Source organism: Oncorhynchus gorbuscha, linkage group LG11, assembly GCF_021184085.1.
Source record: "Oncorhynchus gorbuscha isolate QuinsamMale2020 ecotype Even-year linkage group LG11, OgorEven_v1.0, whole genome shotgun sequence".
Lineage (NCBI taxonomy): Eukaryota > Metazoa > Chordata > Actinopteri > Salmoniformes > Salmonidae > Oncorhynchus > Oncorhynchus gorbuscha.
Window position 1 is genome coordinate 19847955 of NC_060183.1, and position 54671 is coordinate 19902625.

At 43.2% G+C, this 54671-nt stretch overlaps 3 protein-coding genes across 5 annotated transcripts; 2 read left to right on the forward strand and 1 right to left on the reverse strand.

The window, feature by feature from the left end:
• The first annotated feature begins 13049 nt into the window (after nt 1-13049).
• crygmxl2 (crystallin, gamma MX, like 2) lies at nt 13050-15222 on the forward strand. The gene is made up of 3 exons (XM_046368814.1): nt 13050-13188; nt 14222-14464; nt 14896-15222. Exons 1-3 carry the CDS (start codon nt 13180-13182, stop codon nt 15169-15171), a joined length of 528 nt encoding a protein of 175 aa, XP_046224770.1. The 5' UTR covers nt 13050-13179; the 3' UTR covers nt 15172-15222.
• Nucleotides 15223-16250: 1028 nt separating this feature from the next.
• On the forward strand, nt 16251-20912 carry LOC124048228 (gamma-crystallin M2-like). Its single transcript, XM_046368813.1, has 3 exons — nt 16251-16382; nt 19713-19955; nt 20290-20912. Exons 1-3 carry the CDS (start codon nt 16374-16376, stop codon nt 20563-20565), a joined length of 528 nt encoding a protein of 175 aa, XP_046224769.1. The 5' UTR covers nt 16251-16373; the 3' UTR covers nt 20566-20912.
• A 1603-nt stretch (nt 20913-22515) lies between these two features.
• LOC124048230 (delta-1-pyrroline-5-carboxylate synthase-like) lies at nt 22516-36815 on the reverse strand. Of its 3 annotated transcripts, none has more exons than XM_046368817.1 (18): nt 36713-36815; nt 36380-36514; nt 34952-35103; nt 34630-34779; nt 34266-34370; nt 34002-34160; nt 33324-33414; nt 32645-32769; nt 30181-30325; nt 29302-29375; nt 28742-28841; nt 28277-28497; nt 27421-27558; nt 26937-27132; nt 25992-26113; nt 24613-24799; nt 23910-24005; nt 22516-23818 (listed from the first exon to the last, which is right to left on the reverse strand). In XM_046368817.1, exons 2-18 carry the CDS (start codon nt 36477-36479, stop codon nt 23613-23615), a joined length of 2367 nt encoding a protein of 788 aa, XP_046224773.1. In that variant the 5' UTR covers nt 36480-36514; nt 36713-36815; the 3' UTR covers nt 22516-23612. The 3 variants fall into 3 exon arrangements, with proteins under 3 accessions (XP_046224773.1, XP_046224772.1, XP_046224771.1); XM_046368816.1 differs by having other exon boundaries at nt 34008-34160; nt 36705-36813; XM_046368815.1 differs by having other exon boundaries at nt 36705-36813.
• Nucleotides 36816-54671: the final 17856 nt, after the last annotated feature.

A 54671-nucleotide genomic window follows, 5' to 3' on the forward strand; every position in this document is an offset into this window, starting at 1 on the left:
GTTAAATTTGGTTTGAATATGGCAGATATGAATAATGTAAGAGAGACTGGCGGCTTGGTCGCGTCCCCGTAGCCCTCGCTCTCCTCCAAGATAATATACCGTAAATAATGTCCAGTAGGTCTAATTGTACGACTATATAGAAAGGATCTGGGGGAAATGACCCTCTGAGAATAAAAGCATTACGCTCCAATACGGAATTAGTTGAATCGTCAGGCCTCTGGTGAGAACGACGTCACTGCAACGTTCTTGCTACACGGGGAGAAGGTTAGGACGGAGAGAGAGTCAACCTGCCACCCTTTGACACTGGAAAGTGGGTCACTTCATTCCGTCAGGATTCAGCTCTGATGTTAGCGATGAGGTCTCAGAAGACTGGTTTAAGAGAGAGAGAGAAAAAATGAAATAAATCAAAAATAAAAGAAGTAAATAAAACCGGGATGGCAGTGCCGTATCTGATGTTGATCGGTGTGGTGAAGAGCTGCCTTTGATAGGCTTGAGGAGAGTGACAGGATGTTTTTTCCCCAAGTGCTACTCCTCGAGACGGGTAGCATAAAAAAAAAACAGTCAGCACTGACTGATTGGTCTGAAAAGACTGTCAAATGTCAAGGAGTTATCAAACGGCAGACATGTTTTCTTTAGGAAAGATGCCGGGAGAAGGAAAAGCATTACCTTTCAGTGGGGGAGTGGAAGTCACTCTTCCTCCATCAAGTGCAGTCCTCTAGAATAGATTAGTAAAAACCTTCCTTTTTACCAGGCTCACACTTTCACCTCAAAAATTGAAATCTAAGGCTGTTGACGTAAGTTGCTGAGATGATTCAGTTGAGATGATTAAAGCCATGTGGACCAAAATTCCCCAAAAGGCATGCTTCTAAATTATAAAAGAAACTTGACTGGTTGGACTTGCTGCCTGGCAAAAACAATTATTTGTTTGGGGAGTAAATTATGAATTTCACCACAACAACAAAAAAGGAATGTTTTTTTTGCAAAGAAGGGATACCAAAAACAGACATTTTACTTAAATTGCCAAGTAAGAGTAAGTTCTCAGGAAGTTGTCAGACTATTCAACAACAGCCGTCTACATATTGTACGTTGTACCACTGGCAATGAGGGGTCTTACTGTAGTTATGCTGTCCCTGGATTGAGCCCAGACAGCCCCTCCTCTCCTCCTCAGCACTGATGGGGCTCAAGGCCCCCCCCTGTCATCTCTGACACTCCAAAGTAGCTCCCACATTATGTTTACATGTACATCCATCCCCCATGATGTCTGTAAAGAGGCTCTGTGTCTTCATCTGCCTGGACCGGCTGACAGGGACAACTTGTTCACCACTAAATCCCCAGCAAACGCCTGATTTAATTCTCAGGGCTGATGTTGGTTGGACTCCCCTCACAGTACAGAACACGTGTAAAGCGTGGGGAGATGGGATGATGTGGCTCAGCTTGACAAGATCAGCAGCACTGGCAAGACTTGATGCAGAAGCAATCATCCAGTCCTTAGCTAGCATTATTCATGCCATACAACCTACCCACTCCACTATTTAATTCAAACAACTCCCCAACCAATAAACATTTATGTGTCTATGCCCACTCGTCACAAACGCGTACACTATCTAATCTGCCACAATAGCGCGTTCTATTTATGTTTAATGTCCAATTCGCTATGAAATGTTCATTCGAAAAGGTATTTTAAAGTGTACATGGAAGTGATCACGTCTGGTTTGAATGGAATATTATGTGATGTTTTTATTATGAGAATGCCAGTTACATTTGTATAATTTGCCAGTTTTGGTTGCTACACGTGGCCATCCTTGTTGGTATGTTCCAGGGAGTGTCCTCTGGTATGAGCTTGATTTAGGTGAGCAATGTAAAGAGAGTCTCTGCCCTTACAAAATTACAATGCATGGCTGTCTTTGGGTGACTTTCTCGATCTTTTTGAAGAAAAGTATATATTGAGCAATCAAGTTATGATTGTTGTTGTGGCCCTCAATTCAATTGTCCAATAATACAAAAACAAAGACCATTGATTGATTATTTCTTAGCATGGGTAAAGTGTCCATCATCATGTTCCTTGAAACTAGCCTTATATTTCTGTTTCTTAGTAACAGCTTTACATCCACAGCCCTTACCAAACTATTCAGCAGTCTCTCATTCAGGCTTTAGCTCATATCTACAAAACCAGGTGACTCACTGGGCACGGATGTCATTTCAACGTCTAGTTTTGATTTACATTTTGTTGAGTTGTCAACTAACATGAAATGAGCTGAAATCAAAAAATAATTTCACCATGTCATTGGATTTAGGTAAACATTTGGGTGACAAAAATACAAAACTCCCTTAATTAACATTGAATATTTTTTTTGCAAATCCAAACCGTTTTCCACTTAAATATCTACCATTCCTATAAGCAACTCTTGCTGAGATCCACTTGTGTCCTGGTGAGAGAGCTTCCGAGCAATATACCATCAAACCAATACTAGATGAACAAAGGGGGAAAATAGCAAGTGTATTCCTTCGTCTGTCTGCCTGCCTGCCTTAAGTTTCATCTAATTTGGTCTTTATTGAGCAATGTGTAAGAGCTGTTTTGTTTTATTCAGGCCTATGTGTGTTTTTTCCACCTCTGCTTTTTCCTTTGTTGCTTTTCCCTCAGCTGCCTCTGACAAAGACAGCTAGCCTGCCAAGCCTGGTGCTGCTCTGGGACAAACCTGTCAATCACTCCTGACAACATGTATGTTAAAAATTCAAATGTGACTCAAAGCCGGTGCGTGACAGCCGAGCCTTTGAAAGTGGCTGCAGCGCTTGGCGACAGCCAGAGGAGTAGGAGTGGGAAACAAACTAAGAAAACAACACTGTGGTGAGTTAGAGAGAGAGAGAGAGAGAGAGAGAGAGAGAGAGAGAGAGAGAGAGAGAGAGAGAGAGAGAGAGAGAGAGAGAGAGAGAGAGAGAGAGAGAGAGAGAGAGAGAGAGAGAAGAGAGAGAGAGAGAGAGAGAGAGAGAGAGAGAGAGAGAGAGAAAGAGAGAGAGAGAGAGAGAGAGAGAGAGAGAGAGAGAGAGAGAGAGAGAGAGAGAGAGAGAGAGAGAGAGAGAGAGAGAGAGAGAGAGAGAAAGAGAAGAGAAGAGAGAGAGAGAGAGAGAGAGAGAGAGAGAGAGAGAGAGAGAGAGAGAGAGAGAGAGAGAGAGTTCTAAGCATAAGAGGAGGAATGTGGGTCTTGATGGGAATTGGCATTGGATTCTCTCTCGTTATTGAGTGGAGTGGTGGGTCTTCCAGGGATTGTGTTGAGGACCTCTATCCGCTGTAGGGATGGGAAGCGCTACTTTTAACTCCTCTGAGACCTCTCTCTCGCATGATATAATCAGGCTTCTCACGCATCTCACTACCATATCCACCGACACAAAACAACTGCACACACAAATGTTAATAGCAAACTGCTTGATTCCATCTAGCCGTCTTAAGGCACAACAATTGATTCCCACCTGAAAACACATGCAAATATCAATTTAATGTGCCTCTTTTTTAGGGGATGTACAGAAAACGCTATACAAGAGAACAGAGATGTGCATTTTCAATACATCATAAGGGAACATGGAAGACTTCATTCAGATTCATCATGCGGTCCTAAATTACTATCACCCCATAGCACTCACTTCTGTCATCATGAAGTGCTTTAGAGGCTAGTTAATGATCATATCACCTCCACCTTACTCAACACCCTAGACCCACTACAATTTGCATACCGCCCCAACAGATCCACGGATTACGCAATCGCCATATCCCATCTGGACAAGAGGAATAGCGTTAATCTGATCTTCATCTAAGTCACAACAATAGACAAACATAGTGTGCTTAAACTAATAGCACACGAATTATTGTATTTTTCTTGTCTATATTGAATACATCATTTAAACATCCACAGTGTAGGTTGGAAAAAGTATGTGAACCCCTAGGCGAATGACTTCTCCAAAAGCTTGTTGGAGTCAGGAGTCAGCTAACCTGGAGTCCAATCAATGAGACAAGGTTGGAGATGTTGGTTAGAGCATTCTTGCCCTTTAAAATACACTCATGAAATTTGAGTTTGCTATTCACAAGAAGCTTTGCCTGATGTGTCACGTTCTGACCTTAGTTCTGTTATTATATCTTTGTTTTAGTATGGTCAGGGCGTGAGTTGGGTGGGCAGTCTATGTTTGTTTTTCTATGTTGGTTGTTGAGTTCGGCCTAGTATGGTTCTCAATCAGAGGCAGCTGTCAATTGTTGTCCCTGATTGAGAATCATACTTAGGTAGCCTGGGTTTCAGTTTTGGGTTGTGGGTGTTTGTCTTCCGTGTCAGTGTTTGTCGCCACATGGGACTGTTTCGTTCATTTCACGTTTATTGTTTTGTATTTCGTAGTGTTCAGTTTATGTAGTAAAATAAACATTATGGACACTTACCACGCTGCGTTTTGGTCCTCAGATCCTTCTCGCTTCTCCTCCTCCGAAGAGGAGGACGAGGTTCGTTGCCCGATGTGAACCATGCCTCGAACAAAAGAGATCTCAAAAGACCTAAGATTAAGAATTGTTGACTAGCATAAAGCTGGAAAGGTTTACAAAATTATCTCTAAAAGCCTTGATGTTCATCAGTCAACAGTAAGACAAATTGTCTATAAATGGAGAAAGTTCAGCACTGTTGCTACTCTCCCTATGAGTGGCTGTCCTGCAAAGATGACTGCAAGAGCACAGCGCAGAATGCTCAATGAGGTTAAGAAGAATCCTAGAGTGTCAGCTAAAGACTTACAGAAATCTCTGGAACATGCTAACATCTCTGTTGACGAGTCTAGTATAAGTAAAACACTCAACAAGAATGGTGGTCATGGGAGGACACCACGGAAGAAGCCACTGCTGTCCATAAAAAACATTGCTGCACGTCTGAAGTTTGCAAAAGTGCACCTGGATGTTCCACAGTGCTACAGGCAAAGTATTCTGTGGACCGATGAAACTACAGTTGAGTTGTTTGGAAGGTACACACACAGCACACCAACATCAAAACCTCATCCCAACTGTAAAGTATGGTGGAGGGAGCCTCATGGTTTGGGACTGCTTTGCTGCCTCAGGGCCTGGACAGCTTGCTATCATCGACGGAAAAATGAATTTGCAATTTTATCAAGACATTTTTCAGGAGAGTGTTAGGCTATCTGTCCACCAATTGAAGCTCAACAGAAGTTGTGTGATGCAACAGGACAACATCCCAAAACACAGAAGTAAATCAACAACAGAATGGCTTCAACAGAATATAATACACCTTCTGGAGTGGCCCAGTCAGAGTCCTGACCTCAACCCAATTGAGATGCTGTGGTATGACCTCAAGAGACCAGTTCACACCAGACATCCCAAGAATATTGCTGAATATAAACAGTTTTGTGAAGAGGAATGGTCAAAAATTCCTCCTGACCGCTGTGCAGGTCTGATCCACAACTACAGAAAACGTTTGGTTGAGGTTATCACTGCCAAAGGAGGGTCAACCAGTTATTAAATCCAAGGGTTCACATACTTTTCCCACCCTGCACTGTGAATGTTTACACAGTGTGTTCAATAAAGACATGAACATGTATAATTGTTTGTGTGTTATTAGTTTAAGCAGACTGTTTTTGTCTACTGTTGTGACATAGATGAAGATCAAGTAAAATTTTATGAACAATTTATGCAGAAATCCAGGTATTTCCAAAGGGTTCACATACATTTTCTTGCCAATGTATGTGTACACAACCAATAACATTTTATTTCATTTGAATGAGGTAATAGAGTATACTAGCTACCCAGCTATTCCACATTTTTTTAAATGACTGAAAGCATATGGCACACAGTTTAAATAGCATGCTATGAGGACAGATAGACTGGTTTGAGGACACACTTTTGAATGATCAATTGGTCACACTGGTGCATTTGAGAGAGCAAAGCTAAATGAATAGAGTGAATGGTCAACAGAACAAAAGGCCTGGACAGAGCCCCTCCCAATGGGAGAACTGGCATCTCTGCAGTCCTGCAGGTATTCCACTCATCTCTCAGTCAGCATCCACATCCACCTAGCTACAAACTGGTACAAAGCCAACTGCCCCATTGTTGTGTGTGTGTGTGTGTGTGTGTGTGTGTGTGTGTGTGTGTGTGTGTGTGTGTGTGTGTGTGTGTGTGTGTGTGTGTGTGTGTGTGTGTGTGTGTGTGTGTGTGTGTGTGTGTGTGTGTGTGTGTGTGTGTGTGTGTGTGTGTGTGTGTGTGTGTGTGTGTGTGTGTGTGTGTGTGTGTGTGTGCGCGTGTGTCACAATGGTATGTCAATGTAGATATGTGAGCATGTACCATAGATAAACTCACTCTCGTGGCAGCCTGTTTGACATCAGCAGTACATGTATGTTTGTTATATTCTGTGTGACCGGTCACCTCTCTCTCAGTGGCTGCTTAAAACGACTTGGTGCCGCCTCCACTGGGCAAAACCCTGTGTCTGCACACACTGATAGGATTCAGTGCAGAGAGAGGGACAACAGATCCAGTAAACACAGATCTATGCTGTGTGCCCCTGCATCTTCCCCTCAGCAAATATACATCTGTGACTGTGTCCCAAAGTCTCACTCTCTCTCAATAAACCTCCTCAGAGATACAGCATAAAGGCAGGACACAGATTATCTGAGAAAGGCCTATGTTTTGGGTTCTAGCGCCCTCTGGTGGTAAAGAGTCGCCGTTCTAACATGTTGGAGCCACAGATATACAACAAAGCATTGGAGTCTTGATAACACATAGATCCCAAATAGATAATGTCATTGAATTCTATCTACAAGGAGCAATAAAACGTTGACCAAAGGACTTCATTATTTTCAACTCATAAAAGAGCAGGTTGCATACAGATGCAGTCGGTAGTGTTTTTACTTAGTGCTGAGTACTGATTGAAACACGTGGTCTGGCTCATCCTTCATGTTCACAAAAAATTAATTGGAGTCTATTCAAATTCAAGAGTTTGAATAAATCTCATTATTGGGAGGGCAATAGGGTCATGGCAAGAAGCGATCCAGCTTGTCAAATTAACGTCAAAAGTTTTTAAAATACATTTTAGGTAACCCTAACCTTTTTCCTAACCTTAATCTAATCATCCTAACCTGCTACGTTAATTATCCTAATCTGCTACGTTAATTATCCTAACCTGTTACGAAAAGTCCCATCTGACCAAAACTGTATCCTTCTAGTAAAAAAACGGTCATCAGCAAGGTAAGAGAATCATCATTATGAAATCCACCTCTATTAAAAGTGATTGTAGCCTATCCTACATATTCAATGTTCCTCTTAAAATGAGACAACAAAAGCATTCTAAATGTTTATGGTGCTTTAAGAGAAAAAGTTTTCATCTAAAGAGACCTTTCTAATATCCTGTGCAATCAGACAATATTAGGCTACATTATCGAAACATAAATATCATATTTTGACAGGGCCTATGAAACATATGACTAAATAAATTATAGTAAATTAGCCTATTTGTCTAAAATAATAGAGTGAATTAAAAAGAAACAGGTTTATAATAATAAAGCCACAAATTAAGTCTGTTTGCAACGTTTTCAAGTTTACCTCTTATCAAAGCATGACACCTATAGGCCTATACTTATGCTACTATTAGGCTATGTCTATAACGTAGCCTGACTACATTTACTATACTAATATTAGATATAATACAATACAACACAATTCAGTACAATAGCTTATCTGTTCAGATCACTATGCTACCTGAACTCAAACCTGTGTTAACAAAAGTCAAAAATAAAATAAAAAAAGATCTCTCTCTTGGGTTCTGACTATTAAAAACGTTTCTGAAATGATGGACTCGCTGTAATTAGAACATTTTGAGATAAAAGATTCGTCAGACGAGTAAATCTGGTGTAGTATTTCAGGCTTTTGTTTTTGACGGTTTCTATGAGGAAGAGATCTGAGACTGTTGTTTATAGCACATCCTCGTAAGCACCCGAGTGAGTCTGGACGCAGAATATGCGCACTGTTAATATGCTCTCTATCGTGTATTATTAATGCGGTACACGGGACGGGTTTTCAAACACACTTTCTAAAATAACGTATCAAGGTGGCATGCAGATGTTGCGTACTAAAAAGACAACCCGATGCTCCTGCGGAAATTTAACTTGTTTTCCACTCCCGGATGCACCAATATTATGTATTTCTCGCACATGTTCAAATGTGTTTACCCCCATTAAATTATAGCAACCTATTACTAGAATTCCGTTGTGAGTAACTTTTTTTTAATGGAAAGCATTTTCCTTTCATTTCTAATATCGTAGAATCGTTTTCTTGTGACACTGCACGTTATTTCCCTCCTCTCTTTGTCTAGCTGCTGGTTACGCTACTCAACTTCTTTGTAACGGATAGCCTAATTTATTAGGCCTGTGCTACTGTATTCAAAGTAAACGATTAATAATAATTCTAATTTAAACAAAATTGAAGGATAAATTGTCACGTGGTATTTTCCGCACATATGGGTCTGTTGGAAATCATGACATGAGTCCGAAATGAACTATAAATAAAGTCCAAGCTATAGGCCTAAATGACAAACACTAACGCTTGGTTGGCCTATGGATTTTTATCAAGGTAATGTGGATATTCCTTTGAGGCTTTTCAGAATTTGAGCCCAAAATACACCCTTGCATATTACCAATGTGATCTAAATCAGTCTAATATGGATGTTTCCTCTTAAACATGCTTGTGTGTGTGCATGTGTGGCCTATGGGGGAGGGGGAGACACGTCAAAGCTATGATTATCTTGAGTGGCTTGGCCCAGTATTGTTACCTGCTGGGACAGCGACACAGCCCCTCTAAATAAATTGCAAGTGGCCTTGGGCAATAAGGGCCCTCCTTTGATCAGCCACACTAGCAAACGAGAAAAATGTGCAGTCAGTCAATCAAACTCACAAGCCTTCACACAACAATGGGGCCGACCTTGGTTTCTTTTTTTGTTTTTAAATTCATGTATTTCATTAGCCTATAACAATACGTCTGCTGGTTGGTCGGGCGCGACGCGATCAATAATTGATAGCAAGCGCAACGGCTGATTTCCCGCCTCTCCTTTGGCGCGCTTGTCACTTACTGTTGTCAGAACACATTTGCTTTGATGACACATTTGAGGAAGTAAGAAATGGCATCACATGTGATTATAAATTTAAGGATTGGTGAAAGTTAGAGCTCCTTCAAACTGAATTTCCCGTTTGTTCAGGGGCCTCAATTGAAGTCATCTACCGGGCTCTAAATGCACAAGCACGGCTGAGGTGAGGTGTAGCCTATCCTTGTAAGAGGAGATATGAAGAGGATTTGAACTTTTTTTTGTCATGTGTCAGTAAACAGAATGAATTGTTTAAAAGGTGCGTGGATCACAGGGTGAAAAGTTGCTCTTTATACTGAAACCTTTGGGGCATGGGAGACATAGAGTTTAAAGATGGAGAAACACTTTGAGACCAAGATCCATTTCAGATCTAGGCTACTCCCACATGTGAAATTGATGTGAATGTTTGGATAAGAAGAAGTGGGTTTACTATTTAGTAAGTTTAGTTTATAGTTTATGGTGCAAGGTTCAGGCTATGTGTTTAGATTGTGGATTATGGTCTTTTCAAGTAGGCTAAATAGCAGGGTTATTTAATGAAAAATGCCTATAGGCAATGTAGGCATATAGGCTGAATAGGCCTAAACGTAACCCCTGAAAAAGCACATTGGCTAAAATGTCCACCTGTGTGTTTGTTGTCTGCTGCATTCCTTGTGGGAGGGTGAGGGATTTGTTCAAAATTCTAAGGTGAGAAAAGTTTTAAGCAAAGTCTCAAATGAGGGAAAAACAACATGTATGAACGGCTTAAAATAAATGACAGCTGCATCCATTTGCCCCCCCCCCCCTCCATCTCCTCCTCCGTTCTGTTCTTCCAGCACCATTTCCTCTTTTAATTATCCCCAAGCAAAAAGATGGAGCACATCAGACGCATCGCGGTAAATCCCAGCCCTGGCATGAGCTCATAGCAGTTCCCGCGTCTGCGTCTGGCAAACCCGATATAGAGCGCGCGCTGGCAGCGACAGTGAGAGAGGCCGCCTGGAGATTTTTAAAGGAAGAATGGGGAGGATGATCTCTGAGCAAAACAGGTATTCACTCTATTCACGTGAGAGGCTTTGGTGAGCACAGAGCGATCACGCCGCGTTTTCAACACCAGATTAGCCAATTCTGAAGAGAAGCCTCCATCGAATTAATATATATATATATATACAAACCCCTTGTTTACACCCCAGAAGAGTCAGCAAGATAGTGTTCTTTAAATGACTGCTTATAATGGGCGACATTGGAGGCCTACTTGGTCCTATCTCTGCCTGCAATATTTTGGGGATATATTGTGATGGTTTTTGACAGTGAGTTTAAAGACATGGTTTGGAATTTAAAGCCATTTTCAGTTTTAGTGCAATTCAATGTCTCTTTGTTTTGACTGAAATCTGTTTGCAGGATGTTATAGGCTCAGTTTAATTAGGTAGCCTATCAAATATGTGGTATGGCTCTTTCTTTCCCAAGTGTGTAAAATTAAAAAAAGGTTGAGCGTTTCATCATTTCCTATGTGATTAGCCTACACATATTGCAGGATTGGGTAGGTTACTTTGTAAATGTAGTTAGTTACCTATTCGAAATTGTAATCAGTACTGTAATTTTTGGATTACCTAAACTCAGAAACGTAATCTGATTACTCTCAGTTACTATGTCACAGAAAGGTGTCATAGTGTATTTTTTCCCCCGGCAAACATCCTTTCTGAATTTAGAAGAGATTCCAAGAAGTAATCATCTAGGTTTTCCAAAGTATATGTAATCTGATTACAATATTTTTTCTGGTAACATACTGTACGTAACTGATTATAGTTCATTTTTGTAAACAGATTACATGTAACTCCCCTGCACTACATGTAACTCCCCTGCACTCCCCTGCACTTTACATTCTCTCTCCCTCGCTCCATCTTCCTCGTTCTAAGATGAAGAGTGGAATGCTCCACAGTGGCTGCTTTATTTCTCCTCTGGGGGGACCAGAGATAACAGACAGGGGCGTCTGTGATGTTGCTTTCCCTACAGGATGGGAAGGAGATGTCTTGTAGCACTGCTAAAGATGATAATTTGAGAGTTCTGAAATAAGGTTCTCCTCTGCAAAACACAGGGGCACACAGATGCTGAGATCAGATTTAATGAGTGGAAAGGTTGGAAACCATCCCAGAGGGTTAAAATGATGACAACAAAGATGGAGGTTGACTATGCTGTTATTATGAGTATGATAATAAAGATTCAGAACTAGAGTTTCTGCAAAGAACCTGAGATAATGATGAGGAGGATGATGTTGATAATTATGATGATGAGGAGAGGGATGATGTTGATAATTATGATGATGAGGAGAGGGATGATGTTGATAATTATGATGATGAGGAGGATGATTATGGTGATGATGAGGATGATGTTGATAATTATGATGATGAGGAGAGGGATGATTATGGTGATGATGAGGAGGATGATGTTGATAATTATGATGATGAGGAGGATGATTATGGTGATGATGAGGATGATGATAGTGATGTTAATGACAACGATGAATATGCAGTCCAAAAGCTTTAGCAAAAAGAAATAAGATGAGTGCAACTAGAATGATGAAGAGTCTAACGAAGAGTCTGATGAAGCCTGAATCCTATTATACATCCAATACCTCAATTTGGTCACATTTTCCACCCCCCCCAAAATTTTCACAAGAACCTTTACAGAAGCAGACATCTGATAAGTCAGATACAATTATACACTGCACAATGTGATAAAAGGATATCAATTATCTACTTATGTCACAGAAAAAGAGAGCTGCTTAAAACATGAAACCTAAAGAAGCCTAGGGGAATTTCAAGGCAACCATTATCAAAAAATGAAAGCTTATCAACTTTTCTTTAACTCTGATAATGAGTCACATTTGGTTAGAAACGTTGCCAGAGTAGCAGGTTTTTGCCCAGGAACAGAATGGCTATTGTGTTTCAGAAAATATAGTCTTTTTACAGACTTGAAGCAGCAAAATGCAGAAGTAGAGAGAGTGAATGGGCTCTTATCCTCATGAAAGGCTAAAGGATGTGACTGAACTTTCTGGCATCAGCTGGGCTTTGGGAACAGAACACACAAGGGCAACTCTTTCTGGCCTTTTCCCTTCCGCTCTGGGGTATGTTTACAAGCCAAAGCACTATTACTTTTCACATAAACTCAGACACAACTATGCCCTCCCTTTGACACACACACACACACACGCACGCACGCACGCACGCACGCACGCACGCACGCACGCACACACACACACACACACACACACACACACACACACACACACACACACACACACACACACACACACACACACACACACACACACACACACACACACACACACACACACACACACACACACACACACACACACACACACACACACACACAGTTGTCTGTACATGACATCAGAGTAGGTCTGCAGGCTATGGAAGCAAAAAGAGACCAGATCACTCTAGATTACATCAACACAGGGGCTTGATTCAATCAATAACATCAGAATCACTTACACACACACACACAGGTCTACGAAGGGAACACAACCACGATTCTGTGACCTGAGATCAGAGAGAGGGAAAATATGAACCCACACTGAAATAAACTATGATAATCCGTTTAACATTTTCATAACTTTTTCATATCAACGTTCAATCATTTTTTTTCACATCAACCCCAAGTATTTGTAGAATATAGGGCTTTGTTTCGTTTACTAGAGAGTGCATGAACAGTCTGACCTCCTGCAAACGTTAAAAGCTCGGTTGTTCACACTACATACAGTACCCAAAGGCCTTTTGTGTGATGTTTCAATGGGCGCATCACCATGTCATGGCTGAACAAGGGTCGGTGTAAAGAACACAGAGTGAGGTAGGCATATGGGGTGGAGGGGGAGGTTTTGTATTTGTATAGGTAAACTCCAGCACTTGCGGGTAAAGAGTAGCCTATGGTTTAAGAGACAATTGGAATGGTCCCTGACGTCTAAAAAGGTCACTTCTAGTCACTACAATGTAGACACAGGTCTATTTTACTGTCAGCACAAGAGTATAAAAAAGGGCCTGAGAGTCTGCTGAGGGCTACGGTGCAGACATCAAGCCCTCCAACCATGGGAAAGGTATGAGCTAACAGGTTTAGCTTACTTGTTCGATGATTGCTGATGTAATTAGGGAGATCACCAAATGCTGTTAGGCTTAAGGTATTGGGAAGCTATTTGGCAAAGTAAGCGAGGCATACAATTTATGAAGCTATGTCAAAGATTTCAGTTGTGAAACTACACTGAGCAGGAATATGAGCGCAACATGCAACAATTTCTAGAATTGTACTGATTACAGCTCATATAAGGACAATCTGTCAATTGAAATAAATAAATTAGGCCCTAATCTATGGATTTCAAATGACTGGGAATACAGATATGCATCTGAGTTGGTCACAGATATCAACAAAAAAAAAATTGGGGCGTGGATCAGAAAATCAGTCAGTATCTGGGGTGACCACCATTTGTCTCATGCAGCGTTACACATCTCCTTAGAGTTGATCAGGCTGTTGATTGTGGGAGATATCTGGGGTGTGCAGCGACCTTTTACAGACCAAATCAAGCATACATAGGCTTAGGCACAATGCTTGTTAAGCTTACCATAGTTTCAAATCAAACAGCATTTCTCGAGGAGCTAGCTTGTCGAGGGACCTAGCTTGAGGGAGCTACCTTGTCGATGGAGCTAGCTTGAGGGAGCTAGCTTGCCGAGGGAGCTACCTTGTCGAGGGAGCTAGCTTGAGGGAGCTACCTTGTCGAGGGAGCTAGCTTGCCGAGGGAGCTAGCTTGTCGAGGGACCTAGTTTGTCGAGGGAGCTACCTTGTCGAGGGAGCTAGCTTGCCGAGGGAGCTAGCTTGCCGAGGGACCTAGTTTGTCGAGGGAGCTAGCTTGCCGAGGGAGATAGCTTGCCGAGGGACCTAGTTTGTCGAGGGAGCTAGCTTGTCGAAGGAGCTAGCTTGCCGAGGGAGCTAGCTTGCTGAGGGAGCTAGCTTGTTGAGGATCAACACTACGTCCATGAGTACGGCTTTCAGTCAAAAGTCATTTTACTATCATCATCGCCAACTCAGTATAAATTACTTTCCACATAAACTATTTTATAAATTTCTGTTTTTTGTAGATAATCTTTTACGAAGGCCACAACTTCCAGGGTCGACACTATGAGTGCAACAGTGACTGTGCTGACACGTTCAGACACTTCAACTGCTGTAACTCTATCAGGGTGACCGGCGGTCACTGGGTGGCCTACGAGAAGCCCAACTTCAACGGCTACCAGTACATCCTGAACCAGGGAGAGTACCCTGACCACCACCACTGGATGGGCTTCAACAACTGCATCCGTTCCTGCCAGATGTTCCCCCCCGTAAGTCAGTCAAACTGATGGATAGGGTTACTCCTGCCACACATCAAACGGCACATTAGAAATCAGCGTCAATCACCAGCCTTTTGATGTCATTTATAGATACAGAGAGGAGTCAAAACATCAAAGTCCACAAGGAGATCCAGTCATTTTTTAAAGGAATAGGAACGCACCCCAAAGACTTACCTTCTTCATTTTCATTCTATTCATCATCACTCAGTGTTTTTGACAGTATTATACTTCTGATTTGAGAGGTTTCTCCTCATTTGACTGAATATCTATTTCTAAAGGAAGCAAGTCTCTGGTATTAATCGACGTGTAGAAATTCTAAGATCGCCCAGTGTATAAAACTCTACTGTGACCTCTGTGATCATTTCGCCCCAAATCACTTCTTGTCCTCCCTATTCCCTCCTCTCTGTCTCTTCTACCAACAGTACAGAGGAGCCTACAGAATGAGAATCTACAACAGGCCTGAGATGTCTGGTCACATGATGGAGTTCATGGACGACTGCCCCAACGTGTATGAGCGTTTCCGCCACCGTGACATCTTCTCCTCCAATGTCATGGAAGGCTACTGGGTGTTCTACGAGCACCCCAACTACAGGGGTCGTCAGTACTTCCTCCGCCCCGGGGAGTACAGGGCCTGCAACGACTGGGCCTGCCACAACCCCATGGTGGGCTCCTTCAGGAGAATGAGGAGTGGCCTGTAAGCTTCTCACATCTGGACTGTAACAAAGTGATTAAACGTGCTGGTTTTCAAATGTGGCTTCTCTGTGTGATTTTTCCCCCCCCATCTCAAATAAATGGCAAAACAATAGCAAAGCTTTTGTGTAAATAATTAAGTTCCAGCAATTAAGGGAAAGAGAAAGGGGGATACCTAGTCAGTTGTACAACGGAATGCCTTCAACTGAAATGTGTCTTCCACATTTAACCCAACCCCTCTGAATTAGAGAGGTGCGGGGGGCTGCCTTAATCGACATCCACGTCTTCGGCGCCCGGGGGCATTAGTGTATGGTTATTAGACAGGAGAATTGCTGTGTACAGTATGTATACTATACCATAATCAACCCTAAAAGTTGTCTGCACCCTCATTAATGATTTATCCAGCTGTATTTCTGTATTTTGAAAGTTATATATCTTGAAAACTTAATAGCTGACATGCACATTTTTGGGGAGTATATCAACAATGGACTAATGAAAAAATGCAAAAAGATAGTTTTTGGGTGGAGTTTTCCTTTAAGTTGGGCAGGGATGATACCAGTATCGCCATACTTGTTAGTTTCGTGGCAAGGAAAACAGTAAAACAGCCCTAATGTTGGAAACAAACATCATTATGTTGTCATCTAGAGTCACATTTATCTATTTTCCAAGCTATAGCACACAATATTATACATACAGCAGGTTTTTAAAGGACCAAAGAGTTTGGTCTGCTTCCTGTTTTCATTTTTGCCAAGGACAAAATGTCGCTATACTGGTATGTCACAGCCTTAATATTAAGAATATTATTGATTAACTTACTGATTGAATGAATGCACTGCAAATCAGAAACTCATTGCAACAAGTTCAATTCATTATAAAGCTGTTAAGGATGGCTTAGTATTTTTCTCTCTCTCTGGTAGTCTGTCTATACATTGCTAGCCTCAATGCCAATAAAGGCAGAGGTTGCAACTCTTATTGTGTGACTTTGGAAAGTGCCTTTGTACAGTATTTCCCATAGAGATAGAGAGCTTTTGACCGAGACAAAGAGCTCCTGCTGTGGGCCAGCCCTATAGTTTTCTGTAGCCCGTAGAGCACATTGTGCTGACACGACAAAGCATTGTGTCACATTTACAAAGGCCTGATCCCTGCAGGGTCTATAAAGAGGTCCAGTACCACTCACTACCCGGTCCGGTCCGAACTAAACACAGTCACAATGAGCAAGGTAAGCATGAGAACACACCATGCGTTTCACGGGGAAATACAGGAATTGTCTGTGATAAACCGTGATACATCTTTCATATTTGGATTCACTTGATAGTATTATAAATAACGAAATAGCTTGCAATTTACCTATAAATGATTGGCCAGTAATGATATTGGAGGGGGATTTTAGGAGATGGTGAATAGAACGTGTTAAAGGCTCAAAGCCAATGTGCAAGTATGAATGGACTGGATGGAGAGGAGGGGAGCACAAATGCATAGTCTCAAAGGTAGGTTATTTTAGCAACACGGGTGTATTTGTTATCTAACGCAGGGGCATTGGAGCCTGCTGGTTTTCTATTCTACCTTATAATTAATTGGACACACCTGGTGTCCCAGGTCTAAATCAGTCCCTGATTAGAGGAGAAAACAATTAAAAAATGCAGTGGAACTCGCCTCGAGCTCGAGTTGAGTTTGAGGGATCTAAAGGATTGTATTATTAATAAACAGACTAAATAAAAGTCCCCCACAAGTTATTCCTTTTTTGCCCACATATGGCGCGCGTGCAGGACTTTTATTTTGACATGAGGTAAGCAGACAGGAAGTGGGTCTACAACAGACTCATTTTTGAAAAGTCTGTTTAATAATATGATCCTTTAGATATTTTTGTCTCAAATTCACTCTGTATTGGCCTAGGCCTACTACCCATCCATGACCAATCATCCTCTTCACTGCCTCAGCATACGACACCTTCTGTTCTACTCTCACCCTGGCAACCTCAACCTGTCTCTCTCGTATCGGGCACTTCTGATCCCCAGCAACATGGGCACACTCACAATTGACACAACACAGTTTTTTTCCAACGATACAACACATTCCTATGTCCCATGCCCTAAAGCAGGTATTCCCAAACTGTGGTATGCGCAATGCCGTCGGGGGTATGCCAAATATAAATGTGATTCACATTCTTCACATTTAAAAAAAAATCAGCCACGGGAGTTTTTTGAGCGAGAATTAAGACAACTTTCGAGTAGTAAGCAACAGATACCATTAATAAGAAGGGGCTAGATCGTCTTATATGGTGAGCTACCGGGTGGCTAAGACAGACAAGCCCCATACTATTGTGGAGGACTTAATTCTTCCTGTTGCCGCGGATATGGCTGGGACAATGCTGGGGGAAAAGGCCCAAAAACTATACAGACAATTCCTTCATCAAACAACATTTGACGCATCAATGACATGGCAGGAGATGTTTTGAAACAATTACTGCTTCGCATACAAGCCAGTGAATTATATGTGTTACAGCTGGATGAGTCAACAGACGTGGCGGGCCTGGCACAGCTACTGGTATATGTCCATTACGTTTATGGGGGGTCTGTTAAGGAAGACATCCTCTTCTGCAAACCACTGGAAACCAGGACAACAGGAGGATATTTTTAAAGTACTGGACAATTTTTGTGACATCAAATGGACTTTGATGGTCAAGATGTGTTGGTATCTATACTGATGGCGCAAAAGCCATGACAGGGAGACATAGTGGAGTGATAACACGCGTGCAAGCAGTTGCTCCAGATGCCACTTGGGTACACTGCAGCATCCAATGAGAGGCTCTTGCTGCCAAGGGAATGCCTGACAGCTAGAAAGACGTTTTGGACACTACAGTCAAAATGGTTAACTTTGTTAAAGCAAGGCCCCTGAACTCTGGTGTATTTTCTACAGTGTGCAATGATATGGGCAGCGACCATGTAACTCTTTTACAACGTACAGAAGTGCGCTGGTTATCATGGGGCAAAGTATTGACACTTTTTTTTAAATTGAGAGACAAGATTAAAGTTTTCTTTACTGACCATCATTTTCACTTGTCTGACCACTTGCATGATGACGAGCTTCTCACACGACTGGCCTATCTGGGTGATGTTTTTTTCTCGCCTGAGTGATCTGAATCTAGGATTACAGGGACTCTCTGCAACTATATTCAACGTGCGGGACACAATTGAGGCTATGATTAAGAAGTTGGAGCACTTCTCTGTATGCATCAACAAGGACAACACCCAGGTCTTTCCATTATTGTATGATTTCTTTGTGTGCAAATGAACTCAAGCTTACGGACTATGTCAAATGTGATATAGCGAAGCACTTGAGTGAGTTGGGTACGTGAGTTGGGTACTTTCCCGAAAAAGATGACACAAATAACTGGATTCTTTATTCCTTTCATGCCCTGCCTCCAGTCCAGTTACCGATATCTGAACAAGAGAGCCTCGTCGAAATTGCAACAAGCGGTTCTGTGAAAATGTAATTTAATCAGAAGCCACTGCCAGGTTTCTGGATTGGGCTGCGCTCTGAGTATCCTGCCTTGGCAAATCGCGCTGTTAAGACAATGATGCCCTTTGCAACCACATACCTATGTGAGAGTGGATTCTCGGCCCTCACTAGCATGAAAACTAAATACAGGCACAGACTGTGTGGAAAATGATTTACGACTGAGACTCTCTCCAATACAACCCAACATTGCAGAGTTATGTGCATCCTTTCAAGCACACCCTTCTCATTAACCTGTGGTGAGTTATTCACCATTTTTGATCAACAAATAAAGTTTTATATGTAAGATGGCTAAATAGAGGGCAAAATGATTGATTATTATTATAATTTGTGCCCTGGTCCTACAAGAGCACTTTGTCACTTCCTACGAGCAGGGTTGTGACAAAAACTCACACTCATTCTTATGTTTAATAAATGTATCTTATAGTGTGTGTGTGTGGCAGGCTTACAATGATCGCAAAAAAACACGTTTGAGAGTGCGCTGACTCTGGTGCTAGAGGGGATACGCAGCTGGAGGTTGAATGTTTGACGGGGTACTGGACTATAAAAGGTTTAGGAACCACTGCCCTAAAGGATGTGCATGTACCTCAGTGCGGTTTCTGGGATGTGAAAATGAGCCGTGGATAATTTCTTATTGGTCCAATAACACTCTCTTCTTCAACACATGTACTAAAATTATATATTATAGGTAGGCTTGGCCTATTTCAATTCCACATCATAAATGGTGTACGTTGGATTGCAGTTCCTGATAATGAAAATGTAATTGTGTTTTTCATTCTGTGCTAGGTTATTTACATTTTTCAGAAGACAGCCAAAACATTTCCCCAATATCTGTGTTATCATGTGTGCACCCACCCTTAGCGGTGTTGCCAACAACAGGATGCATCTGCCTTTCAGGGATACAGTTCATTCAACCTAGTTTCCGCTGGAAAGCGGATGTGGAAACTCTGCTCGGGTGTTTCTTTTACGTCTGCTGCGTTAGCTTATCGTGTGTGTATCATTTTGATTTGAACTTTCCATCTCTCTTCTCTAGATTATATTCTACGAGGACAAGAACTTCCAGGGCCGCCACTATGAGTGCAGCAACGACTGTGCTGAGATGCACAACCACTTCAGCCGCTGTAACTCCATAAAGGTGGACAGTGGCTGTTGGGTGGCCTACGAGAAGCCCAACTACACTGGCTACCAGTACATGCTGAACAAGGGCGAGTACCCCGACTACCAGCGCTGGGCTGGTTTCAACGACTGCATCCGCTCCTGCCGTATGGTGCCCCCTGTGAGTGTACCACATCGTGTGTCCTCAGTCCCACATTGTTTTCAGTCTCTTGAGCTGAGGGCTTCAGTGTCTACTCTTTTTTTTTCTTTCTTGGCATTTATTGTAATTACTTGGCTAGATTCTTACTGACATTTGGCTGAGGCCATGACAAATAGATTCACAAATGCCAACCAACACCGTTTTTTAACACGGTCAATCAATTTCTTCTTCACAAATGTCGTGGTTCAAGTTATATTTCATTCTCATTATAGTACACTTACATTAATGCCTATATACTGTCTGTGTATCATTTCATATATCCATTGTCCATTTTGCCTGTCTTCTTCTTTCCCAGTATCGAGGAAACTACAGGATGAAGATCTACGAGCGCTCTGAATTCAGGGGTCAGAACATGGAGATGATGGAGGACTGCCCCGACCTGCACGAGAGCTTCCACAGCCGCGACATCTCCTCCGCCAACGTCATGGAGGGTTACTGGATCCTCCACGAGCACCCCCACTACAGGGGTCGTCAGTACTTCCTTCGCCCTGGCGAGTACAGGAGGCACAGCGAGTGGGGAAGCTCCAGCCCCACCATCGGCTCCCTGAGACGTGTCACCGAGACCCCCTGAAGGTCAATCGAGACCCCCCTCTTCCTCCCCTAATGCAGCCCAATTCTAAATTCTGTATTGAAGCCCTAACCTCTATTGCTAGCACTGTTTGACTATTGTGTATCTACTGTGGTCATCTGACCCTGAAATCACATTCATGTGATTGGGGGTTTTGTTCCATTTGGTGTTGGGTCTTCGCTGCTTTGCTTAGAATGGGAAAGTAGACCTCGGTGCTCAGGCGATGCTCGTATGGTAACGGTGATGGTCTCTCTGGCTTTGGTTGCTGCAGAGCAAAATGATCTGCTTTGCCAGTCCCCAACCCCCTGTCCTATAAGAACCAAAATAAATGAAAAGTTGATAAAAGTCAACCAAGGAGCCTTTTGTTTTTATTAACTACTGTCATTATCAAAGTTGGTTACGGGAACAGTCTTGTTTTGCATACTTTTATTAAAGTTCATTATTTGTCATTTTAAACCTAAGCCATGGAGTTGGATAGCCATAGAGGCATACACATCAAGGTCCAACTCTGCAGACTGTGGTGACATCATCATCATCCCCCGATACACAAAGCAAAAATGAACACGGAAACATTATTATTTGAAGCCGGTAATTAAAGAACAAAAAAAGGGTATCTGAGGATGGGCATGTAGGAGACTTTATGAGATCACATGGTGCCGAGCAGGGGCTTTGGGTCCATGAAAGAAGCCCGTATTAGACCCACATCACAGGGCTAGCGCCAACTCAAAGGGGAAGAGCCAATGTGTCCTGGTACTAGCCCCAAGCATCAAGCTCTCTCAGAACAAAAAAACTAAACCAAGTCTGCTTCCCTGCTCATGCATTTTTCAGCAGCCAGTGTGATAAGGAACCCTTTCAGAAATAAACATCAATTATTGAAATTGTTAATTAGACGCCCATAATTGGTGAAGATACACATGAATAAATAACTTTGACAATGAATTATTGATTAAAAAAATTGAAGCCCAGCTGGGAACACTTTTGAGTCTCTTTAGATCAAACAAAACAAGAAATATAAGTTTTGGCCTTGAGTAATGTTCAATTAAAGAACGGTCGACTTTGCTGTAAAAGTCCAGTGACATGCCCTGCGTCCTCTGATATATGTGGACTCCAATCCCCACGGTCGTCAGTGCGTCAACAGGGTGAAACATGGGATCTGGCTCTGCCTAAACGGGGAAACATTCACAGGGTGCTTGGCGTCTGTCGTAAATGGAAGTTAATGCAGGGGGTCCTGACATGATTCAAATCTAGTGTCAACCATGTACGTTATGTTTGTGTGTCTCAGTATGTTTACCTCTGTACACGCTACATGCAAAGAACATGCATACTACAGGCCCTACTTGGCTGGCCAAAAGCTGCATGATCCATCATCAATAGACTATTCTAGAACAGCAAAATATCCATGTATCAGAGTCTCTACCTCTGCAAGTCATTAATACAATACTTTCCATTACAAATATTAAGCTTCTTCCATAGAAGTACCAAAACAGTGAGATCTGACAATATCCTGTCTTTTCTTCATTTATTCTTCATCAATGTACCCTTTGGACTTGTGGAGGACTGATTGAAGGGTAAGTAGTGCGTTTTGGAGGATGAATTCTTTAGCTGAGAGAAGAAGAACCACAGAAGAGCATACTCTGTGATTCCATTATTAGTCTCAGTTCTCTCCCTCTTTCTTTTCATTTCTGATAGCTGGATAATTAAACCTCTGTAGTATTGTCTTCCATCTTCCATGCCCCACTTACGGAAAAGCCTTATTCCCAGATGAGAACCATTAAAAAGTCCCTTTTCTGACGTCTGTTTTCAGATCAGTATTCCTTCTTTGGTGCTAATTTGTTATTTGTGTTAGTAGAAAAGAGTGGTGGAAGGACAGAGACGAACATACATGTAAAGTCATTGGCATTCTTGAGTTATTCATCTCCTAATCAAAGGACCAGAGAAAAAATGAAAATCCCATTGTTATTCACCAAAAACTTTTATTCTACAATATGGTCTACAAATTACAAAAAAACAAAACAGAACTGATCTGTGGTGTGCGTCGCTTGACATCAGATATAAAGCTCATAAGCTGGAATGTAACATCAGCGCTGTATCTTAAGGCAGTAGTCCCCTGAAGGAGACGGAAAGCAGCTCTTGTATCTGACAGAGGCTCTGGGCACTGTAAAGTCGACGTAAATTGACAGTGTGAAAAAAAAGCAAAAGCAGGAGAATAAAGAATTTGCATTCAAAAGGACATAAAAAGTTTTGAGGAAAATAAAAAAAAGGACGTGCTTTCTTGTAGAATTCAATCTAACTTGAATGCTTATGAATAAGATTGGGTCAATAAATGGTTTTATTCATCCATATCTATGACAAAACACATTTAAGGTTATTAAATATTGTTTATCCAATGGTTCATCACTGGTCATTTAACTGCATATAAATAAGGATTGTGTTGGTAGAACTGCAAAACGATGCAGTATTAATGTTAAAAGCAATTCATACAATTTGTGGCCTTGAGGACCTACAATTCAAGCCCAATTTAAATGACACATCAGTAATTTCCTAACTTAGGTTGAGCTTTAAACCTAGCATCAACACTGTTTGGTTGTGCATTCATATCACCGAACCAATACTTTGAGGGTAAGGGTCTCATCCGGTAGAGCACAGCACAACAGACCAATCAATAGGAACTAAAACCAAGAGGGGAGCCTCTTGATAGAGATAATAACAAAGATGTAAACTAGCTTAAGCAAAAATTCCCTTTAAGTGTGGGTCGTGGAGAACATATGTACCAAACTCACCACTACTGTGCATAATTAATGTCTAGACCAATGGTGTGAGACCTTCTACAGTCTAACAGGGTCAATGTAATCAATCATGAGTTGATTCACTGAATACTGAGTGAGGTAATCACTGCAATAAAACTTTTGAGAGCTGATGTAGAATGAATGTAAACTCTGATCCAGATCGAATGAATATGACAATGGGATTGTTTCTTTGGCACCAGGGGAAAGCTTTTCTCTCATGGTGGTTAAGTGTGTTTAGGCGTGTCTCTAGTTGGAGGTCCTCTGTCATTCCTCACTCTGGGCAGCTATCTGTCTGGGCTGTGGCTGTGTGACTGGCAAATTCTCGTGGAGGTACTCCATGGTGCCCTGTTCAGAGAAGTCTGCAGCAGTGTGGCCGTCTCCTCTCAGGACCCACTTAGTGGTGAGGAGACCCTCCAGGCCCACGGGGCCCCGGGCATGGATACGAGATGTGCTGATGCCCACCTCAGCACCTAGAGGAAGGAGGGAGACAGAGAATGAGTGAGTGAGTAGGGTAGTTGAACAGTAAGTGAGGTGATAAAAAAGTAAATAACGAATGCATACCCAGTCCGAAGCGGTATCCGTCTGCGAATCGCGAACTGACGTTCCAGAACACACAAGCACTGTCCAGCTGCTGCAGGAACCGCTCCGCTGTGTCCTCTGTAAGAATCATTATCGTCATCCTCATCATCACAACAACTACCATCATCTTCATAGTCAACTACCATCATTGTCACTGTCAGTATATTTCTTCTATTACACAAAATGGAGAATTCAATGTGGTTCCACGTGTTGTACAATCTGTGGCCACTAGATGGTAGAACTGAGGCAGAAATGCTCTGTCTGCAGGGAACTGACTAAAAAAACATCTATAACCCAACCTGTATTGGATAATGTCAGTAAAGTACTCAATCAAAATGAATTATCAAACTTGAGTGGACATTAACATTTAAGATGACAATAAATCATATAACTAAATATAAATGAATAACACTGTTCCCTTAGCAAAACCTGTTCTACATTCAAATCAGTTCTGTCCCCTTCAAAGTAGTCTCATAGGGAGGTTGTACACTGAGGCAAAAAGTGCTGTCATCACTTTGAGAAAGAAGTGGTAGGAAGATTGAAGGACAGGTCTCTCTTGAAAGAGAGATGTGGTCTCTCTCACCCAGACTAATCTGGGTGAATCAACAGGATAAAAAAAAACAAAGGATAAAGAAGAGGAAAAACAGAAACGCCTCACAACAATTACATAGACAGACAGCCTTACCGTTTTCAGTCACAATGACGTCGGTGTGGGAGCTGCCATATCTGTGGATATGGTCTATAGCTTCCTGCATACTGTCCACCACCTCCATGCAGCACTCCAGATCCCCGTACTCTGTCCTCAGAGACTTGACCTCTGACGGGCTGAAGGTCAGGTTGGAGGCAAACCTGGGGCCAGCGTGAATCTTCACCTAGAGGGGGTCACACATGGGAGGGGTCATCATTACATAAAACGAGCGGTCAATTAATCAATCAATCGGGGAGTTAAGATTGACTGATTGCTAAACTGGTTGAGTCAGACAACTTGCTTGGATCTAGGGTTACAAAGGGAGTGTCACGTTCTGACCTTTATTTCCTTCGTTTTGTCATTATTTAGTATGATCAGGGTGTGAGTTGGGGTGGGCAGTCTATGTTTGTTTTTCTATGATTTGGGTATTTCTATGTTTCGGCCTAGTATGGTTCTCAGAGGCAGGTGTCATTAGTGGTCTCTGATTGAGAATCATACTTAGGTAGCCTGGGTTTCACTGTGTGTTGGTGGGTGATTGTTCCTGTCTCTGTGTTTGCAACAGATAGGGCTGTTTAGGTTTTCACGTTTCTTGTTTTGTAGATTGTTCATGTGTAGTTGCTTTATTAAAGTACCATGAATAGAAACCACGCTGCGTTTTTGTCCGCCTCTCCTTCACCACAAGAAAACCGTTACAGGGAGGGTATTGCCAGTAACTTTCAAAGTTTACCAGTAAACTGCTGGAATTTTTTTTGAAACATTCAAGGATTTGATGGAATTTTCCTAACATGTAAAATATATAAAACAAAATAAGATTACTTTCTAAATAGAATAACATAGCTGTTAAACATTATCCTAAATATAGCCCATCAACTTAAATGAGTGTTTCAGCATGGAATGTTCTTTATATTTTTTTACACACATGCATTTATTTTACTATGTCAATGTCTTTGTTAATGTTTTTACGCCAAACTGGTGGCAGTTGTGAAAGAAAGACAGTAGGTTGAAGAGTTGCAGAAATAATTCCAAATTATGTCATTGCTGAGATATATATATTTTTTTACAGGAAATATTTTTTCTTTAAAGTTGAATGACCAAAATTTCCATAGAGTGCAATAGATTGATCTGATCCTGTGAAACACAACCTAACTTTTAGTGATACTTGGTAGTCTGTCTTCTTATTATGGTTATCATCAACTGCATAGTAAGCTGTTAGTGTTCATTTTTGTGAATTTGGTTTTAGGAGCATAAATCCATGAGACATGATTAATGTGGTTAATCAACACGTGTAAACCCATCCACCTCACCCCAACAAAAAGGAGAATATCACTTTGTCAGTGTGTCTGTACCTGTGTATTTGTTTGTGTATGTGGTCTTACCTGTTCGGTGCGGAGCATGTCTATGATCTGGTCAAACAAAGGAGTCCTGAGTATGTCCCTGTGAACCAACAGTGTTTCCATAGCATTGCAGGCCGCAGGATAGTCACATTTAGAGTCTCTGACTGGTGAGAGAAAATGTCAATCAATCACTTCCTTCTCCTTCATTGGTAGTAAAACAACCATTCAATTATGTGGGCGTGTCTGTCAGACCTGGGTTCAAATACCAGTTAAAAGGTATTTCAATTACTTTCAAATACATTACATTAAGTATTTAGATATTTTTCTTAGAAAATACATCAGGTAGTTGAATATTTGGAAAAGTATTGGCATCTCTTTGAAAACACAGACAAGTGTCACGACTTCCGCCGAAGTTGGTCCCTCTCCTTGTTCGGGCGGCATTCGGTGGTCAACGTCACCGGTTTTCAAGCTGCCACCGATCCACTTTCATTTTCCATTTGTTTTGTCTTCATTGTACACACCTGGTTTCCATTCCCATAATTATGTTCCTTATTTAACCCTCTGGTTCCCCCCATGGTTTTGTGCGTGTTTGTTCTGTGTTAAGTGGCCACTTATTTGTGAGCTGGTATATTTTCCCTGCGTGGAATATTTTGCTGTTTTGTTGAGTAAAGTCTGTTCTTACTCATTCTCTGTGTCCTGCCCCTGACTCCGTCCCACCTGCTGCACATTGACTCTTATTAACAAGTATATTTTCTAATACAAATATTTAAATACTCCCATACATTTGAACCAGGTCTGTTTAGTCATAGGGATATTTGAAATATACTAATAGTATTGTTTAAATACTTCGAAGTGGTAGCTGATTTGGCTACTTTATTTGAAAATACTAAAATACACAGAAAATATGTTTTTAAAATTCAAATAATTAAATAAGCATGTATTCGAATCCCGGTCTGGCCTGTGTGCGTCTGTGTGTGTCCCACTGACCGATCTTGATGACCTTGTCGATGGCGGCCTCCGAGTCGATGTAGACGTGGCAGATGCCTTCACTGTGGCCCAGAACTGGGATGCCCTTGGCTGCGCTCTGAATGTTCTTGACCAGCTGGGATGAGCCTCGCGGGATGATCAGGTCTATCATCTCATCTAGTCTACACAGGTCCTCCACCTCCTCACGGGTACTCACCTGGAACACACATAGAATACACAGTTACACACACAAAATGTGTATGCATTCCAATTTACTAGCAACAGATTGTCATATCCAGACTCAATCTATAAGGGAAATTCACTGTGCTACATTTGAATCCCTCACCTTAGTAAATGAGGAATGAAAGGTTGCTTTTGCATGGTGACTGTATTTACTACTGGCAGAGTAACACAGAATTACTCAGATTTTAGCATAAATTATGTTATTTAAATAACTTTCCATGCTGTTTTTCTTAAATGGGATGTTTTTCCAGCTGATACTTACCAGCTGTACAGCCTCTTTGACCCAGTGGATATCCAGTGCTTCCTGGGTCAGCTCATGTAAGATGCGGTTGGTGTTGGCTGCTTCCTTGCCCCCCTTCGCCAGCAGAGCATTGCCGCTGGCTATGGCTAGAGCTGATACCTACACGCAAATGAGAGCAACAGCCTTTTAGCCACAGAATTACAGTAACAGTCAAAAGTTTGGACACACCTACTCATTCAAGGGTTTTTCTTTATTTGTACTGTTTTCAACATTGTAGAATAACAGTGAAGACATCAAAACTATGAAATAACACACATGGAATCCTGTAGTAACCAAAGAAAGTGTAAACAAATCAAAATATATTCTATATTTGAGATTCTTCAGAGTAGCCCCCCTTTGCCTTGATGACAGCTTTGCACACACTTGGCATTCTCTCAACCAGCTTCATGACGTAGTCTCCTGGAATACATTTCAATTAGCAGGTGTGCCTTGTTAAAAGTTCATTTGTGGAATTTATTTCCTTCTTAATGCGTTTGAGCCAATCAGTTGTGTTGTGACAAGGTTGGGGTGGTATACAGAAGATAGCCCTATTTGGTAAAATGACCAAGTCCATATACTACATGATTCCAAGTGTTATTTCATAGTTTTGATGTCTTCACTATTATTCTACAATGTAGAAAATAGCAAAACTAAAGAAAAACCCTTGAATGAGTAGGTGTGTAAAAAACGTTCACTTTCACAGGTACTGAACATATAGCATGACCCCCAGCACGAACACCCCATCTTACCACAAAAGGATCAGCAGTGCACAAACAGAACCCCAAACTCTCTCTCAAACACAGACGAGCCCAAACACACAGAAACACACACAAATTACCTGTGGCAAGCAGTCGGGGCGGGCCTCGAAGATGACCAGCAGTACTCCTATGGGCACAGTGATCTGCTCTAGCTCTAAGTTGTGGGCTACTCTGGTCCTACGCAGCACTCTGCCCACGCTGTCCTGAGAGGCCAGGGCTATCTGTCTCAGGCCTATAGCCAGGCTATTCAGCTTGCCCGGGGACAGGCTCAGACGGTTCAGCAAGGCTGACGACAACTGACCTGATAGGGGATGGAGACCACAAAGAATCAAATACAGCAGAAAACACCGGACGATCACTTTGACTACTCAGTTAGAGCAGCTCGTATATACAGAACGTTTAAATGCAACCACACCCTCTAATTATCCACATCCTCACATAGTCACACAATGGGATGTTGACAAGTAAATGTCCCTACAAGTATGAGCTGGTTTGACAAATACCAGGAACCCATTCAGAGAGATAGACAAGATAGGAATAGTCACCTGCATTGACTGCTAGGTCCATGTCCATCTTGTTAGCAGCAAGGATCTCCTCCTTCTTCTCAACCAGCAGGTTTGCCAGGTGACAGATGATCTCACCTCTCTGGGGTGGAGACAGTTCAATCAAATGAAACAAACCGCAGTAAGAATAGTGCTACTGACACGCCTGGGATCAGGTATACTGTATACTGTAGAACTGTGTATGAGGGTCTGACTGTATACTGTAGAACTGTGTATGAGGGTCTGACTGTATACTGTAGAACTGTGTATGAGGGTCTGACTGTATACTGTAGAACTGTGTATGAGGGTCTGACTGTATACTGTAGAACTGTGTATGAGGGTCTGACTGTATACTGTAGAACTGTGTATGAGGGTCTAACTGTGTATGAGGGTCTGACTGTATAATGTAGAACGGTGTATGAGGGTCTGACTGTATAATGTAGAACTGTGTATGAGGGTCTGACTGTATACTGTAGAACTGTGTATGAGGGTCTGACTGTATAATGTAGAACTGTGTATGAGGGTCTGACTGTATAATGTAGAACTGTGTATGATGGTCTGACCTGTTCTGGATGAAGGGCTGCCAGGGTCCTGCCAGAGTTCCGGGCCATCTCAGTCTGCTGCTCCACTGTGGGGCCTGGAGATAGACACTACAGTGATGAGCACAGGCAACACAAACCAACAACAAAACAGACCAACATTCGCATGCATCATTGTAACCATAGTCACGTGTAGCCATAGTCTGGATAATGTCTTGCTAGCCGAAACGACTAGAACGGTCGGCTGGATTCCAGAGGATCGGCTACATTTTGATTGGATGTTACATTTCAAGAACCCTCCCCGCACATGCCCATTAGAAGGGCAGCACGTGTGATTTGTTCGTCACTGTTTTCCGAGTCGATGAAGGCAATGCAACTCTTCTGCTTGATCACTCAACAGATATTATCCCATATCTACCTGCAGGATATGGTAAATGTTTAGAGTATCAAGTGTGAGCCCGACTGTCTGCCATTTATTGAAATTAAAAGCCGCGACAAACCCGGCATATATCAACATATTTCGTTGGGGTTTTAATCTGCGATTTCCCAGCCATCTTCACACACTTTTGAGCTCCACTCAAGCAAGGCATTTGATTGGTTTGACGTGTTGCGAGGCATCACTGGTTTCCACCCCTTTGTAGCTACTTTCTGCCATAGACTTCAACAGGCTTTACCGATTAGTGAAGCCTGGTTCTCGATGAGGCTACGGTGACCATAATTATCATCATCATTTAGAATAACAAACATCTTCTTCATCATAAGAACCACCATACTCATCATTGTGATCCTCACCATAATTATCACCATTATCACTATGCTCATTGTTGTCATGGTGATCATCATCAATCTAATAGCCTTCATCATCAGTGTCTGTCACACAGAGATGACCCGGGGTGAACTCACCGGCAGGTTTGACCTCGGAGAAGAAGGTGCCCACTTTCTTGCCCTCCACGATGTCAGTGATGACGTGGCCTGTCACCTTGGGGTGGGTGCCGTTGGCAATGACTACCGACGTGCCCCCCTGTAGTGCCCACAGGGCCGCCTTTACCTAGAAGTAGAGGGGGGGGACACTTTGACAATTTTCTATTCCCCACTTGTTTCTCAAGTACAGATTTGGCCCCCAATGTAAAGACATGCTTAACTGTTGGTTGAAGCCAAATATCAGTCTGACACACATTGACTTCAGAAGACTTTCACAACACCTTATTACAGAGATGTAGACCTAGACACTCTGTAGTCCTCCACTCTTACATGTTTTGATCGACACACTTTCCTATTCTAATCTTCAGGTAACTGCAAAAATAATGGTAACACTTTAGTAAATGATGGATACAAAGTATATTGACAACAGGTGCTTCCATAAAGGTGTGATTCCTGGGTTAATTAAGCAATTGACATCCCATCATGCTTAGGGGCAATGTATCAAAATGCTGGGCAAGCCACTATTTTGGCTCCCATGGCTATCAATGCCCCTATCCACAGGGCACGAGGGGTCACTGAATGGGTTGATGAGCATGAAAACGATGTAAACCATATGTCATGACCGTCTAAGTCACCAGATCTCAACCCAATTGAACACTTGTGGAAGATTCGGGAGCAGTGCCTGAGGCAGTGTTTTCCACCATCATCAACAAAACACAAAATGATGGAATTATGGACTTAGCATAGATTCTACAAGTTTCGTAATAAGGTGCTTGAAGCTGTTCTGGTGGCTCGTTGGTGTTTCTGGTGGCTCGTTGGTGTTTCTGGTGGCTCGTTGGTGTTTCTGGTGGCTCGTTGGTGTTTCTGGTGGCTCGTTGGTGTTTCTTTTATTTATAAGGCTACGTATGTTTGCGCACATGGAAATCAGTGATTTATGTTTTAATGAGGCAATACAAATATGATGTTGTGTCTTTACTATCATTAAATTAAGACTTTTAGTTTTTATCAGATGACTCTCTGTAATTATTATTACGCAAATTAAACTGATTAATCATGTAACTGTAATTAACTAGGAAGTCGGGGCAAAAAAGGAAAATATTCAGATTACAAAGTTATAATTTTCCTAATATAACTTTTCAGATATTTTCATATCTGATTAATAGTCTTCTGATTAATTAATTCTTCTTTACCTCATGTTAGTCTCATTCCAAACGTCGTAAATTGTTGGTTATCTGCACGAACCCAGTCTTCACTATGAGTCATCCATACATCAATTGTCTTAAAATCATTTATTTACTAACTAAGTAATTCACAGAAATGCATAAACAAACAGTAGATAGTTACAAGGAAATGATAACGGAGTTTCCCCAGTGGGATAAACCGGCATCACGGCTTGGTGTACAAAAGGGAAGTGAGGGTCGACTGAGATAAGAGAACACACAGTTGATAATTATTGAAATGCTAATCCTTTGCACATGAACGCTCACTCATTTGGGAACAATTGCAATCAATATACATATTTACGCTCAGTGTGTCGTCGGGGTCTCTGTTTAAAAGTTCGTTTCTGTTGGAGAGTTTGTCCGCCCTCTCTGTCGTGGTTAGAATGGATAGTTCAGAGTGACATTCATTCATGTCGTTATGGATAGATGTTTCGGCGGTTGTCGGTCTTCGCGTTCAATGATACCGAATTCCTAGCTGCAGACTAGTAATTAACATAGTTAATACAGACTAGTAATTAATATCAAAGACTTCTTATTCTGTCGGTATCGATAGTCTAAGAGTTTAACCACGTGGGATGGTTAAAAGATTCAGCAGTCTGGTCTGCAACCTTGGCCCTCTCGTTTTCGAGATAAGCTGGTCTGCAACCTTTGTCCTCTCGTAACTGAGAGAAATATGGTCTGGTGATAGAAAACCCAGGTGGGGTTTTATTCGGAACATCGAAAAGGGCTGTCTCAACAGTATCATCCTCACTCAATCATCTTATACAAGAATTAGATGTAAACCTCATATCTGAGGCTATTATATAAACAGCGTTATGGTAATGTGGCCGTATTGTCTCCCTTGAGTTTTACAAAATTGTACCAAACGGACCAGTTCGTAGCTGGATTCTTCACCGATCTTTTATACCTTCTCTGGAACATAAATGTTGTTCAGACCTGTCAGGTGGAAGAAATTCCTTTGTTCTCTATGGAAATTCACTCTGTCTCTATACTGTGGCCATGAGGAGATAATCTCCTCCAGGAATTTACGACCTCTCTCTGACCACAGCAGCCTGAGTGTAGGAGACAGGGAGAGGGGGATGGGGCTTGCTGTACCCAAAGAGGGCAACGTCATGACAACGATGTGACTAAAATGAAAGGGTATTTAGTTGACTAAAATGGCCCACTATTTTCATCATTTTGAGAATAACTAGACTAAATCTAAACATTGACATCTGTGTACATACCTTGGCCTCCATGCCTCCTATCCCCACCCTGGATTTTGTGCCGTAGGTGATCGACAGCTGGTCACCAGGGTAGAAGATGTCAATGAGTTTGGCGTCATCCGTTCCAGGAGGGCTGTCGTACAGTCCTACGAGAGATGGGAGGTAACTATGGTTGCGTGATTGTTTACTTGCACAAAGATTACCTTCCAATCCATCAGTGATATTTCCAAATACAACCAGGGTTGTGTTAATTAGGGCACGCAATGGAAAACGTTTTAAAACATTTTGCAATGGAAAATGTGCGTTTCCTATTGTACAAGTCCAGGTGGTCACTTCCTGTTTCAGTCTGTTTTCTTCCATTCTGTGCCTGACAAACACAACCCAAAATACCTGTAGTTCTCCCTCTTACATGAATTCTCCTAAATGAGCGTGTGTGGTTTTGACCCAGAGTGCTGGCAGATGGTGTGCTGCCTAACGGCAGGTAGCCTAGTGGTTGGAGCTTTGGGCCATGAACCAAAAGTTTGCTAGATCGAATCCCCGAGCTGATAAGGTAAAAATATGTTGTTCTACCCCTGAACACGGCAGTTAACACACTGTTTCTAGTCTGTCATTGTAAATAAGAATTTGTTTGTTAACTGACTTGCCAAGTTAAATAAAATGTTTAAAAAATAATAAATGTGTTGCTGTGTTAGCAGCGTACCTTCTACGTCAGAGAGAGCAATGAGGAGGTCTGCCTTCATCTCCACGGCCAGGCGTGCCGCCAGGCTGTCATTGTCCTTTATACTGATGACCTGCAGGGGAGGGAAAAAAGGAGTTAGTCTCACAGCAAGAGATAGAAATGTATTGGGTCAAGGGTCAATGACCAGACTGTTTCTGATGTTTGTTATCAGTTGAAATTTTGAGGTCAGTGTATAAGAAAATACATGATTGAAATCGAAGCATTTCATTTCATGTTATTAGCTTGTCTACTGTGTGGTTTAGCAAAGCCACTGATACTACAATGTTTAGTCGTTTATTACTAGTAGTCGTGCGTTTCCAGCAGCAGAAGAACTTGTTAGTTTCACTTGGGCTTGAGAACGGAGTATAGAAACGTGCTTCTACCTCCATTAGTCATCCCCAGACAGCCACACTTCTAGGCCCAGTCCGCCACCATCCAGACGGGAACTAAAGCAATGCATGCACCCCATCCAATCTCCTCTAACCATCCCTGCATGCACATCTTTTGGGGGGAAAGGAGGGGTAGTGGGCGGGTAGAGCGAGGTGAGGCGGTGAAACATAATAGCTGTATGCTAGTATGCTAGCAGCTAACACTACTCCGCTATACACACCTCTCGCCCCTGTTCTTGCCCCTCCGGTCCCCCCCGTGCCCTTTACCCACGTTTACCCCCTTGAGGTCGCTGTTGGGCTCGGGCGGGGGCACCACGGCATCGTTGGTGTTGATAATGGGTACGATGTTCATGCGGAGCAGCTCCTGCAGCGTGCTGTTCAGGTTCCGCCGCTTCTGGTCGTCATGGAAGTCCAGGTTGGTGACCAGGACCTGGGATTACATCAGAGCAAATCCTGTTTCGATAAAACTTTATTGAGAGGTAATTGTGCTGGGTAACACAGTGTGAATTCAAATACATAGAGATAGCGTAGGTACCTGTGCAGTGCATGTGCTGTACTGGGTGAACATGGCCTCATACAGGGCCATCAGACCACTCTGTCCGGCTGCCGCACAGGCCCGCGCCTCCAAAACTGGTACTGACTGAAACCGACAGAGAGAGAGATAGAGATAGAGATAGAGATAGAGATAGAGATAGAGAGAGAGAGAGAGAGAGAGAGAGAGAGAGAGAGAGAGAGAGAGAGAGAGAGAGAGAGAGAGAAAGATTGGGAGAGGGAGGTATGTTTTGAGTTGATTTTATAATAAGTGATATCACCATGTTTTTTTTGCAGGTTGTATAAGACCTGGACTCATCATATCTTTGCGCTGGTAAGGTTCTATAAGAACTGGACTGTTGTCTCACCATGTCTTTGATCTGGTTCTGTCCAGAGTGCAGGGCCTGTCTGACACTCTGGGACAGCAGGATCTCATGCCTCAGTCTCTGCTTGCCGAAGGCCACCGCTCCGCTGGTGACGATCATCATCTCTCTCCCCTGGTTCTGTAGCATGGCCACCTGCAACACAACACAAAACACTTTCTACCTCATTGAGCCACATCTAAAGCCTTTTAAGTCTTCTTGCAACAATGAATAAACTACAATAAGCAAGACAGTTGTTAAAAACACAAGCTCCAAGACATCTTGTGTGGAGGTCTTGTGATCCCGTCAGCCTTAAGACCTTCCTCACCTGCTCTACTACCGAGGCCAGCCTGCCCAGCGCCAGGCCGCACTCATCACCCCGGGTGACTACGGCGCTGCCCAGCTTGACCACAATCCTCTTGGCCTTGCGGAGCTCCCCGCGGTGGGTGAAGGAGTTACTGTTGGCACGCGCCAGACCCACTGTGAGAAAGAATACACAATTTGGTGCTTTATAGTGTGAGTCTGAAGTGGAGCCGGGCGATATGGACAAAAATCTATATTGCGCTAAATTACCTGAATTGATGCGCTTACGATAAATAGAACGACGCATTTACAACATGAATGTGCACCACAGTTGTTTTTCTGACGATCCTTTAAACTACTACTACTAGTTTGATGGTTGTAGCCATCAATTGTCCCGTTAACAATCACGCAGCAAACGTCTTACATTTTCAAACGTCACATTTCTCTAGTATAGGCTACTTATCGCAATGAACAACATCAGCAGAATGCTTACGATAAATGATTGGTATGGTCGTTGTCGAGCATTTCTGGTTTATCGTCCCAGCTCTAGTCGGAAGCCCTGTTCAAATGCTTTATACATGTATATTGCCTCCCTCCCTTATTTGGATGAAAGATGAATTAAAGCAAAGCCTAAATGGAGGAAGGACGATATAAGATAACAGATCAGCTTCATGCACATTTCACATATGCTTACATTTTGCTGTGCACACACACCATGTTAGCTTGAGACAATGTTCATAAACACTGTGCATAACCAGCACACAACAGTGCATCTCCTACCAGTAAGTGTGTGTGCTGGGTTCTGTTTTGGTCCATCACTGATTATATAAAGTGTTAGGTTAAGAGCAGCCAGGAACCCCCTTCCCCCCCCTCCTAAATTCCCTGGAATCCATGGAGATGGAAAATGACAGGGTGCAAACTGCCACATCAGCATGGCAACCTCCAAAAGCCAGCGCTGACTGCACACATCTCTCCACTAAAGAGCAGCCAACCGCATGAGCGAGAGAGGGAGAGAGGGAGATAGAAACAGAGGTGGGAGCAGAAAAAGACTGGGGTGCAGGGGTGAGGGGTAATAACAGAATCAGAGAGAGAGATTGAGATGGACAAAAATGGATAGGCCTCCATTATCTTAAAGCTATCAATCTCATGTTAAGAGTGGCCCAGGAGGATAAACAAGTATACACAAGTATGCAAGATGATATCATTGAATGATCTGGACTTGATGAATTTAGGGAACTAGGCTATCCTTCTTGCTTGGGGAAATTATCATGTTATTACTAAAAACTCAAGCTACTGAAATCATTGAAATTGTCATCACTGGAATAATAGCCTAGTATTTTCAACATTTATCCTACAGAGACATCTATACAGCTCTTCAATTACTGGTGCACGTAGGCCTATATTATGTGTGCGGGTATGTGAATGTATGTATAAATTTGCCCCTCCCACTTGCCTTGTGTCAGTGCTTTGGCTAGACGAGGGAAGATGGTGGTGCGTTGAGTCCTGGGGCTCGGGGGAAGCCCGGCACGAAGAGACAGCCTCTGTAACAGCATGGTTAACTGACCCGAACTTTCAGCCGCTACAACAGCTAGAGGAGAGAGACAGAGGTACATTAAATCACTGTCGAATCTTCAATGTTCTATCTCTCTTTTCATTTATTGAACTTGCAGAATTCACATCACAGCTAAACACTTCAAAAAAGTCACAGAAGTTAGTATTCCACGTTTTATTGAATGACATAGTCTTTCTGCACTTGGATAAAGGAAAGAAAAACTCACGGTGATACCTGCTTAGCATCCAAGTCCTGTTTATGTCTGTTATCCAGCCACGTTTATCAAGCCCATCTCCTTTGAAATGGGCTACTGTCCAACATTCCAGACAGATAAAACAAGAACTGCCCTCAACCAATGGCAGAGTCGAAGCCGGCCTAAATCACAGAAACTCCTCCCCCTCATGTGCTTATATGAGGTAGCTGATGAAACTGTCCCTACTTGCAGGATCACTTATTACGTGCCCTTTCTTGATCAAAAAAAGCTGCTAATGTTTTCACACGGGCACAGTTTAACCTCTGAAAGTTTAAGCAGTAAGGAGGTTCTACACTCTAAAAAGTTATGGTTCCTGGGGGTATCCTTTAAAGGTTCTTGAAATTGAAACTGTGCAGGGAACCCCTAAAAGTTATTAGAAGAACCCTTGTCTATATTCATTCCATGGACTTTATTAATTTCTGAGAAGATCTGAAAAGATCATTTGCACACATTTGTATGCTAATAGATTTCAGTTTGTATTGACTGCTATGTAGGTTAAATGTACACTTCAAATGCTGCATTTAACCTACCAGAGTGATGGCTTTAACAAAGATGGTGGTAAAAAACACTGGTTGGTTTCTTCATTGTATTTTCTTCTACCAGATCTATTGTGTTATATTCTCCTACATTAAATTCACATTTACACAAACTTCAAAGTGTTTCCTTTTAAATGGTACCAATAATATGCATATCCTGTCATGCAGGTGAAAGAGGACCCAAAAGCGACTTGGCGAAAACAGAGTCTTTAATCCAGTAAAGTAAATACAAACAAAAAAACACAACTTTCACTCGAAATGACGAGGACAAACTGGAGACTCGATCTTGAACAGCAGGTGAACAGCAGGTTGCCTCGGGAAGGCACTTGAACCAGACAGACTCAGACACCTGCTCACCACGCAGCATCTGAGGAAAACACGACACGACAGGGCGATACACAAACACAGCACGGTGAATTCTAGACAAGGAACCGACAGGACAGGAACGGAACACAAAGGAAGAAATAGGGACTCTAATCAGGGGAAAGGATCGGGAACAGGTGTGGGAAGACTAAATGATTGATTAGGGGAATAGGAACAGCTGGGAGCAGGAACGGAACGATAGAGAGAAGAGAGAGCGAGAGAGTGAGAGAGGGAGGGGGAGAGAAAGGGATAGAAAGAGGGAAAGAACCTAATAAGACCAGCAGAGGGAAACGAATAGAATGGGAAGCACAGGGACAAGACAAGATAATAAATGACAAAACATGACATATCCTTGCTTCAGGGTCTGAACTACAGGCAGTTAGATTTGGGTATGTCATTTAGGTGAACATTTTAAAAAGGGGGCTATCCCTAATAAAGAAACAAACATATTTTTTTAGAATTTTTTTGTAATGTTTAAGAAAATAATGATAATATACAAATATCATCACACAATAACAGAAAAACATCACAGAAAGTGTCATGCTGGTGAATGAGGACCCAAAAGCGACTTGGCGAAAACAGAGTATTTAATCCAGAATAAACATTACAAAACAAAAAGCATAATACTACACGTAAAGACGAGAACAGACTGGAGACTTGATCGAGAACTGCAGGTTGCCTCGGGAAGGCACTTGAACCTAGCAGACTCAGACACCTGCTCACCACGCAGCATCTGAGGGAAACACGACACGACAGGGCAAAACATAGACACAGCACGGTGAATATAAATGAGGATCCGACAGGGCAGGTACGGGAAACAAGGAGAGAAATAGGGAAAAGGATCGGGAACAGGTGTGGGAAGGCTAAATGATGATTAGGGGAATAGGAACAGCTGGGAGCAGGAACGGAACGATAGAGAGAAGAGAGAGCGAGAGAGTGAGAGAGGGAGGGGGAGAGAGAGGGATAGAAAGAGGGAAAGAACCTAATAAGACCAGCAGAGGGAAACGAATAGAATGGGGAGCACAGGGACAAGACATGATAATAAATGACAAAACATGACAGTACCCCCCCACTCACCGAGCGCCTCCTGGCGCACTCGAGGAGGAATCCTGGCGGCAACGGAGGAAATCATCAATGAGTGAACGGTCCAGCACGTCCCGAGACGGAACCCAACTCCTCTCCTCAGGACCGTAACCCTCCCAATCCACTAAGTATTGGTGACCCCGTCCCCGAGAACGCATGTCCATGATCTTATGTACCTTGTAAATAGGTGCGCTCTCGACAAGGACGGGAGGGGGGAGGGAAGACGAACGGGGTGCGAAGAAAGGGCTTAACACAGGAGACATGGAAGACAGGATGGACGCGACGAAGATGTCGCGGAAGAAGCAGTCGCACAGCGACAGGATTGACGACCTGGGAGACACGGAACGGACCAATGAACCGCGGAGTCAACTTACGAGAAGCTGTCGTAAGAGGAAGGTTGCGAGTGGAAAGCCACACTCTCTGGCCGCAACAATACCTAGGACTCTTAATCCTGCGTTTATTGGCGGCTCTCACAGTCTGTGCCCTGTAGCGGCAAAGTGCAGACCTCACCCTCCTCCAGGTGCGCTCACAACGTTGGACAAACGCTTGAGCGGAGGGAACGCTGGACTCGGCAAGCTGGGAAGAGAATAGAGGAGGCTGGTAACCCAGACTACTCTGAAACGGAGATAACCCGGTAGCAGACGAAGGAAGCGAGTTGTGAGCGTATTCTGCCCAGGGAGCTGTTCTGCCCAAGACGCAGGGTTTCTGAAAGAAAGGCTGCGTAGTATGCGACCAATCGTCTGATTGGCCCTCTCTGCTTGACCGTTAGACTGGGGATGAAACCCGGAAGAGAGACTGACGGACGCACCAATCAAACGACAGAACTCCCTCCAAAACTGTGACGTGAATTGCGGGCCTCTGTCTGAAACGGCGTCTAACGGGAGGCCATGAATTCTGAACACATTCTCGATAATGATTTGTGCCGTCTCCTTAGCGGAAGGAAGTTTAGCGAGGGGAATGAAATGTGCCGCCTTAGAGAACCTATCGACAACCGTAAGAATCACAGTCTTCCCCGCAGACAAAGGCAGACCGGTAATGAAGTCTAGGGCGATGTGAGACCATGGTCGAGAAGGAATGGGGAGCGGTCTGAGACGACCGGCAGGAGGAGAGTTACCCGACTTAGTCTGCGCGCAGTCCGAACAAGCAGCCACGAAACGGCGCGTGTCACGCTCCTGAGTCGGCCACCAAAATCGCTGGCGAATAGACGCAAGAGTGCCTCGAACACCGGGATGACCAGCTAACTTGGCAGAGTGAGCCCACTGAAGAACAGCCAGACGAGTGGAAACAGGAACGAAAAGGAGGTTACTAGGACAAGCGCGCGGCGACGCAGTGTGCGTGAGTGCTTGCTTAACCTGTCTTTCAATTCCCCAGACTGTCAACCCGACAACACGCCCATAAGGAAGAATCCCCTCGGGATCAGTAGAAGCCACAGAAGAACTAAACAGACGGGATAAGGCATCAGGCTTGGTGTTCTTGCTACCCGGACGGTAAGAAATCACAAACTCGAAACGAGCGAAAAACAACGCCCAACGAGCTTGACGGGCATTAAGTCGTTTGGCAGAACGGATGTACTCAAGGTTCTTATGGTCTGTCCAAACGACAAAAGGAACGGTCGCCCCCTCCAACCACTGTCGCCATTCGCCTAGGGCTAAGCGGATGGCGAGCAGTTCACGGTTACCCACATCATAGTTGCGCTCAGATGGCGACAGGCGATGAGAAAAATAAGCGCAAGGATGAACCTTCTCGTCAGACTGGAAGCGCTGGGATAGAATGGCTCCCACGCCTACCTCTGAAGCGTCAACCTCGACAATGAATTGTCTAGTGACGTCAGGAGTAACGAGGATAGGAGCGGACGTAAAACGTTCTTTTAGAAGATCAAAAGCTCCCTGGGCGGAACCGGACCACTTAAAACACGTCTTAACAGAAGTAAGAGCTGTGAGAGGGGCAGCAACTTGACCGAAATTACGAATGAAACGCCGATAGAAATTAGCGAAACCTAAAAAGCGCTGCAACTCGACACGTGACCTTGGAACGGGCCAATCACTGACAGCTTGGACCTTAGCGGAATCCATCTGAATGCCTTCAGCGGAAATAACGGAACCGAGAAAAGTAACGGAGGAGACATGAAAAGAGCACTTCTCAGCCTTTACGTAGAGACAATTCTCTAAAAGGCGCTGTAGAACACGTCGAACGTGCTGAACATGAATCTCGAGTGACGGTGAAAAAATCAGGATATCGTCAAGATAGACAAAAACAAAGATGTTCAGCATGTCTCTCAGAACATCATTAACTAATGCCTGAAAAACAGCTGGCGCATTGGCGAGACCAAACGGCAGAACCCGGTACTCAAAATGCCCTAACGGAGTGTTAAACGCCGTTTTCCACTCGTCCCCCTCTCTGATGCGCACGAGATGGTAAGCGTTACGAAGGTCCAACTTAGTAAAGCACCTGGCTCCCTGCAGAATCTCGAAGGCTGATGACATAAGGGGAAGCGGATAACGATTCTTAACCGTTATGTCATTCAGCCCTCGATAATCCACGCAGGGGCGCAGAGTACCGTCCTTCTTCTTAACAAAAAGAACCCCGCCCCGGCCGGAGAGGAAGAAGGCACTATGGTACCGGCGTCAAGAGACACAGATAAATAATCCTCGAGAGCCTTACGTTCGGGAGCCGACAGAGAGTATAGTCTACCCCGAGGAGGAGTGGTCCCCGGAAGGAGATCAATACTACAATCATACGACCGGTGAGGAGGAAGGGAGTTGGCTCGGGACCGACTGAAGACCGTGCGCAGATCATGATATTCCTTCGGCATTCCTGTCAAATCGCCAGGTTCCTCCTGAGAAGTGGGGACAGAAGAAATGGGAGGGATGGCAGACATTAAGCACTTCACATGACAAGATACGTTCCAGGATAGGATAGAATTACAAGACCAATTAATAGAAGGATTATGACATACTAGCCAGGGATGACCCAAAACAACAGGTGTGAAAGGTGAACGAAAAATCAAAAAAGAAATAGTCTCACTGTGGTTACCAGATACTGTGAGAGTTAAAGGTAGTGTCTCAAATCTGATACTGGGAAGATGACTACCATCTAAGGCAAACATGGGCGTAGGCTTGTCTAACTGTCTGAAAGGAATGTTATGTTTCCGAACCCATGCTTCGTCCATGAAACAACCCTCAGCCCCAGAGTCAATCAAGGCACTGCATGTAGCACCCGAACCGGTCCAGCGTAGATGGACCGACATAGTAGTACAAGATCTAGATGAAGAGACCTGAGTAGTAGCGCTCACCAGTAGCCCTCCGCTTACTGATGGGCTCTGGCCTCTTACTGGACATGAATTAACAAAATGTCCATCAAATCCGCAATAGAGGCACAGGCGGTTGGTGATCCTCCGTTCCCTCTCCTTAGTCGAGATGCGAATCCCTCCCAGCTGCATGGGCTCAGTCTCAGAGCCAGAGGAGGGAGATGGTTGCGATGCGGAGCAGGGAAACACCGTTGATGCGAGCTCTCTTCCACGAGCCTGGTGACGAAGATCTACCCGTCGTTCTATGCGGATGGCGAGAGCAATCAAAGAGTCCACACTGGAAGGAACCTCCCGAGAGAGAATCTCATCTTTGACCACTGTGTGGAGTCCCTCCAGAAAACGAGCGAGCAGCGCCGGCTCGTTCCAGTCACTAGAGGCAGCAAGAGTACGAAACTCTATAGAGTAATCCGTTATGGATCGATCACCTTGGCATAGGGAAGCCAGGACCCTAGAAGCCTCCCCACCAAAAACTGAACGGTCAAAAACCCGAATCATCTCCTCTTTAAAGTTCTGGTAATTGTTAGAACAATCAGCCCTTGCCTCCCAGATAGCTGTGCCCCACTCTCGGGCCCGGCCAGTAAGGAGTGAAATGACGTAAGCAACCCGAGCTCTCTCTCTAGAGTATGTGTTGGGTTGGAGAGAGAACACAATCTCACACTGGGTGAGAAAGGAGCGGCACTCAGTGGGCTGCCCGGAGTAGCAAGGTGGGTTATTAACCCTAGGTTCTGGAGGCTCGGCAGGCCAGGAAGTAACAGGTGGCACGAGACGAAGACTCTGGAACTGTCCAGAGAGGTCGGAAACCTGAGCGGCCAGGCTCTCCACGGCATGGCGAGCAGCAGACAATTCCTGCTCGTGTCTGCCGAGCATGGCTCCTTGGATCTCGACGGCAGTGTTACGAGCGTCTGTAGTCGCTGGGTCCATTCCTCGGTCGGATCCTTCTGTCATGCTGGTGAATGAGGACCCAAAAGCGACTTGGCGAAAACAGAGTATTTAATCCAGAATAAACATTACAAAACAAAAAGCATAATACTACACGTAAAGACGAGAACAGACTGGAGACTTGATCGAGAACTGCAGGTTGCCTCGGGAAGGCACTTGAACCTAGCAGACTCAGACACCTGCTCACCACGCAGCATCTGAGGGAAACACGACACGACAGGGCAAAACATAGACACAGCACAGTGAATATAAATGAGGATCCGACAGGGCAGGTACGGGAAACAAGGAGAGAAATAGGGACTCTAATCAGGGAAAAGGATCGGGAACAGGTGTGGGAAGGCTAAATGATGATTAGGGGAATAGGAACAGCTGGGAGCAGGAACGGAACGATAGAGAGAAGAGAGAGCGAGAGAGTGAGAGAGGGAGGGGGAGAGAGAGGGATAGAAAGAGGGAAAGAACCTAATAAGACCAGCAGAGGGAAACGAATAGAATGGGGAGCACAGGGACAAGACATGATAATAAATGACAAAACATGACAGAAAGTTCAGTTTGTTAACAAACATTAAATAAGAAATACAAATTCAGATATTTGCATAATAAGATATAAAATGACAATAAATCAATTAAAAAATGACAATAAATAACATAAACATATATTGGAAAGCTGAACATTTAGTCCACTTTTTATGGAAATTTTTCGAGGTGATGCCATCGCCTGGAACTCAAGCTTACCTAACCTAGTACTGACAGGCAACGCAGATATAATTGTCACGCCCTGATCTGTTTCACCTGTCCCTGTGATTGTCTTCACCCCCTCCAGGTGTCACTTATTTTCCCCACTGTATTTATCCCTGTGTTTCCTGTCTCTCCGTGCCACTTTGTCTTGTATGTTTAGTCAAGTCAACCAGCGTGGTTTTCCCCGTACTCCTTTTCTATTCTCTTTTGCTAGTTCTCCTGGTTCTGACCCCTGCCTGACTCTGGAATACTTTCCTGCCTGCCTGATCATCCTGCCTGCCTGATCATCCTGTCTGCCCTGACCTTGAATCTGCCTGCCCTTCAGTTCCTATTGGACTCTGAACTGGTTTTGACCTTTTGCCTCTACACGACCACTCTCTTGCCTACCCCTTTTTGGATATTGACTCCAACCATCTGCCTCCTGTGTCTGCGTCTGGGTCTCGCCTTGTGTCTGTTACGACTGTCGGTGGAAGAAGGTGTGGACCAAAGCGCAGCGTGGAAATTGTTCATTTTTAATGTTCACACAAAAAAAAACACTCAAACAAAATGACAAACTGAGAAAACAATCACCCACAAAACACAGGTGGGAAAAGGCTACCTGAGTATGACTCTCAATCAGAGACAACGAACGACACTTGCCTCTGATTGAGAACCATACCAGGCCAAACACAAAACCACAACATAGAAAAAAGAACATAGACTACCCACCCCAACTCACGCCCTGACCATACTAAAACAAAGACATAACAAAGGAACTAAGGTCAGAACGTGACAGTACCCCCCCCCCCCCCCAAAGGTGCGGACTCCGGCTGCAAAACCTGAACCTATAGGGGAGTGAAGGGCGATTCCGGAAGCTCCGGAGTGAAGGGTGATTCCAGGCAGCACCGGAGTGAAGGGCGGCTCCTGAGTGACGGGCGGCTCTGGCAGCTCCTGCCAGACGGGCAGCTCTGGCAGCTCCTGACTGACTGGCGGCTCTGGCAGCTCAGGACAGACGGGCGGCTCTGGCAGCTCAGGACAGACGGACGAACCTGGAGGGAGGAGACGGAGAGACAGCCTGGTGCGTGGAGCTGCAATAGGAACCACCAGGCTGAAGAGACCTACAGGAGGTCTGGTGCTTGGAGGAGGCACCGGATGGACCGGGCTGTGGTGGAGCACTGGAGCCCTGGTGCGCAGCCTTGGCACCACTCCTCCCGGCTGGATCACCATTTTAGCCCGGACCATCCAGAGTGCAGGCACAGGTTGAACCGGGCTGTGAGTGAGCACTGGAGATCTGGTGCATACCACTCGCACCTCTCCCTTAGGCTTAATACCCACATTCGCCCGGCACGGGCGGAAGGCAGGCATAGGACGCACTGCACCCTCCCAGCGCACCGGAGGCACAGCACGCAGCGCCGGCGCAGGATACCCTGGGCCGAAACGGCGTACTGGAGACCAAACACACTGGGCTGGCACAACACGCCCGGGCTGGATGCCCACTCTCGCTTGGCACTTAGGGCACCGGGCTATAAGCGCGTACTGGTGACACCCTGTGCGCTTGACCTCATAACACGGTGCCTGACCAGTACTGCGCTTCCTCCGGTAAGCACGCTGAGTGGGTTCAGGTCTCCAACCTGACTCTGCCACACTTCCCATGTGCCTCCCCCCCAAACAATTTGGGGGCTGCCTCTCGTGCCTGTCGCGCTGCCGTGCTGCCTCCTCATGTCGCCGCCACTCAGCTTTCGCTGCCTCCAGCTCTGCCTTTGTGTGCCCAGGGTCCTTTTCCATCCAAAATCTCCTCCCATGTCCATGAGTCCAGAGGTGCTGCTGCCCAATACCACACTGCTTGATCCTTGGTTGGTGGGTGATTCTGTAACGACTGTCAGTGGAAGAAGGTGAGGACCAAAGCGCAGAGTGGAAATTGTTCATATTTAATGTTCACAAAAAAACAACACTCAAACAAAATGACAAACGGAGAAAACGAAAGCACACAGTTCTGTCAGGGAAACAACCTAAACAGAAAACAATTACCCACAAAACACAGGTGGGAAAAGGCTGCCTAAGTATGACTCTCAATCAGAGACAACAAACAACACCTGCCTCTGATTGAGAACCATACCAGGCCAAACGCAAAACCACAACATAGAGAAAAAAAAACATAGACTACCCACCCCAACTCACGCCCTGACCATACTAAAACAAAGACATAACAAAGGAACTAAGGTCAGAACGTGACAGTGTCATGATAATAATCCTCTATTGATGGGATGGTTTTCATACAGGACTGGTGGAACCATCGTGGGCAGCGGTCACAACCAACCTGAAATGTATGATCAAATGTTTTTATATATTTAAAACATTAAATACATTTTCTTGAATTACAATTATTTCATTATCAGACAAAGCGAATGATCCTACCTCTAGAAATATTACTGCTTATACAAATTTGTACTCCTAAAAATTCCTTTAGAAGTGAACAAGCAATTACCCTCATTACTGTCCACCTCCCCACAGAAGTGGCACAGTTGGCTCAGGTCATCCAGCAAAACATAATGTCACGTAGTCAATATGTTTACATATATTTTTTCTCAGCAAACAGGGAACAAGGGAATAGTATAGGTTTCTTGTAGCATAATTATTTAAATACATGTGTTTTAGTGGCCATCTAGTCAGAAGTTGGATCAAAGATAACCTTGAAAGAGCCATATAAATGTTTTTTTTTTAAATCTACAATTATATTAAATTAGAAGTTGAATATACCAGTATTTTGGAGGAGAGTGATTGCTATTTCTTCTCTCATGATGTTAACATCTTTGTCCGTATTTGAAAAGACTATCGACTCCTCCTTCAGAACATTAAAAAAAATTTGATGGGCATTTCAGTTTTCCCCAACAAAATGATGTTACGCTTAAGATTCTAATTCGCAGGTATAATAATAATATATATATATAATATATATAATATAATAATATAATATAATACAACGACACAGCTATAATATAATTTGACAGTTCTGTTTTGCCTTTTAGTCAGTATAATTTCAGTAGGTTAATTGTACATTACTTATACTCTCATACTTACTTTCAAGGCAAAGACCCCACAAGAAGTAACATCTTGTTGGCATGGGTGAGGAAGGGTACCACATGCCCACCTGGAGATACTACACCCCTTCTCTCTCAGGAATGATCTGAACATAAACTAAGGCAAAAAAAAGACATTTTCAATTTTCAGCAAACTTAACATGTGTAAATATTTGTATGAACACAATATTCAACAACTGAGACATAGGCGGAACAAGTTCCACAGACATGTGACTAACCAAAATGGAATAATGTGTCCCTGGGGGGTCAAAATCAAAAGTAACAGTCGGTATCTGATGTGGCTACCAGCTGCATTAAGTACTGCAGTGCATCTTCTCCTCATGGACTGCACCAGATTTTCCAGTTCTTGCTGTCAGATGTTACCCCACTCTTCCATCAAGGCACCTGCAAGTTCCCGGACATTTCTGGGGGGAATGGCCTTAGCCCTCACCCTCTGATCCAACAGGTCCCAGATGTGCTCAATGCGATGAGCTCCGGGCTCTTCGCTGTCCATGGCAGAACACTGACATTCCTGTCTTGCAGGAAATCACGCACACAACGAGAAGTATGGCTGGTGGCATTGTCATGCTGGAGGGTCATGTCAGGATGAGCCTGCAGGAAGGGTACCACATGAGGGAGGAGGATGTCTTCCCTGTAACGCACAGCGTTGAGATTGCTTGCAATGACAACAAGCTCAGTCCGATGATGCTGTGACACACCGCCACAGACCATGATGGACCTTCCACCTCCAAATCGATCCCGCTCCAGAGTACAGGCCTCGGTGTAACGCTCAGTCTTTCGACGATAAACACGAATCTGACCATCACTTTTTGCCAGTCCTGTCTGGTCCAGCGACGGTAGGTTTGTGCCCATAGGCGACGTTGTTGCCGGTGATGTCTAGTGAGGACCTGCCTTACGACAGGCCTGCAAGCCCTCAGTCCAGCCTCTCTCGGCCTATTGCGGACAGTCTGAGCACTGATGGAGGGATTGTGCATTCCTGGGGTAACTGGGGCAGTTATTGTTGACATCCTGTAACGATCCTGTGCAGGTGTTTTTACGCGTGGTCGGCCACTGCGAGGATGATGATGGGGGTGTCCTATTGAGGGCGATGGGACCTATTGGGGAGGGGATTCTTCATGGAGGCACATTCAGTCATAGTTTTGTTTGTTATATTATAATGCATTTTTTCTTATTTTGTTTCTATTATTATAACAGTTTTCTGTGATTATGGATATGCACTCATGTTGACTTATATATTTGAACTTTCTTTTTCGCCCATGTCACGCCTTGGTCATTGTATTTTGTGTTTTCGTTATATGATTTGGTCAGGACAGGGTGTGACATGGGTTTATGTTGTTGTATTTCGTATTGGGGTTTTGTAATTATTGGGATTGCGGTTGAGTAGGGGTGTTGTATAGGCTTGGCTGCCTGAGGCGGTTCTCAATCAGAGTCAGGTGATTCTTGTTGTCTCTGATTGGGAACCGTATTTAGGCAGCCGGGGTTTCATTGTTTATTTCGTGGGTGATTGTTCCTGTCTCTGTGTAGTTTCACCAGATAGGCTGTAATTAGGTTTCACGTTCCGTTTGTTGTTTTGTATTTTGTATAGTTATTTCATGTGTCACTTTTTCCATTAAAGTCATGAGTAACCACCACGCTTGCATTTCGGTCCGACTCTCTTTCGACAAACGAAGAACGATGTTACAGCCCAGAGTACAAATTTTTGGATTTATTACTGTTAATATTATTGTTATTAATCAAATTTATTTATATAGCCCTTCGTACATCAGCTGATATCTCAAAGTGCTGTACAGAAACACAGCCTAAAACCCCAAACAGCAAACAATGCAGGTGTAAAAGCACGGTGGCTAGGAAAAACTCCCTAGAAAGGCCAAAACCTAGGAAGAAACCTAGAGAGGAACCGGGCTATGTGGGGTGGCCAGTCCTCTTCTGGCTGTGCCGGGTAGAGAGATAACCTTGAAACAGTATAATGAACAGTGTGATACAGTATAATGAACAGTGTGAAACAGTATAATGAACATAGAGAACAGTGTGATACAGTATAATGAACATAGAGAACAGTGTGATACAGTATAATGAACAGTGTGGTACAGTATAATGAACATAGAGAACAGTGTGATACAGTATAATGAACAGTGTGAAACAGTATAATGAACGTAGAGAACAGTGTGATAGTGTTATGAATGTAGAGAACAGTGTGATAGTGTTATGAATGTAGAGAACAGTGTGATACAGTATAATGAACAGTGTGATACAGTATAATGAACATAGAGAGCAGTGAAACAGTATAATGAACGTAGAGAACAGTGTGATACAGTATAATGAATGTAGAGAACAGTGTGATACAGTATAATGAACGTAGAGAACAGTGTGATACAGTATAATGAATGTAGAGAACAGTGTGATACAGTATAATGAATGTAGAGAACAGTGTGATACAGTATAATGAATGTATTATTACTAATGTACCTACATTCTTAAAAGCTAAATCAGAAAAAGTTTTTTTTAAATGTAGGAAAAGCCATAAGAGGGAAAAGCACGATGGAATGGAGGATTGAGGAATGGGTAGAGAGAACAGTAGAGGGCTCTGAAAACGATTATTGCTGAAATAACTACTTCCTTTTGTGATTAGAGTCTAATACCTCCTGTGGCACACATCAGAGGGCATGATAGGTCACCAAAAACTATTCTGAAGTGTGCCAGGCCTTGCAATTCCAAGATAGAAGGGGGGGGGGCGTTGGGGTTCAGCAGGCAAGAAAATAGCCTTGCCGAAATCCTCCCCCCTTCCAATTGCCTCAATTTTGAGTCAAAAACTTTGTCGAAAATTGTGAAGTTCCCCCAAAGAACTCCATTAACAATGGGGGTTCCTCGATGAACCCCATCTCCTAAGAAGTTATTTGAAGAACCTTTTGGGGCTGTTTTTCATTGTAAGTCGCTCTGGATAAGAGCGTCTGCTAAATGACTTAAATGTAAATGTAAGAACCCTAAGGTTCTTCTGGGATTTTTGAGGATCTTAGAAGAACTCCAGTTGAACCCTTAATTTTTGGAGTGTAGCTAACATATGAAATTATTTTAAGATGGTTGGATCATTTAGCAATTTGATTTTGAATTGTAGGACTCCTTTAGGTATATACATTTTTTGGGATAATATTTCAATTTAGCCCATAGGAATGCATTGAATAACCCATTCATAAATGGAGAAAAAAAGACAGTCAAAATGAAAAAGGTTTTGAAGTGTCTGTCTTATATCTAGGATATACACTGCTCAAAAAATAAAGGGAACACTTAAACAACACAATGTAACTCCAAGTCAATCACATTTCTGTGAAATCAAACTGTCCACTTAGGAAGCAACACTGATTGACAATAAATTTCACATGCTGTTATGCAAATGGTTGGACAACAGGTGGAAATTATAGGCAATTAGCAAGACACCCCCAATAAGGGAGTGGTTCTGCAGGTGGTGACCACAGACCACTTCTCAGTTCCTATGCTTCCTGGCTGTTGTTTGGTCACTTTTGAATGCTGGCGGTGCTTTCACTCTAGTGGTAGTATGAGACGGAGTCTACAACCCACACAAGTGGCTCAGGTAGTGCACCTCATGTGGCTGGAGTGTGTCAGCAGTTCCTGCAAGAGGAAGGCATTGATGCTATGGACTGGCCCGCCAGTTCCCCAGACCTGAATCCAATTGAGCACATCTGGGACATCATGTCTCGCTCCATCCACCAAGCCACGTTGCACCACAGACTGTCCAGGAGTTGGCGGATGCTTTAGTCCAGGTCTGGCCGAGTGCTGCAAGGAAATACCTAGTTAAGCTTCAGCTGGCCCAGAACAGAGCGGCATGTCTTGCTCTTCATTGTAATAATGGCTGTTATAAATACTATGTATGCCAGTCTCTCTTGGCTAAGAGTTGAGGAGAGACTAACTACATCACTTGTTCTTTTTATAAGAAATATTCATGTGTTGAAAATCCGAAATTGTTTGCATAGTCAACTTACACACAGCTCTGACACACACACTTACCCCACCAGACATGCCACCAGGGGTCTTTTCACAGTCCCCAAATTCAAGAAAGCGTACAGTATTATATAGAGCTATTTTTGCATGGAACTCCGTTCCATCTCATATTCCTCAAATAAACAGCAAACCTGTTTAAAAAAACAGATAAAGCAACACCTCATGGCACAGCACCTCTAACCTAATTGACCTAGATAGTTTGTGTGCAGTGGTGTAAAGTACTACTTAAGTCGTTTTTTCGGGTATCTGAACTTCAACTATTTATATTTTTCACAACGTTTACTTTTACTTCACTACATTCCTAAAGAAAATAATGTACTTTTTACATTTTCCCGACACCCAAAAGTACTCATTACATTTTGAATGCTTAGCAGGACAGGAAAATGGTCCGATTCACACACTTGTCAAAACAACATGCCTGGTCATCTCTACTGCCTCTAATCTGGCGGAGTCACTAAACATAAATGCTTTCTTTTGTAAATGATGTTTGAGTGTTGAAGTGCGCCCCTGGCAAGAAAATGGTTAGCTTAATATTAAGAATTTTAAATGATTTATACTTTATCATTTTTTAAACGTAACCTTTATTTAACTAGGCAAGTCAGAACAAGTTCTTATTTACAATGACAGGAGAACAGTGGGTTAACAGTCTTGTTCAGTGGCTGAACGACAGATGTTTACCTTGTCAGTTCCAGGATTCAATCCAGCAACCTTTCGGTTACTGGCCCAACGCTCTAACCACTACTACTTACGTATATTTTTCAATTACATGTATTATATTTCAAATTATATTTAAAACCAAATACTTTTAAGTAGTATTTTACTGAGTGACTTTCACTTTTACTTGAGTAATTTTCTATTATGGTATCTCCACTTTTACTCAAGTATGACAATTGGTTACTTTTTTCACCAGTTTGTGTGTATGTATTTATATGGAGGCTATGTGTGCCTTTAAAAAAATGCATGTAGTTCTGTCCTTGAGCTGTTCTTGTCTGTTAATGTTCTGTATTATGTCATGTTTCATGTTTTGTGTGGATCCCAGGAAGAGTAGCTGCTGCTTTTGCAACAGCTACCGTGGTCCTAATAAAATACCAAATAGCAATAAATAGGTGTGGTTTATTATTTAACTCTTTATTTTCGTTGCCACAAAACTACCTCCATTCTTCGATTCATTTGTATGGGTTACATCAGAGACTAGTGATAATTAAACCATGACATTGTGTGTTGGGGGGGTTCTCGGTTTAAACAGCTGTTTGAAGCTTTGTAAAACTATTTTGGGTGTTTTAGGTTCTCTTTCTGGCCGGCACGGGGGAAGGGCTTCAATAGCGGAGCGGAAACGGAAATCAGCTGTAGGCGAAGAATGGGCGCGTTCCAGGTCAGCTTCATTTAGCCCTGTCACGAAAGATTATCACCAAGTAAATAAATAACCCCAAATAGTTTATCTATGTCGTTTTCAATGAAAGCAAATGAAAATAAAGCATGGTGGGCAGAACAAGCAAAGAGGTGGGCAGAGCCAAGCATGAGCTAACGAGATCCTATTGGCGCATTCTAGCATGTATATTTCCGCTAGGGAATGCCTTCTCTGTTAAATGCCCTTGCACTCCTTGTAAACAACGCCATTTAAAGAAAATGTGGCAAAGGGTCACGTCTCTGTGCTGGCAGCTAGCTACTGTGCCTAGCCAGCTAGCTACTGTGCCTAGCCAGCTAGCTACTGTGCCTAGCCAGCTAGCTACTGTGCCTAGCCAGCTAGCTATTGGCTAGACAGGTGCGTTTACTCATCACCTGAATTCGTAACAAATTATTGCAATCTCCGCCTGCCTCAACACACACACGTTACGCTCAGTGGTTTATTTTATTTAAATGCGAGCTGTTAGAAGCTTTTTAAAACTATTTTGGGTGTTCTCGATTCTCTTTCTGCCGGTAAAGGGAGAGGGCTTCGATAGTGGAGCGGAAATGGAAGTAGCGAACCATACACCTAACCAGTGATTGGTCAGAAATCAGCTGTAGGCAAAGATTGGGCGCGTTCCAGGTCATCTTCATTTTAGCCCTGTTTTGAAAGATTGTCACATAACTAACCCAAAATAGTTCATCTATTTTGTTTTCAATGGGAGCAAATGAAGCATAGTGGGCAGAAAAACAAGGTGGGAAGAGCCAAGCGAGATCCTATTGGCACATTCTAGCATTTATTTTTCCGTTAAGGAACACCTTCTCTGTGATGTGCACAATAGCTCATTTCCCCTTGTGCTCCTTGTTATTAGATTTTTTTATTTATCCATTATTTTACCAGGTAAATTGACTGAGAACACATTGTCATTTGCAGCAATAACCTGGGGAATAGTTACAGAGGAAAGGGATGAATGAGCCAATTGTAAACTGGGGATTATTAGGTGACCGGGATGGTTTAAGGGCCAGATTGTGAATTTAGCCAGAACACCAGGGTTAACACCCCTACTCTCACAATAAGTGCCATTGGATCTTTAATGACCTCAGAGAGACAGGACACCCGTTTAACTTCCTATCCGAACGAATCACTGCCCTGGGGCATTGGGATATTTTTTTTATACCAGAGGAAAGAGTGCCTCCTACTGGCCCTCCAACACCACTTCCAGCAGCATCTGGTCACCCATCCAGGAACTGACCAGGACCAACCCTGCTTAGCTTCCATGCAAGCCAGTAGTGGTATGCAGGGTGGTATGCTGCTGGCTCCTGGTAAACAATGTCATTTTCAGAAACTTTGACAAAGTGTCATGTCTACATAACTTAGTGCACTATGTTCATAACCGATTATAGTTGTGGGAAGTAAAAACTGTATTGATATTGGGCTTTTCTTCAATTAGGTCTTTTTGGATTAGATTTTTATTATGATCCCCATTACAATTTACATACATTTTAAAATATTAACATGTAGTGTGTGTGATTGCATCTATCAGTTACACATATATTGTCAGTACCAAAATACACACAAAAAGTAGGACACATTGGGGAGATGCCTTGTGCCATGAGGTGTTGCTTTATCTGTTTTTTGAAACCAGTTTTGCTGTTCACTTGCGCTATATGATATGGAAGGGAGTTCCGTGAAATCATGGCTCTGTATAATACTGTACATTTCCATAAATGTGTGTGTCAGTGCTGTGTGTAAGTAAACAATTTGGAATTTCCAAAACATTCATGTTTCTTAGAAAAACAAGAAGCGATACAGGAGTCAGTCTTTCCTCAACTCTTAGCCAAGAGAGACTGGCATGCATATTATTGATATTAGCCCTCTGATTACAATGAAGAGCAAAACATGCCACTCTGTTCTGGGCCAGCTGCAACTTTACTAGGTCCTTCTTTGCAGCTCTTGACCATATGACTGGATAATAATTAAGATAAGATAAAACTAGAACCTGCAGGACTTGCTTTGTGGAGTGTGGTGTCAAAAAAGCAGAGCATCTCTTTATCACGGACAGACCTCTCCACATCTTTACAACCATTGAATCAATATGTTTTGACAATGACAGCTTACTATCTTAGGTAACACCAAGTAATTTAGTCTCCTAAACTGGGTCAACAGCCACACCAGATTCAGCGGAGGTCTCGAATTTAGGGAATTATTTGTACCAAATAAAATGCTCTTAGTTTTAGAGATGTTCAGGACCAGTTTATTACTGGCAACCCATTCTAAAACTGACTGCAAAACTTTGTTAAGGGTTGTAGTGATTTCACTAGCTGTCTTTCATCCCAATTACACTCAAACCAATTTGCCTGCTGTGCCTCCAGGGGTGTTTGATGATGCGATACTGGTGATGCAGAACAATATCTACGAACATTTAGAAAAGGCAAATAGCCTAGTGAAAATTGTATTGATTGACTTCAGTAGCGCGTTTAAGATCATCCATCCACACCTACT

What these genes read in the sequence shown, in the direction of transcription:
- crygmxl2 (XM_046368814.1), top strand. An exon ending in CCTGCCAGATGTTCCCCCCC is followed by an intron (nt 14,465 to 14,895) that starts GTAAGTCAGTCA and finishes TTCTACCAACAG; the next exon opens with TACAGAGGAGCCTACAGAAT.
- LOC124048228 (XM_046368813.1), top strand. An exon ending in CCTGCCGTATGGTGCCCCCT is followed by an intron (nt 19,956 to 20,289) that starts GTGAGTGTACCA and finishes CTTCTTTCCCAG; the next exon opens with TATCGAGGAAACTACAGGAT.
- LOC124048230 (XM_046368815.1), bottom strand. An exon ending in AGCCAAAGCACTGACACAAG is followed by an intron (nt 35,104 to 36,379) that starts GCAAGTGGGAGG and finishes TCTTTCTCACAG; the next exon opens with TGGGTCTGGCGCGTGCCAAC. An exon ending in ACATGCTCCGCACCGAACAG is followed by an intron (nt 24,800 to 25,991) that starts GTAAGACCACAT and finishes GACCCCCTCTAG; the next exon opens with GTGAAGATTCACGCTGGCCC.